This window comes from Platalea leucorodia (assembly GCF_965183815.1).
Source record: "Platalea leucorodia genome assembly, chromosome: 2".
NCBI classification, from domain to species: domain Eukaryota; kingdom Metazoa; phylum Chordata; class Aves; order Pelecaniformes; family Threskiornithidae; genus Platalea; species Platalea leucorodia.
Genome location: NC_138824.1, coordinates 15,594,852 through 15,666,940, shown reverse-complemented (window position 1 = coordinate 15,666,940; position 72,089 = coordinate 15,594,852). Strand labels below are relative to the sequence as shown.

Below are 72,089 nucleotides of genomic sequence, written 5' to 3'. Positions count from 1 at the left end.
TTTAGATTGGACATCAGGAAGACATTTTTTATGATGAGGGTGCTGAGCCACTGCAACAGGTTGCCCAGAGAAGCTGTGGATGCCCCCCTCCCTGGAAGTGTTCAAGGCCAGGTTGGATGAAGCTTTGATCAACCTGGTCTAGTGAAAGTGAGGGTAGAATAGATGATCTTTAAAGGTCCCTTCCAACCCAAACCATTCTATGATTCTATGACAATAAGGAAAAGGCCCAGGAGGTTTCCCCCAAAAGAGCACACAAAGCAGAAGCAGCAGCCAATGGCTCACAAATCAGCAAATTTTATTTTGGGCTCAGTCTCAGCCAGAGAGGGCGGGTGGCGCGGAGCTGCCCTTGTCCACGGCTGTGGGGAGCCTCCAGCTGCCTGTGGGACCATGGCGCGGTGCAGCCTGGGGCTGTGTGTGCTTCCTTGCCCTGCGGTCGATGGCCGTGTCAAACGCTGGAGAAAGCTCTGGCTGAGTGGCTGCGGAGGGAGGGGACGGGAGCGCGCCATGGTCTGGTCCTGTCCCTGCCTGGGCCTGCGGCTGCAAAAGGCAGGATAGTATCAGGAAAGAAAGGGAGCAGCCGGCCTGGCTCCCCATGGGCAAGCCCTGCCCAGGTCCCTGCCAGGGTCTTGATTCCTTAACTTTGTGTCGGCGTCCTTGTAGAAGGTGGCAAATCTCTGTGACTGTGGCCGAGGACAGGAGTGCGCCACGGTCTGGTCCTGTCCCTGCCTGGGCCTGCGGCTGCAAAAGGCAGGATAACAAGCAAAGGAGCAGCCGGCCTGGCTCCCCATGGGCAAGCCCTGCCCAGGGCTCTGCCAGGCTCTCGATTCCTTAACTTTGTGTCAGGGTCCTTGTAGAAGGTGGCAAATCTCTCTGGCTGTGTGGCCGAGGACAGGAGTGCGCCACGGTCTGGTCCTGTCCTTGTGCGAGCCTCCGGCTCTGGAAGACAAAGGAGGAGCAGCCGCCATCTGTCGCGGCAGGGGCAGCCCCTGCCTCCCTGCCCGGGCCCAGCAGCCCTGCCCTCCGCTCCCTGCCCTCCTCCCTGCCCGCTCGCCTCAGCCCTCGCTCACCCGCCTGCTCGCCTCCAGTCTGGGCCGGCTCAGCGCCCAGCCCTTTTTATAGCCGTCCTGGGCGGCCGCGTCAGCAACCCCCTGTGACGCGGCCACCACCAACGTTCTGCCCGCTGTGACACGGCCACCACATCACTGGGAGGAGCCAGGGCTGAGGGGAGGCCCAGCCCTCGGCTGCCCAGGGGAAAAGGGCCATTGCTCTTCAGCCTTGTTAAACGCAGTGGGATGGACAAACCCCGTAACTCAGGCCCATGGGGGAAAGGGCCGACACGGAGAGCCCGCTGTCACTCCTGTCTGCGGCGACAGCCTCTCGCCTGGGGCTGCGCTCACCTCACGGCCCCTCGCCGTCCTGTCCCACCCCACCTCCCCTGGGCCTCCTCCTTGCTGCCAGGGCCGGGGCAGAGCCAGGTGGAGCTCAGCGTGAGGGTGCAGCAAATAAATGTGATGTCTAAACACTGGGGAGCAATTCAGGTGTTTAACACACTGACCTAGTGCCACTTGGGCTGTCTTACAGCCTCGTGTCCTATGGATATACATGAAACGGGCAGATAGGACACAGGACCTGGACAAAATGCACTAAATGCTTATTTTAATCCCGGTTGTAATGCCTAGAAGTCCGCTGGCTCCATGCATGGACAGTGAGCTCACACCTGGCTGCAGAGAGCAGGGTTCGGGTGTCTGGAAACAGGCTCCGCAGTGTCACTTCAGGCGCTGCGAGGAGCCTCACCCGGCCTGTAGCCGCTACACCAGGACAGGGCAGGGCTGGTGTGAACGCGGCACCGCGCTGGTCTGCTCTGCCTGGGGTCTCAGGCACTTGGAGACCTCCCAAACGGCACTGGGTATTTATCGGTTAGGAACAGACACCCTGTACAGATTAATTCACATGCTGGAAGCTGGGTCTCCAGGGCACTTCAGATACCCTAAGGTATCTGTCCTGATCCCAAGAGGCCACTTCAGAGACCTGTAGATCTGGTGTCATACACAACAGCTCTGTGGCTGGGAGGAGTTGGGGGCAGAGGAGGGAAGTTGAGCCTGCAAAAAGGCAGTGAAGGCATTGCTTTAATTTTTGTCTTTGTTTCTCACTACCCAAGTCTATTTTAACTGGAAGTAAGTTTTCCCAAGTTGAGCGTGTTTTGCCCATGACAGTAACTTATAAGGGATCTCCCGGTCTTTCTCTCGACGCAGGAGCTTTTTCATCCTATTTTCTCCCCTGGGCAGTGAGTGAGCAGCTGGTGGGTGCCTGGCACTGGCCAAGGTTAACCTGTCCCAGTAGGTAATGTACTGCAGTAATGCTGTTTGGAGTGTATGTACTGTAGATACAGGGGGTGAATGGTGGTCATTTTAGTTTATGAACTCTTCTGCTATATGGTTCTCAAATGGTTAGTGTTTCTAATCCTGTTATAAATTGAACACATACATAAGCCTGTTTGCTTCTGTAGAATAGTTCATATGTGTAAAGCTGCTCAAGTGGATTTTATAATCAGGCTCTTTTTTTCTCTTTTTCCTCAGTAATCATCCATGTCTACTGTCACCTAAAAATCTAATCCTCACCTTGGCTACTCATGAGATGATTAGCATAAGGTCTCAAAGAACACACTGCTACAACTGTTCATGGTCAAACTGTGGTAAGACCCAGAGATGCATTCTTCAAGGAAGACTCTCGTCAGAAAGAGCAGACCGATGCAGTTGATTAGAACTGGGACTAAACTCCAGAGTTTATTAATCCTGATGATTTTGGCTTTCCTAGGCATAATTCCCTTTCCCTAGCTATAGTGTATAAACACTTTATATTTATATGTATATATATATGTTTATAAAGTGTTTGGATAACATATATATATATAGTATAATAGAACAACAATACAATAATAATGTATTTTTTCCTGACAATTCTAGATTTGGTCCACTAAAGATTTTAGGATGGTCATAGCTTTATGTACTTACAGCCTCACTACACATACATAAAGTGTTTGCAGACTTGAGGCTTAAGAAAAGACAGAACACATTTACAAGAGTTTAGGTGATTGAAATCCTTAGTAGAATGAATAAATATTTCAGTAATAAGTTTGAAGTGCAAAAACAGCTGTAATGAAGCATTCTTAATTATTTTTAAGAAGCACAAATTAGAATTGTATTATTTTAAGGCATATTAGCAAAAATGTTCCAAATGTGAGATTTGTTTGACTGAGAAACAGTGTCCCAAGGGGAGTCGTAGAAGCAACTTTGAAACATTTGTAGATAGACTGAATAAAGTATAATAAAAAAATCACACTAAGAAATCCTAATGACCTGACAATAAAAGGGACCAGAAATGTCATAATGTGTTTTTAAATCTAATTTCTGTGATTATAATTCTTGTTATATTGTATCTTCATAGATAGTTAGCTATTAAGTCATGCAACTGTCATGCCTACTTACTAATTTGTGCTCATACCCCTATAACATTATTTTATGAAAAAAACAAATTTCTAAAAGAATCTATTTTCATATCAGTCGTATTTTCTGTTATTGTCATAACAATATGACAGTAATGTCTGGGAGACTTATTCTTACAAAAAAATAGACAACTAAGTCAGTTAAGTATAAAGACCATGGAAAGTTACAAGTTAGTATACCAGGGGACTCTCAGACTAACAGGGTATTCAGGTAGCAAGAAAGGCATAATGCAGAGCTGGTTCCTACGGAAGTCACTAGCAGTTAGGATAGTCTTTCAGACGTAAGAACTATTAGTACAGACTTTCAAAGCTGTTGTAATTCCATATAGACATCCCAGCCACAAACACCAATCTTTCCTGGAAGTTTCCATTCAGTATGTGACTTAACTTGGTAATTAAGTTGTTGAACATGACTGGTCTTAAAAATATGCTAGTGCTTATCTTGCAGCTTGGTGTCGAATACACAGAAAACCTGAGTACCCAGCTCCCATTGCTGCCTCCACCTTTTTTAAAATCCAGTTAGATGCATGTCTGAATTGTTAGACACCTTTGACAAAGTGGCTCATTATCCTGCATTGGGAAAAAAACAGTAGGAAATATATCTGTGTCCATGAAGTCCTAGAATTCCCAGCAAACCAAAGTTCTTAGCATATACATCACTGCTCAGTTATCCTTATCATTTCTATATCTTGAGGCCTGGGGCATCCAGCCAAGAGCACAAGTTTTGGTCGGAGCTGGACAATCAGCTTATTTTCATGCCGTTGAGAAGAATGAGGATTTTTGGGCATTTTACAAGTGATTGGCGTAGGTGTAGTTGACAGTGACATTAGACAGTCAAAAATTTGAGCTCAAAAGGAAAATAAATATGATATTTTTCCAGAGAAAATTCTACAAAGCTCAGGCTTCCTAAAAACTTCTTGGCACAAAACTCTAATTTGGGCACGGTAGGTAATAATCCTGTGTTGGCAGGGAGGATGATCAGATGACTCATGACAATACTCCTCCCCATCTCTTATTTTTATGATTTCCATTATGATTCTAGCAGAGGGCTACTTCTTTGTTGGCAGAGAAGAGCGCTGATTCAAGTGATATCACATCCAAGTTTCTGTATCTCCAGGTACTGTTTATGAACAGAATGGATTGGCAAAAGCAAAGTGGCAAAACCACTTGCCCTGTCTTGGCAGGCAGCTGGGCTGAGCTCTGATTTGCAGCCAGGGAGTTTCTGTCTAGCCTGGTGTTTACTATTCACAGTCAACCAAGAGCTCTCCTAAATGGCAGCCACTGTGGTTCATGTTTTCTTTTTGCTTTTAGAGCCAGGGGCAATCTGGAGCACAAATCAGAGCAATGAACAGACAAAATTAGCTCTATAGTGTGAAAGGACTACAGTTACATTATTCTGTTACATTTCTGTGTGAAGTAATGGACACTAATCCAGGTTAAGATAGTTCCTGCTTTGTATTGTTCAATTCCGCACAAAGCCATGCAACAACCCCCAGTTTCAATGTCAGTTGGTGCTTGGCAGCTTGTTCCAGGATGTTTATAGCAGTGTTTAATGACTGGTTTGGCTCTCCATCTCTAATTGTAAAAATACTTTTCTTCTGAATTCCAATGAGTAGCAAAGTCACAGCTCTGTTTAGGGATAAACAGAATTCAAGATTTGCTGCTCATTTTACTTCTCATTGCCTTTTTTGTGGGATGCATCATCACTTTTGGTATTATCTTATTAAATATATAAAATAAACTACTTCTATTATCACTTTTACTGCTTTGTATTATACCGTGTCTCCTCATCCTTTGCCTGTTTGTCGTTTTGGGACCTGGAACTGCAAATGATATCAATGTGGGTACACCAAGTACTGTGAAGGACAGGACCAGACTTTGAATTTGTGAAACTCAGAGAGGGATCCCACCCTCTTGCACGACTATATAGCTGTGATGACATTCAAATTGCTCCTAGAAACATGTTCATAATGTTTAGTATTTTTCAAATGTTGGCATAGTGTCAAACGCTACCAACCTTACCCAAAATAAGCTAATTCTGGGAACAGCTGAGACCAAAATATTGTTCTTTGTTTCCATCTAGATGTATTACAGCCAAATAAATGGATCCTGCAAATAGAACACATCAGATCCTTCTGGGCTCCCATTGATGGTTTCCCAAAGCAGAGCAGACTTAATTAATAGCAGAACCACGGGGCAGCTCTGAAGACTGGTAAACATGCATTTTAATATTTTTACACTTATTCTTAGATCAGAATTTAGTGAATATTTGTTTTTTAATACAACGTCTGAACTTGCTTCAAAACTAAGTATGTGATGAGAAAGAACTCCAGGGAAAGAGCAGAACAATGGAAGCTTTCAGCCCAGACAAGCTAAAGCTAAGGTACAAACTGTTTGCAATACCCACTGCTAAGAAATTAAGTGTTCAGTATTACTCTCTCTTATTGAATAATGCTATAGGTTGGTAACTGAGGAGAAAAACATTCCCTCTTGTACTTCTGCCCTTTGTGTTCATTATGTTGTATCACAGTGCATTCAAAAGGATGAATTAAGGATTGACTATGGGACCACATTATATCCTATATGGAATATTATGTATATATATATTCTATATGCATAAGGATAAAAGGCAAAGCTACTGAACAAAACTGTGTGCCTTAGCAGTCCTTCCTCTGAGCAGAACGGCTACCAGCTTCATTATCTATCTCACTTACAACTCTGAATTAGTGTCTATGTATTATGAGGGGCAAATTATCTGAAATCCTCAGAAAAACAAAGATAATTTTTTTTTTATTACTGATATATTTTTGCCCCAAAACCATTGACAAGATCCAATTGTTATTGTTACTAGTTTGATTCATCTAAATAGTTGCATTTTCTGTGCCACCTGGGCAAAGAAATTGATCCTTAAATGAAGTATCACGATTTCTTGCTGGTATATTAACTATAATGTAGGGGCTATATAACTAAAAAAGAAAACAAAGCACCAGCGACTTCCATGGCACACTGAGAGAATGCTGAAATCATCGTTAAATAGACCTGACTTGCAAGTACTACTCAGTGTGCCAGAAAACAGAAGCCAATAGCTGTTTTTACAAATGCAAAGGTCCTGGATCCAAAATGGCTTCATTTCAGTGTGACTGGGAGTTCCTAAGAGCAATCATTTCATGTAGTCATGAGTTTATTCTAGCACAATAAGTAACCGCCTGTTCCTGAGTGAAGTGATCTTAGAGATGGTGTACAGCAATCTGTACTGGCAAAGATGTAAGAAATCCAATAAATCAAAGTCCATCTGTACATTATTTCATAAGACCCCCCTCAAAATGCCTTTTGGAATATTCATAAATTGGAAAATAAGGGAATTTTCACCATCTGTAATATACAGAAGGAGGGGGAGCAGCAGCTGCTCACAAGCTAAACAAAAGTCCTCCTAGCAAGAAGACACACAGCAGGCCTCTCCTTTGCCTGTGACTCTGACTTTGGCTTCCGATCTGTGGTGGGAGCAGTGTCCAGAGCGCACCCTCCTGCCTGTGGTCACCCTTCCAGTGTTTCAGGATTGTCACTAATGTGGGTCACCAACTACAGACCTGCTTTCGGTTCAACAGCTCTACACTATGTATCTAGCTCATTCTGTCTCATCTGAATGCACGTATTTTATGAACCTGACTGGGAGTAGCTGGTGTTTGTAGCATACAGACACTGGTAAAATTAAAGCTTGTTTGATGATTGCTTTTCTCAATAGTTATGTGATGCCATTTATTGGCCAAAGGTCATGTAGTGCCTTACTCATGTTTACATTCCTATTAATTAAAATTGTACCAACCACATTTTAGGTTCTATCACAGAAAAACAGAAAGACAGTGTTTTCCAGGAGTAGCTGCAACAACACTGATGCCATTATAGCCTGCTTGTCTTTTCTTGGTTACTGTATTTTACCAAATGTAGATGCTTAGAGACACAAACGTATATTTACTGTGCATTGGCTTCTGCACCTTTAAGAGCAAAGAAACACATCTAAAAAAAATAAAAAAAGAATTAAAAAACAAATAATAATAATAAAAAATAAAACAAAACAAAAAACAGGGAAAAAAACAAAAAAAACAAACAAAAAAACAAAACAAACAAACAAACAAACACACCCCCCCCCCAAAAAAAAAAAAAAAAAAACCAAAAAAAACCCCACACAGAAAAAGATGGTCAAGTTCCTTGGTAGAGAAAGTCATCCAGGACATGTGTAAGCACGTGTGGTAACACATTCCATCATAGTCCCCATTCCTCCATCCAGCTTTTGGTGAAAATGTTGAATAAAACCAGGCCCAGGAGGTAGGCTTCTATACAAAATTCAGAGTCTCATGGGGAACCTGCTGTGCTCCCACCGGCTGATGTTCATCCACTGATGATCCACTTCCCCACCTGGCTCCTTCAACTGCTGAGCAACAGGGCCAAGTTTCCTTTGTCTGTCTTTAATTTTTAACTTAACTGTATGGTCTACACTTGTTGCTTTATGTGACCCTTAAAAATCAGAAGTGATTTCATGTCTTAATCTTTCTCATTTTGTGCCCACGTGCTAGTTCTGTTACTTTATATTCATACTTAATAGTTTCCACTTTTTACTGAATTCCTTCTTATTCTCAGGTAACTTCAAGTATAATGGTATCTTCTTTTGACCTTTCTCTTGCTTCAGAAGAGTTTGCCTTTACATGGTTTATGTACTTTATTTGCTTCTCTTAGAGGTTATTCTGTCCTACACTCAGATTATTTTCTTAGAGTAAGAATATTTTCTCAAAAGATTGTACCTACCACTTCCCTGATTTTGTTGTGGTCTGCTTTCCTGAAACCAATTATTCCAACTGCTCTCATCCCTTCTTTCTTTCTAAAAGCAAACTTATTATTTATACAGCAAAGAGAAAAGAAAGCTGTGGCCAACAATACAGAGTAGCTGCAGTTGCTAGGTAATGACCTGATGTGTGATAAGATCTCTGAGTAATTTTTTAGCTTTATTTTAATCTGAAGCTTTTGTTTCATGTTCATTTTCAGTTATGTATAAGTGGATGAAACAGTATATTATCATTCATTTCTCTTGACGGTTCTAATCACAGTGTTTTATTTTCACTTCCAAGGATCTCTAAGACATTTAGAGGTATACAGAAGAACCTTGTAAAACTTGGTAGGGATGAAACCATGAGAGTTCTATGAAATTAATACCTCTGAGACTTAGATAAATATTTATTTACTCAAATCTGTATGAAAAACCACAGAGGGATACTTTCTACCTCATTTGAAAAACAACTAGTGATTTATATTAAATAACTGAATTCCTTTTATAGAATGCTAATGCTTCTATAGGATGCTAAATAGCAGATTAGAAGTATGAAAGGGATGAAGTCTATACACGAGGAACTTATTGAAACTTAGCAGTCAGATGAAGTGTCGGAGTGATACACACTAAAAGAAAGGAAGGAAATACTTTGGGCAACAAACCCAAAAGTAACAAGTATTCTCATGAAGGCTTTCACAGGATTTTTAAGGATCAGAGACAACCTCAGTTCTGAAGATCTCAACTACACAAAGAAGAAAAGAAGAAAGAAGCTGAGGGGATGCAACTTATATGTCATGGAAAGCTGAAGGGCTGCAATGTGCTTTGTTGATTAAGGAACATAAAGGTGCTGGATCCCTTGGCTTTAATACAATGGATGAAGAAACAAGTTACAGCTGACTTGAAATCAGTCTCTCCAGGATGGTCAGAGAGTTATTCCAAGCACAGGGCTCAGCATCTGCAGGAGGTCCATTGGCACCCTGCAATTTCTCCTGCTCAGCACCATGGCAGGATTGAGTCCACAACAAAGTATTTGTACAAATCTGCTTTCTCCCCAGCAGCATCGTGTATCTTAAACAGGACAGAAAATGACACAAATTTGAAGAAATATTTAGAAGCGTGTGCTGGTTCCTCCTGCCTTTTAATGCTTTGTGTGTTGGCATGTTTTTCCTCTTTCCCACAAAGTTGTTTTCTTTGTTATTGGTTCAGATTACTGTCAGTAGCTACTGTCAGTTCTGCTGTTTATAATCACTCTGATGCTCAAACTGGGCAAAGTTTATTTGGAGGAAGGAGGTGTATTTTTCAGTTAAACCTTAGCATGTAACAACAAAAGAAGGCCAAGAAATGCTCTGTTCTGTGGCACTCTGCGGTCCTTACTGGCAGCAGCAAAACTGCTGCTAGTGTCATGTTCCTTGTGGTGGACTCTTCCCACGCTAGCTCAGATGGCCAGTCATCTCCCCGCTAAGGTAAACCGGGGCCTCAAGCTTCTTTTCTTCTCTACCCTGACAAGCAAGAGACTTGCTGTCTCTGCCCTCTGAATTTGTGATGTAAACAGCAATTTTTGTGGTTACCATTCTTGGCAAAAGTGGTGCTTCTAGGAACAAAAACCCCTTTGCTTGGAAAACAGGAAAAAGCAGTGAGAACCACTCAGAAGTCTGTATTGCAGCATCCATACTGTATGGAAACCAATGAAGAACTGCTGTTATGCAAAAATCTGCTGATGAGTTACACAATGCGTAAGAATGAGAAAAAGATTTACAGGGCCTAACGTCAGGTCTCTGCTCCATCCCCATCTGCCAGCTTAGCATGCAAACTGAGTTTTTAGCTACCCTGTACAGATTAGGAATTGATCTTGCAGCGAGCTGTAGTGCTAACGGCAGAGTCTGGGACAAGATTTTGAGATGTCAGTTAGCAGTGAGACAGGGAAGAGCACGTGAAGGGATTCTCGCAGTTTATTTCCCGGAGAGGTACGACCCTGCCGCAGGGCTGCCAGGTGAGTTACGACAGGATGCTCAGCTCCGGAGAGAGAGCAGATCATGAAAGATTTCAATTTACTGGCGTCAGGCCAGAGTATGCTGACATTGCATTTCCTCCGTCCCGTGCTCTTGTCTCCAAGCCAGCCTTCTCAAACCTGCAATCATGACTGTTTCCTCTGCCTCTCCCAGTCTTTTCTGATGTACCCCCATAGGTCTGTCCAGAAAACGTGATTCCAGACCATACCTCTGTTACACGTCTGTTGTGCAGCCTTATTTACAAGACTGTTCCCAAAAGGCACAGAAAAATGCAGGAGACCCATACTCCTCCATTAACACAGCCTAGAACGGCATGTCTGCTGCTCTGCGCTGAGCAGCACACAACAGCAGTGCAGCGTCACCGGTCCTATCCCTCATGTGCTCCAGTGTCTTCACTTCACTTCACTTTGCTTCGCTTCGCTTCACTTAACATGACATGAATATGTTTAGGTGTTTGCTAAGCATTATTCCACATTATGCAGGGCCTAACTGTAACTGTGATTTTGAGGCTGTGAGGACCCTCCAAAGCAATTGTTATGACTGATTTATTCAAGTCAGTTGTCTGGTAAAATGCATAATCAGAAATTAGCTCCAGTTGGAAGTCCGGATAATGCTACTGAGAAACAAATTATACGTGGAAACCACAAACTGGAGTAGTGGTCTCAGCAAAAATATGATACCCTCAGAGGATGTTGGACATAGCCTTAGAGGAGGTTGGAGAAAGCAGCCTATGTTCAACAGTAGAAGACAATTAAGAAAAAAACCCTAGAGAGAAAATAAAAAAGACATACAAAGACTACATGGGAAATTACTTCCCTTGTTTACTATACTGTTACTATATGCAGACAATATAGCTGATAACGCTTCATTTCAAGATTTACCTGTAACTAGTGCAATGATTCTACTATGAAAAACGGAACAGTTAGCGACCATTACAGAAATCTGTATTTGCTTATTTCCTTCTAAGACAACATCTTAATAATAAAACAAGGGTGAGCTTCCTTTGTGCTCCCCTTGCCACGTTCCCCCTCGGGAGCACCTCAGGAGCACCCTGCTCAGCGGCCATGATGGAGGTGCCTGTCAGGGCACGGGGTTTTGCTGCAGCCCCTGGCACTGTCCTCCCATCTCCAGGTTTCCCTCTCTCTGTCACAGGCTCTCCAGGAGCAGGGCTGTCTTTTGCTCCTCTGAGTACGAGAAGAAAACCACCAAGGCCTCCCATAAAGAAAGCCTGTCGGATTCTGCTGCAGGGAGCTGCATAATTTAGAAAGGCTTTTACTGTCTAGGGGAAAGTGCTGCAGAGAGAAGGGTATGAATATAAATATCAAAGTGCATTTGGATGAGTGATAGGGGAGGAATATATTCCTCTCACCTTTAATTGCGAGGAAGCTGACTTTTCTACTTACACTGTGTTTGAGATGGAGATCGGCCAGGCTAGAGAGGAACGGGGCTGGGGAGGGGAGCCACTACAGACTGGTCCTCAGACTGGCCAGCACGAGAGAGGAAAGAAAAGGGGAAATCAAGATAAAAATATTAAGAAATGCTTCTTGGAAATGAATCTAGAGCTCAGGTAGGGAGGTATGTTTATGTGCTGGGATGTTGCAAGAAGTGGGTCACAGACTTCCACGCAGGCTGGCTGGGAAGCCATTCAAATAGCTGTGGTTTGGCTCAGGTCTGCAGGCACCCCGCGACATGCCCCAGTGCCTGCAGTGCCTTCGGGAAGCTTCTGCCAGCCCACACTGGGCCCGACAGGGGCTGAGCCACCCTGCCTTCCTCACCGTGGGGCTGAGCCACCCCGGCCCTCCTCACCATAGGGCCCAAGCCATCCCAACCCTCCTCGCTGTGGGTCTGGGTTTACCTACAACTGGCCATAACTTTAGCCTTGTTTTCTGCTAAGATTACGTAGCTACTGAATTATCTCATCTCCCTCCTGGCACAAGATGAATAATTTTTATTTAAGCGGCTGAATTATTTCAAGGCATGTATTTTATTTACAACTGACTTGATAAAACTTCTATAACTTCCTCTTCCTGAGGACGATGCACAGGAAAGGCCAAGATATTCAGTGATGATGGCTTTCTTGATCATTTCAGTTCATCCTGGACACTTTTGCCAATACCAATGTAACAACTCAGTGGAAAAAAATTAAGTCAGAATAAAGGAAGAATTTACCAAAGTGCCTAATGGCATTCCCTTCCTCCCTAGGCCCTGCCCAGAAACAAGATAAAGTTTGCTGATTCCTTACCTCCCAAAATGAAGATTGAATTAATGGGAAAGCCACAAATTGGCTTCTCATTCTCGTCGCACTCCACAGCTGCATGTAGCAAAATCATCAGCAGACAGGAGGAAACCCACAGTGGTGGCATTCTGCAGCAGCTGCTGGAATTACACAGGTAGTTAACGTGCCCTAAAAATCTTACGATCTCTTTGTTCAGGGTGTACGATCACAGTCTTTCCTTTTGTTCTGGAAAAATAAGTCCTCAGTGTGCAATGGGGAAAATATTATCCTGATAGGACTCCGAAGTAGTTACTACAAATACATTTTCGGAATTGAAAACAGATTGATGGAATTATTCTGTTTTATTTCAGCAGACTACAAAAACAAGTTTGTAAATCATCTGTTCTTTTTCTAATATCTTTTTCCAAGATATGGATCTGAAAATGTGGTTCTCAGTCCCACTTCAAATACTATAATTGCAAATGGGAGATTAAAGATAAAAAGACTAATATACCATGTTAGTCAAGAAAGATTATATGTATCTAATAACTCTTTTTTGGTTCCTTACAGTAGTAAGCTGTGATATGACAGAAATACAGGATCATATATGTACAAAATATATTTTTATTGAAGTCCAACAAAGTACTGATCTAAAGAGAAATTATTTAATATTCAATAAAAGCTCTGTTGTGTAGCTGTTGACCCTAATTCTCTGTAGGATTTCATCACTCTGAAAAATCTCCCTCCTATTTCAGACTATCACCTTTTTCCACTTCCAAGTTTTCACATGATATCCATTGAAACCATCCAGGACCTTGCCCTGTAACTCACATGTGTAGAGTCATCAGCGTTAACACCGGGTGTCTTAAAGTCTTTATGGGCTTCTGTTCATGACTGATTTAGAACAACAGACATATCAATAATAGTCTGTGCAGGTATTACCTTTTGCTGAAAAGGAATATCACCTCTGATGTCTAGGACAATTAAATGTCCTCCATAACCATCGTTAATTAAGCCCAGGGACTCAAAATACAACCTGTATTTTTTAAATCATCTGGTGATCAAACAGAAAAAAAAATCTTTGAAATCTCTGTTATTGCTAGTATCATTAGTTTGAAAGCATTGTCAAAGTTATTAGTATTTAATGCAGTTTTTCAACTCCATCACATTTCAGCTTCGGTATTACAGAGCAGATGTTTTAGACATTGTTCCCCTGATTTGGTGAATGGCCATGAGGATCTGTCCTGGAACATTTGTAACCTCTGGCAAGAACTTCTGACTTAGCTAAAACGTCCACTTCTATTAGCCAAAGTGGCTGCGGGATGATTAACCTATATTTGTGGCCCAGCTACCACAGGCTGAGGACAGCATGCCACCCTGACTCAATAGTTTTATATTCCCTTTGGCCGCAGAAGTTCATCCTTGATGTCAGTATTTACGCTCCTCAGATCCCTATATTTATAGGTATTTTTTTTTCAACGGGCATTTAATCTTGCACACTTGGATTTTAACTATGGGCTCTACATACTAAACTTGAATCCACACTTCTGATGTTTTTCAAGCTTCTTCATAAGCTGTAGACCTGGAGAGAGCACTTTGTGCACTTACAACCATTTACAACACGTGCTCCAGTAAGTACATTTCTAGCTTGACAAAGTAGGAACTGCCATGTAGTGTTTAACAGCTGCTGTACTGCTATAAATTTGGCTGTTATACTTCCTTTCTTTGTCATTGATTTGTGATGACTAGTGCTGTATGTGAGATATGGGGTTTTCATATCCAGTGTTTTTAAATATCTTTGTTTTGTAATAGGCAGTAAATATTTCCTCCTTGGAATGCAAAAACTCATTCCTATGGAGGACAAAACAAAGCAAGTTCAAGGTACCTCAGAAAGCAGGGTCTGATGTTTCATTAAATATTTGTACTTATTCTACTTATTTCTAGGTGTTTTGTTTTCTAGTTCAGTACCAGGTATGAATCGTGTTGTGTTTACCAGACTTTTTATTTCATTTTGTGATATAATATAGACCATCAGCTCCAGGACACCTGGGATTAGAGACATTTCACCTTTCCAAACTTTAAGCTGTAGTTTCCTCCCCCCCTCACTTTACTTCCTCTTTAATTTTAATAGTTTCACACTAATAAGATTATTAGTTGTTCTTGGTAGAGGCTTCAGATAAAGAACACAATTACACTGTATCTTGTTATGATTGTTTTACTTATGTCTATTTAGGAGGGGGTTTTTTTACCAAGAATTGGTTAATTATCAAGCTGCCTCCAGATATCTAACCAAGCATAATTTCTTGAGCCATTTCTTTCTGAAAGAAAGTCTCATTTTTAACATGCTCCCCTGCAGTGAATTACAACTAGAATGTACATAATTTCATATAACTAGAGCTAGTCCTTCAAGAGAAATGGAGAGTGGAAAACATGAATATGTGAGGAAAAAGTTTCAACCCATAAATCAGCTTTTCTACTATGTCTCCTTTTCACAGGAAAAATAAATACATCCACTCGCAAGACTGCTGCTTGATTCACTCTGCTTGAGTCTGGGACTGTACTTGGGACAACTTGTAGCATCTTTCATGTGAGGAGGATAAAGAAGTAATTCCATCAAATCTTTCCCCCTTGGTCTCATGACAATCATCCTCCCAAATGAATTAGTCTAATCTGCTTTATGAATGGCATACACTGTTATCCTATCTTTTTTTTCATTGCTTCATCTGAATGCTCTGTGCTCTTAATGCCTAAATCATAGGATATTGCCTAGTTTGCAAACGCAGCCTCTCTTATTGCATCTCCATACATTTTTCAGACCCCAGGCCTGTCTAGAATCCAAGTTTATGTAAAATTGGGTAGTCTTGAAAACTTTTATTCTGCATTAGAGGATTTCATATATTTATAAATATGGTGTGGAAGGCAGATGAATATATATTAGGAAAGTTCCTTGTCCCCCCAACTAACCATTTAATTGGATGTTACAGTCTAAGGACTGTAATCACTGTTTTATTTATAACTTTTGGGTTATTGGCTTTTATTAAGAAGAACGCATGACTGACCTCTCTCTCCAATACTGCTGTTGAAAATTTCACTAACTCAGGTTGAGTAGGAGTAAATAATTTCAGTGTATATTATGCATTTTCCTCTGTGCCATGCCAATTCTAATAATATGTGGGTCTGTTCTAGCATCTCAGGTTTGGCATTTAGCTTAGAGCTGTAGAGGTTCAACATTTTACCACTGGAAGTCTGCCCCTTGTTAATCAAGATAAGGGTCATTAAATTGGAATTTAACCACCTACTCTATAAAGATGACGGACAAGTAAGTTCACCCCTTGTGACGACTTGGTTTGGTTTGGTTTGGTTTGGTTTCAGTCTGAGTCAGACAATACTCAAACTTTTTTAACAAAGAGTCCCTGATACTTAGCAGCTACTCAGAGAAATCAACATCTGTGTAACTTCATTGCTATCAGCAAAGAATATCTGGATTGAAGTATTCTGCAGTTTCTGTGATCAATAATGTCAAGGCTGAATCACCAGATTCTGTTGTAGAAACAGAAAATGCTTACTCTAAACAGAATGTTCCAAGAAAAAAAGATATTTGGGGCAAACTGAGCAGGATTTTCCCCATGACACATTTTCAATGTCTGCATAGCTTGGTCCAATGACATGGAGAGATATCCAAGTTCTTAACGAGATAGTTCTGAATAAATATCTGAATATCTAAATATCTGAATAAATATCATATTAGTATTACTGTCCACATAGGACTGTATTTGAAAACACATCTTTTATTTAATCAGGAAAATCTTCAACTTATCAGAGTCCTGGCACTCGGGAGCAATTCTGAAAAATAGTGAGAAATTTGGTTGCGTTTTACCATATATATCCAGTACAGGTTGTTTGAAAATACTAGTGTGAATAAGTTAACTATATATTTCAGACATTTTTAACACAGTGTTATGATTCTTTTCAAAGAGATTTAGAAGTTGTTCAGAGTGGTGTTTATCTACAGCCATAGACTTGAAAAAGAGGACTCTAACATAAAGTAATATCATATCAAATGGATCACTTGGCTAAAGGGTTTGAGAAAATGACAACACACTGTTGTGCCTGTGCAAAGTTTAGCTCTATATTTCTTCAAACAGAAAGACTTAGTATTTAGAAGAGATTAATCTGAGCCTTCTTTAACATGCAGCTCATTTAAGAATTCAGCCGTTTGTTGTTATGCTTCTAGTTATTATTTAATAGCAGTTGTGGAAAATCCACTAGTGACTCACTGAAAAGACCTCTGCTTTTAAACGTCTGTGAAACACCCTACTCCTCATTCCTTAGGTAAACAAGACAGAGGAGTTCCCTGCCTCAATTGTGTCTCCATTTTTTAATAATCTAAAAATACTGTCTGAGTTTCAGACTCAGACTTGAGTCATAGTTTTATGTGACTCAAATAACCACCAATGAAGTCTTATCAAATCGCAGGAGAACAGTTTCAATTCTCTTAGGTTAAAGCGGGCACAGTAATAATTAATCCTGCATAACTGCATGTTAGCTTTGGCAACCTAACTACTCATTTTATGTTCCCAGGCATTTTATAAATCTCATATACATTGTGCTCACTCACAGATCTAAGTTCCATAATGAAATAATTAAGAACAGCCCATTCTGAACACTTTGTCCTCTTACAAAGACTTTGTAAATAGCATTTTCAAGAAATTTTTAGCCAGTCACTTTGACGTTTTTTTTTCCTTCTCAAATGAATGTGCTAAACATATGAATCAATAGAGCACTTGGCATAGAATTTAAAGGGAGAAACCTACCAAAGATGTGTGTATTCTGGGTTGTCGACTTGATATTTATTTGGAGCTGGAATACCAACACACTGTGATTACATAGAGATTGGATTGGGAAACCATTAGCAGTGGATACTGTTTTGTCAGATTTATTGGTTGAAGAATTAATTTGCAAACTTCATTTGAGCATCATCCAGTAAAATTTGGACTTTCAAATCTGCAACCGTCTTTAATGAGTTTGCTGATATTACTGGTCTGTAAATTAATATTTATTAATGAGTTCACCAGTATTTTTAGGACCTTCCTCTATATACATACCGTTGAATTTTCATTGACCCAGATTTGAGGACTAAATTGAGGTGCTTAACAAACTGCCAGAAATGAATGCACAGAATGAAACTGACAGGTAACTTTTAAATTTGGGACCAATCTTTCTCAATTTTACTATATACCCTGCATGAAACTGCTTAGTTAGGTAATAATAGATATAGATGAGGATTAATCACCTGATGCTTGTGAAACACTTTGAAGCTAGAAGACTAATTTTTAGAATTTTATCATTGGCTCACTACTATGAAATCTGAGAAAACTCAGAGCTAAAAAACATTTTAGACAAATATTTTGTTCACCAAAAAATACAATTTCAGTGTACCTGAAAATACTCACAAATCTGAACTGGACAGAAGAAACATGATTCAGACTAGGCCCACAAAAATCAGCAACCTAAAAGCAATGTGCTGAGTGTTGTGTCTCAGCAGCTCAGATCTTAAGATACTTAGGTTCCTTCTGAAAGACCTTCCAATGACCTACTGGATCAATAACGGCCATCATTCAAAGAATTGCAGAAACATAGGTTGATTTAGGTTGGAAGGGACCTTCAGAGGTCATATGGACAATGCCTTGCTCAAAACAGGTTTAATTAGACTATGTTGCTCAGGGACTTGATTATTCTAATTTTGAACACCTCCAAGGATGAAGATACAAAACCAATCTGGGCAGCCCATTCAAATATTTTACCTCCCTCATGATAAAGAAAGTTTTGCTAATATCTAAGTGGAATTTCCGATGTTCCAGTTTGTTTTCATTGCCTCTTGTCCTTTCTCTGTGCACGTCTAAGAAGAGTCTGTCTCCATCTTCACTGCATTTTCTTGTCAGGTATTTGTAGATAGTGGTAAGGTTTCCCCTTTTTGCCTTCTCTTCTCCAGCATGAACAAACCCAGCTTTCTCAGCCTTTCCTCCTATGTCCTGTGCTCCAGCCCCTGACCATCTTGGTAGCCTCTTTCATGTACTAGGGAGTCCAAACCTGGACACACCACTCCAGATGTGGTCTCACAAGTGCCAGACAGAGCGGGCGATCACTGCCCTGGATCTTATGGCTGTACTTACTAGTACTACCCATAGGTTTTAAACTGGTTTTTCTTAAGCCTTAGCTCTCATTAAAGATACATGAAATGTGGGGTATTTTCCTTCTGACAAGGCAAACACAAAAACTTCAGATCAAATAATTCTTTTTTAAAATTTTTTCTTGTTCTGACTGAACAAAAATATCAGTTATTCACAGAGCTTTAGAAAAAGCCACATTTATCTGGCACACAGCACATCGTATATCCTATAATTTAACTTACAGTTTGTTTAGCCACATGGGTTTTTTTGTCATGTCAGCTTTGAATGGGAAATTGATCCTTTCTTCCTGTTATTTATTCTTTTCCTGTAAATGATAATGAAGCAATGTAACTAAAATTGCACAGTAAGCTAAAACAATCCTTATGTTTTGATAATGTTAGAGACAGTGTGCACTTCTAGAGTTGTTTTTTTGCTACCACTAAGGCAGTAGTAGCAAAAATCTACAATCACGTCAACTTTGATTCCGTTAAGTTAGTTGACATTCTTTCTGCCTTTTGGATTTGGGAGGTAAACAGCCTATTGTATAAGAGCAACAGTGAACTCTACAAGAGCAAATCTTCACTTGGAAATCAATGTCTCAATATGCTGTGGTAGCCAAAAGAAGTCAACAGAGTGCTGGGCATCATCAGGATAAGTGCTGAGAACATGAATGATGGAGAGCATAATTTTGTCACTATATAAAATCTTCCTGTGTCCAATTCTTGAGTATTTTGTGCAGCTTTGTTCTCCAAATCTCAGAAAGGACATAATGACAGTGAAGAAAGTACCCAGGAAAGCAATTTAAATTATTAAGTGAATGGACCAGCTACCAAATTAGGAGTTTGAAGAAGAGGAGATCAAGACCTTGCTATAACTAAGATTTGTAAAATCATGAAGGTGAATCATAAGCTGAATGTAAAGCTGTTATGTACCAAATCCTACAATATTAGAACTAGGGGGCATTGAATCAAGTTTGCAGGAGTCTGATTTAAGACAGAGAAATGAAAATATCTCTTACAGAGTGGTGAGTGAATATCTGGAACTTGCTATTACAGAATACCGTGAAAGCAGCCAGCATCAGTCAAAAACTCATCGGACTCATGTGCTCCCCAGATACTGTCTCTTATTACCATTGCTAAGAGACAGAATACTGAGCTAGATGGATCATTTAGTCATTTGTAAGTTAAATGGAGAAACAGAAGCAATTCACCAAAAATGAATGAAAGTATTTGTATTTAATGGTACAATCAGAGTTTTGTGCTCTGGGAATTAGATACTCTATGAGACAGGATTAAAAACTGGATTGATCCCTTCTCACAGAAAGGCTAGAGGAACTGATTCAGCCCTTCAGTACAGCAACAAGGTCATTCATCTGGGATGTGGGTGAACCTCAAGTTCCTACTTTAGTAGGTGCATGGATGTGAAATTTTGTCTCCTAGTCAAATTCCCAAATAACCAAAAGTAGATCTGTTGCGTTGTAACATCCTCTTCAGCCTGAAGACTTCCAGTTTCTAGAAGTCAACTGGATTAATACTACATAGAAACAACACTTATTCTTTTTGTCCAGGTGTAAGTCTGAACTTGATACCTGTGACGTTTCCTAAACAACAAAAAAAAATGGTAAACAATGTTTAATTCAGAGTTGTTTGAATAGTTTCAAATAATTCTTTATAGAAAAGCAACCTTCAGAGGAAATCTTGATGTTTCATAATATTTTGCTAAGTTTTTCAGACAAAGCTAAAGGATATTGCTTCAATGTTCCTCTTTCCTCATCCAGGACTAAAGGAAAACAAAAATACACAAACCTTATTTCTAACTATTTATCTAAGCTTGAAATTTAAATAGTCTTGTTATTTGATAATAATAGAAGTATTTTTCATAGTCAGTTTTCCATGTCAGTTTTGAACAGGTTTTATAAATTATTTTGCATTGAAAAGAAATAAAACAATAGGAAAACTTAACGCATAAGCGCTGTGAAACTTCCAGTGAACATTTGTCATGGTTTGCTTTCAGTCAGGAATTTCCATTTTATGTGCTAAAGGAACCAAAGGACACATGGCGCCAGATTTTTTATAAACTTGAAAGATTTTGACACAACTATGGGCAGATATTTTCTAATCTGTTTATATAATAAACTACACTTCACATCTGGTTAGCGAAAAGTGGACTAAACAAACTGGAGGACACTGAAACCTTAGGAGTATGTGACTTGAAATCTTCCCAAGACCTTGGTCTGACTGACTCATGGCCATGCTGATATCATGATCACTTTCAGCACAAAAGCTGGCAAAGAGAAGATGCTCTAACCATTTTAAAACAGTCAGGGATAGAATCTATTCTGACTTAAGCCTTATGTCATTTTAATGAGTTTTTTAATGGTTATGAATCTGCAAGTATGAACCATCACAGAATAATTCTCATTTATGAGATACATGAATATTACTTGCATTTTGTGTGTATTCTTTTACACAGGTAACATTTCTTTCTTCTTCTAGATCTTCCAATAAACAGAACCATGCCTGCCCACCTGGAGGAAATACGTGCTGATGACTCCCAGTAGCCTCTAGTCTCCCACTAGTACACCCTCAATTGCTGGGAAAGACAGTAGGAAATTTAGGGTGATTAAACAACTCTGAGCCTTTAATGGGACGTTAATCACTGGTATAAGTCATGGAATGGTAACTACCTTTTAAGATGTATATATAGTTAACACAGTGGGAGTGATTTGAAGCAGCTGTTTAATATGCCTAGTGTTTGTGAAACATCTGAACATAGTTAACTATAGAGATGGGCAAAAAGCAGACATCTGTACTGGATTTTAGACAAAAATTCCGATTGATTTAGCACAATCCTTCAGTAAGAAGTATAACTGCCTTCAGATAACATTCACTAGGACAATGACATAAACGCAATAAGCCGCTGTATGCAGTCTTCGGATGGCTCAAGTCTACATGGAAATCAACAGCAATGGGCCACAGAAAATAACTGAGCATCTATTATATGTAACAAGCAATTTTTTCTTGTGATGTTTTAAATCTAGCTAAACTAGCTAAAGCAGTGACTTCTCCAGTGTATTTTCCTTATGTGTTTTACAGATGTGAACTCCTGTATGATTCTTTACTCAGCTATTGACTAATAACCAGAGAAGTTTTCAACAGGGATGAAAATACCAGTCTGATTTTTTTTCCCTTTGGTGCTCTTTAGCAAGAGAAGGACTTGCTTATTTTATTGTGTCTATGAGGAGTCCACAACATCTAATGGTTAGCCTGTCTCTTGGGAAAGGGCAGATTTCAATATGCATCTAGCTGAAAACTAACTGGATTTATATGTTGGTTTTTGGCATGTATCGACAGTAAAAAAAGAACTATTTTTATTCAGACATTTGGCAGCAGTTCTAAAAAAGCACTGTGATAGAGAGACACAGAGAGAGGGAGTGCAGCAAATAAATCAATTAAAAAATACTTGAATACTGTGAAACAGGAAGCTCCATAGGAAGCTCATAGGATTATTCAGCACTGGTGAGGCCACACCTGCTGTATTGTGTCAAGTTCTGGGCTCTCCAGTACAAAAGGGACATCAACATACTGGAGAGAGCCCAACAAAGTGCCATGAAGATGATGGACTGGAGCATCTCTCCTATGAGGAAAGGCTGAGAGAGCTGGGACCATTCAGCCTGGAGAAGAGGAGGCTCAGGGGGGGATCTTACCAATGTATATAAATACCTGAAGGGAGGGTGGACAGAGCCAGGCTCTTTTCAGTGGTGCCTAGTGACAGGACCAGAGGCAATGGGCACAAACTAAAACATGGGAGGTTCCCTCTGAACCTCAGGAAAGACTTCTTTACTGTGAGGATGACCAACCACTGGCACAGGCTGCCCGGGGAGGTGGTGGAGCCTCCATCCTTGGAGATATTTAAAAGATGTCTGGACATAGTCATAGAATCATAGAATCATAGAATACTTTGGGTTGGAAGGGACCTTTAAAGGTCCCATCTAGTTCAAGCACCCTGCAATGAGCATGGACATCTTCAACTATATCAGGTTGCTCAGAGCCCCATCCAACCTGACCTTGAATGTTTCCAGGGATGGGACATCTACCACCCCTCTGGGCAACCTGTTGCAGTGTTTCACCACCATCATTGTAAAAAATGTCTTCCTTAGATCTAGTCTAAATCTACCCTCTTTTAGTTTAAAACCATTACCCCTTGTCCTATTGCAACAGGCCCTGCTAAAATGTTTGTCCTCATCTTTCTTATAAGCCCCCTTTAAGTACTGAAAAGCCGCAATAAGGTCTCCCTGGAGCCTTCTCTTCTCCAGGCTGAACAACCCCAACTCTCTCAGCCTTTCTTCATAGGAGAGGTGCTCCATCCCTCTGATCATTTTTGGTCTGGGCAACTGGCTCTAGGTGGCCCTGCTTGAGCAGGGGAGTTTGATAAGATGACCTCCAGAGGTCCCTTCCAACCTCTAAGCTATTAAGTTTATTTTTTCAGCATGAATGTGAAGAAGCATTTCTAACAAAGGTCACAGTCTCAGCAAGTCGTCTTCTGTTAACTGATAGTATTTCTAATTGTACTTTTCTATAATCCTTTAACCCCACTAACTGATTTGAATTACTAGCAGACGGTCTTTATCACTGCAGTGAATCAGAGCACACTGCCTGATGAGGAAAGAGGAAGAAGTGAAAGTTAACACTTCTTGGTATTTGCTGGTACAGAAAAGAAACTGTTGAATGCCAAGGCTAGGAAACACATGATTGGAACTTTTCAGCAGATGTAAGAACAGAGATATTGTGACGAGAATTTAATTTCTAAGGACTTGTAAAAAATGCTGCAGAAATTCCTCCCTTTCATTCTCATTTCATCCCACAGCTACCGTGTTCCAAATGCTCAGTGCTTAAAGCCACATGACGGGGAGACTGAGTACATTTTACCAGGGACTCTGTGGGAAAAAACTTCATCATCTTTTCCCCATCCCATGTATTTGCAATTGATTGTTGGTCATTGTGTGCTAGGTCTTGAGAAAAAGAGGAATGGAAGCTGTTATCTTTTTCTGTAAGTGAATACAGAATGGCATCTATAGAGCAGAGGCTGGGGTGAAAAGGGTAGAATGTCTGAGAAAGGCAGAAAGAGAAATGAGGAAATCTGTAGTAATGGCTGAAAATACTCTGTTAACATTATTCGTATAGAGCACTGTTAGTGTGCAAGGTATGTTATGGCATTAGATAGGCTAATAAGATGTTCAAATTATTTAAATTACATATCTAGAGAACTTAAGTCTGAATCACATTAAAGTTAATTTGCATTTGCAAACTGTATTGGCTGGTTAATTTTTCTATACTTGTTTCTGACCAGTATTTCACAGTAACTGAAGATCCACTAATACCATGAAGACACTAATCAATACATTTGAACATGAGAATCCACTAAAGATAGATTTCAAGTGACAGCCAGCATTTGGAACCCTGTTTTTTTTTTTTTTTTCTGCCAAGACTAATTCATACTCAAAAATCTCTAATGTATGGAACTTGAGTATGTCTTAAATGTCACACATAAACATACTCACTAAAATGTTTTCCAAATATCTAATTTTGATATTTGTTTACTGATACTAAGGTATAGAATCACAGCATAACTCAGCCTGGAAGAGACCTCAGGAGGTCTCTCATCCAACCTGCTGCTCACAGCAGGATCAGCTCTGAGGTCAGACCAGGCTGCTCAGGGCTCAGGGCTTCACCCAGTCGGGGCTGAAAACCTCCAAGGACGGAGACTGCACAGCTTCTCTGGGCACCCTGTGCACTGCCCAACTGTCCTCATGGGAAAAAGGTTTCTGCTTATATCCAGGCCGAACATCGCTTTTTTCAGTTAATGCCCACTGTTTCTCACCCTCTTGCCCTCCACCACAGCGACATGCCCGGCTCCAGCTCCTCGAAGACCTCCCCATGGGCTCTGGGAGATGCTGTTAGGTCCCCCTGAGGCCGTATCAGCTCCAGGCTGAACAAGCCCAGCTCCCCCAGCCTCTCCTCACAGGGCAGGGGCTCCAGCCCCCACCATCTCGGTGTCCTCCCCTGAATTTGATCCATATGGGGGAGTGGGTTTTTTAATTAAATGCATGGCCACTTTTATATTGTATTTCTTTGTAATAGAAAAAGATGAGACATTTATTTCTGTGCCACTTATGTTTATAGTTGAAAACATGCACTTTGCTATGTAGCACTAGGAATTTTCTTAAATCCCCCTTTAGTAATCTCTTACCAGTAATTCAAACCTTAATTTTAAGCTTACCACTTGCTTGTAGTACTTCCTATAAAACCGTATGCATCAGATATCTAAGTTTTTTCCCCCTTATTCTCAAGAGCTTTTGCAATAGAGTTGAGAAACTGATTTTTAAAAAGCCCAGCTGTATAAACAACATGAATGTGGTTGGCAAGCAAAAGCCAGGGCTTTAAAAATCATACTTCCTTTTCTAAATGTTTTTAAAATGTATGGTTTTACTCCTAAAACTCCTTACAAATCAAAAATTTACGGTAAGCTTCACTTTAAGAGTGTTTCTTCCATGCGTTTCTGTGGAGGACAAGCACCTGCCCTTAAGGTTTGTGATGCTGTCTCTTTTGGGTAATTTCAATGCAACATTTTTAATTCATGTGATGTTATACTGAACTATTTATGTGCATATATGGGAGGCTTTGATCCTGAAAAGAAATCTGGGGTAGACACCCAGGTGGAAATTCCAGTAGGTATTGACTTGGAAAAAGAAAAGTTATCAGGAATACAGTTCAATTAGGCTGCACTTTTAAAGACTGACGCATCTGGAAAATGCCGGGTAATACCTCATCCAGTATAGATCATTATCTTGTGAACAGTGGCCACAACTCTCGTGTTTTTCACTAGTGCTGAGGAGACGATTTCTCTCCCCTCCTCAAAACCCACATCATTAACCTGCCCTCTTCCTCTACTGCATTTCTTCTTACAATACCTGGGATGACAAAGGCTTTCATGGGGTTAGGTACTAGAGCCAGCACTGGTTTGAAATGTCTGGGTTCAGTAATGATAGTACTTGTTCTGATTTGTTATTATTTAAGAGGTGTAGAAGATATAGTGCTCTTAAGGAGTGATCAATAGGAAGCTGAGTCAGAAATTATGAGGAGTCTTCATTACTAATAGTAAATGTGTTAACATACATCAGAGAAAAGAGCTTGTGGGGGCAGGAGAAGGATGTGTGCATTTCTGTTAGGCTCCTAGCTCCAATTTTCATAAATAAGTAGTCTGAACCAAAATGTTTTTAGAGGACTTTACATTACTTTTTATTTCATATTCCTAAAGGGGCCATTTGTCCTTCCTGAAGGTGTAGAATTCACAACTTCGAAGTTCAAACTCCACTTAGATATTTAACATGCAAAATTTCTGTTTCACCCAAACAATTTATTTAAATCCTTGAGTGTCCAAACTTTTAGAAAGAAATGTTGAATCACTATATGAATAAATAATCAAATAATTTTTTCTTCCTAATGCTGATTTTTATTACATCTACAGTGAACTGTCTTTCTATGAACAATGGCTATCCATTCATAGTGGAGGTCTTAAGATTTGAGAATAAAGTTGCTATAGCATATTATTAAAACAGAAAATTGACAGAGAGGGAATATATTTTGCCATGATGGCAGAGCTAAAATTAAAATGTTTTAAAGACATATTATATGCATTTCTGGGTTTACACGAGAAATAAAATACATCAAAACATACCAAGACCTAATTATGAGTGTCAGAGAGCCACAGTGCTACTGAGGTAGTCTTTAAATTTATTTTTGTAAGTGTTTGCAAGTGTAAATATCAGGATTTAAAAAATAGAAATGTAAGGTGGTGGATGTCTCAAAAAACAAATTTAGAAAATTATGTTTTTACCTTTGAACTGGATTCCTGGGGTTTCATTTTCCATTTTTTGTACTGTTGACCAGCTCCTTCCCATTAGGAGCAAAATTATGTTGGCTAGACACAAACTCTGGTTTTGCCTACAGTTTGCCAGCAATAGAGATAACTGGATATCTTGTACTTGATGTGACCAATCAGTGAACCCTTACAATGGAAGAAGGCTCTGAGGAGATGGGTAAGGGTGATGTGCTCATGAATCTCGGGGAACAATATAAGGAGGGACTGACCATGGGTGTTGCAAAGAAAGCTGGACTTGTCTCAGCACAAAAGGGACTGGACGCTACATCTGCTGAGTGGATCAGCCAGCCGTGTAAATGTTCATCCCTGAGTTAATCAAGAGTGCAAAATATATTCCTGAGTTAGCCAGAGCAGCATGGGGGGGGGGGGGGGGGGGGGCAGTGTATGTGTGGCTCAGCCCCATACTGAGTACAAAAACCAAACAAAGAACGTTTTGAAGAAAGCGAGAGTCTTGAGCTGGGTTCAACCTATGTGTTACTTTCCAGGGGCTGTGAACACCCAGTGTCACTACAGTGAGCATGTAATAGAGACTGGTAATCCCACTTGTATTGTGATTCAGCTGTATGTTGTGATTGCTATACTCTGCTAGATGTAATTTGTACTTATATTGTGATTTAAGTACATTGCTGCATCACTGTGTTAAATCAAAATTCCATATAACTTCAAATAATTTCAAGTATGTAAACTTTGCATTAAGTATTAAACCCTGCATGTGTGGAATATCTGAAAGAGCACAATCAGAGAGTATTGGACTTTGACAACTGTGTACCACAGTTCACAAAATAATAAAGTGACTGTAATGAAAGAATAAAATACTTCTGCAATCTCAGAACATAATGGCTCCAGTCATTCTTAATTATCTTTTTTTTTTTTAGCAGGTTCCATTTGTTTCTTTCAAGAATCAATAAAATTCAATTACAGCGACTGCTATAAATATCTTCCTCAAACGGTTAGTGCAGTCTGGATACAAGACCACTGTCTTGATTGCAGTAAGAAGCACAACAAATGAGACAGGTCTTGAGCAGATTAGTATCTAGTGACATACCACTGTGTATGCAAAAAAATTGCCATTAAAAGGGCGACAACTGCCAGGTTATAACAGATAGTTTAGCATCCTACATTTATCTTGAAGCAGAAAAAGTTGTGAGTCGCTGATAAAATGGTTGGTTAGGCCAAAACGGGAAGCCATTTCAGTCCCGGAGAGCATTCAGAGTGGTAAAAAGGAGCAGAGCATGGTCTGACCTCCATGGGAGTTTGGAGCTGCTGCCTTGCATGGAGCAGCTGACTGGGACACACTCACTTCTCTGGGACAGTTTTCCTGAACCCTACGAGTTTCTACCTGTGCAGGAGTTGTTTGGGCAGAGAAAACTTGGGTTCTTGCACCTCTTTGAGGCATGTTCTCTCTTTCAGTTTGGCTGTCAGCATGAAGTGGGAGCCCCTGTTCCTCCAAGGCCAGAGGCAGCAGTGAGCAGGAGCACTGTCTGGGGAGGGGGTGCACAGCATCCGACTGCCTTCCAGCTGCAGAGCTGCCACCTTGCACAGCAACACAGCAAACCTCTGCAACATCACGGCTCCTGGTTTGTTCAGGCATCAGCAGAAAATGGACCTGAAGTTCAGCTCTGGAATAGGTCACCTAAATTGAAGTCTCTCTGTGTGCACCAGATGGTGGGGCTCCACTACAGTCAGCTCCATTGCAGTCCGCAGAGCCCAGCTGTGCACAGCAGCCTGAAGAAAGGCATCTAGTGCCATTTGAGATGCAGGAGGGAACCCAAGACTTCTGCATGAGACTGTCAGATATGACATAAGACTGATGAGAGCTCTCTGTCCTTCAAACAATATTAGCTGTCTATATGTGGGCAACTGAAATAATCCCAAGGTGTCTACCTCAGTGTCAGCTGAACTGCTGTCTAGGGTTTAGTGAGTGTATTGACTTCATTGTTTATAATGAGAGTTTAGACACACAGCACCCAGGAAGGTGCCCAAATTTAGTTCTTTTAATCTACAGCTGAATCTTATCTTGGAGCTCAGTGAATACAGAAGAAAGGTACTGCTGACCAGCATCTCCCAGTGTGGCAGAAGCCCCCAGGTCCTGCCAAGCTCATGCAAGTACTATGCTTCAAAAGCTGTCTTGTGCTGAAGGCAGACAGAAAGGCAGCCGATCCTTTGCCTCTGTATGAGCTACTGGTCCACAGGGTCTGCAGGGACTCATTCAAGCAAGAACCATTGCCTCCTGGAAACATGTTTATATGTTTCTTGCCTCTGGCACTAGAACCTGCTAAACACCTCTGGGCACCTCAGTTGCATCTTTTTACCAGAAAATGGCACAGGGATGCCACTGTTTAATATAAAAAGGAGTCAGGTTGATGTAACATCCCTTGCCATCCCAGCTGAAGAGCTGCTTGTGGAAACCGTTCTCAGTTGTCTTTGACGCCCTTCTTGTAAGAGGTCGCGCAGATGGAGGCCCACCTGGAGAGGCAGAGCCAGAGTGTGTTTTTAACTACTCGGGGACTCCATTTGCCCAGCTGCACAATGGGCCTCAGAACACTGTCCTTCTTCCCAGAGGAAGCTGATCTAAATGAGATGGCGTCACCCTAGGCACTGGAGACTTTCCACTTGAAATACAACTTGTGGTAAGAAACATTAACAAATGGACCACTTGACTTTTGTTTATTTGCCTTAAGTGAAGTGTCTGCTGCTTCAGGGTCACAGAGCATTCACCACGTTCGCTATATAGTGCTATTTTGGGCACCAAACACAGAGTGTAAATCAAAACATGACACCTTTCAATTATTTGTGGTAGCAAAATGTATGTTGAAACCATACAGTTGGCACGATTCTTGTTTTCAAATAATTAGTACCTAAATGTGGCTTTAAGGCACTTCATTTCTTCTCGCCACATCTCCCATCCCTCTTTATCCATTTTTCCTTGGGGGGAAAACCGGCATGATTGTTCCAGTCTCTGCTGTGCCTGTGAAAATTTCCATCAGTCCAGCTAACTTCACCCACACCCACAACATGCCAGAACTGCAGAAATTTTGCAGTGCTTGTTGAAATCTTACTATTCAGCAGTTTTGTGGGTTTCAATGCTTTTAAAATGTAACTTTCTATGCTTGCTTGTTTGCACTGGGGTCAGCACAAGGTCTATGAACCACTGCTGACTGCTTTTACCTTCATTTACATCCCTCTTCGTAGTTTTTAACTCCTTTTTTTTTTTTTTTCAAACTCAAACAGTGGCATCACTTAAGCCTGAACCATAGATTTTATATCTTATACTGCCCAAAACTGTCAGGCTTTGAAGTTGTCATTAATCATTTCCAACTTTAAAAACTTGCTTGAGGCCTTAAAGAGTCAATGTATTAAGGTAACATACAGCATCTTCAGAGGTCTGTACTTAGTTCCCAGCTCTGTCAAGGCTTTTTGTCTCCCCTTTAAAAAAAAAAATCACACGCTACGTCTGCGACGCTGTTTTGGAAAAAGGGGGAATACTGTTCATTTTCACTGGCCCTTTTATGTGCTTGTTTGCACAGTCCTTCATCACTGTTTCTTCAGTTTGTGTACAGAGGACGTAAAAATCCATGCCTCAATATAGGCTTCTAGCCACTGGTGTAATATAAATAGCAATAAATTGTATAAGAAAACATATTGGATCGTGTATATTTACATGGCCAGAGCTCCCAAAGGAATCAACTGAATGTGCAGAAAACACGATTCAGCCATAGTCCACTCTCAGGTGGCTCATTACACACAGTCTTTCAGAAATGAATTTCTGTTTTAGCATTTTGATTTACTCCCTGTAACAAAATAGTTACAGACTACCTGCCTTTTTTCTTTTTGTATTTTTTTCTACTCATTTGCAGAATCTTTTCAAAACAGTGGACTGTATTTTCACTTGTTTGTTTCATTGTCTTACAATAGCAAAAGACCCAGCTTTATGCATCTCTTCTTATATAAATCTAATAAGATAAGTTGTTTTCAGAAAAGCTGCCTGTCTTAGTTTTTTGCTATAATTACATTGTCCAATTTTTCAAATATTCCTTGGAAATACCTCAGGACAGCTCTGTAAAGGGTACTGAAGGTAAAGTTTGTGAAAGAGTTTTCATTGTGAACTTCAAAGGACTTCAGAGCAGCTGTGTAAAAAAAACCTACAGAGATTAGAAAGTGAAAAATCATTCTTCCCTACCTAATCTATCATTCTCTTCATGCAAGACAATTCTGTTTACTACTGCTTTGACTGCTGCAGCTTAAACGTTTTGAAGAACAGGGCTCCACACCTCCTTGAAGAATCATTCGACAGGCTAACACTGTTCATTAATTTTACTCTTGTGCCTAGCTAAATAATTTTTTTCTGTTCTACATTTATATCATTCAAATATTGTCTCTGATTACTTGGTTTCACCTTTAATTACTAGTTAGCTAAACTATATTTATTAAGGCAACCCTGAAAGCACTTAGGAATAATTTGGGATCATTCTCTCATAAAGTCTGATGGACTGATATGTTTTTGCAGTAACAGTTGGTTAGGAAATTAATTTCTCCTATTTCAGAAGCAAAGATTCCATCAGAGCTGAGAAAGAGTAGAAGTATAAGTGCCTGACAAAGAATAAAAACCTTTTAGTTAAGTCAAGTCTGGCGAAGGGCAGTGATATACAAATGGTGGTATAAAATTGTTCTCCCTTAGGTACACGAAAGCTAATTTCAGGGAATTGGAATTCACAGGAATATTGCCTGTGGAATTTTAAGCTACTCATTTTACTCACAGATTTCTGAGATATGTCTGGTACTGTTCTGCAGAGCAATGACACTCACAGCTTCATGGTCTCAAGAAAGTATTCCTTACAGCCACAAAAACCATGACAAGGCAGCACCACTTCTAAGCTCCAGACAAAGCAAGCAAAATTCACTGTAAATTCTGCTTACCGCGTAGCTGAATACCCCAACATCAATGAAAACAATGCTGCAAATATCGATACAGAAATGTTGGAAGGAAAGAAATAAGACATACACATAGTTTGGCAGTCTGCATTAGCAAGAAGTGCAGCACAGTGAGGACATTGGCAATATGGATTCAGCGCTCGTCCTGAAGCACATCAAGGGAGAGCACTTCTTAAAAAGGTGGGATAATTAACAGTCTTTATGCCACCGTTGCTGAATAAAAAAGTCTCAGTGCTGGTGATGGACAATGTAAAGGAGAATATACAAACTGTCTGAACAGATGTTGTCTATCCCTAATCGTAACCATATTTAGCACTGGCTGAGATGGGCAGTGAGGTAGAAATAGCCTACATAACAAATTCCTCTCAGCTTTATTTGCTTTTGCCGTTTGTCATCATAAGACAGAAGGCTAATATTGTTTGAGTAACACACTGAGCTTTTACATATTCAGCTTCACTGATTTTTGTCCTTTTCCTGTTTTGTCAACAAGGCAACATCCATGGCAGGGTAGTGCATTCCAGAAAGCGTGTACCAGTGTCGGCCAGAAAGCTGCCTGAGGTTTTCCATACAGCAACAGCCTCCATGAAAGAGGAAGGTGAATTCAGCCAAAACAGCACCTCCCCTTGGACCCACGCTTGTGGCCACATGATATGATACAAGTCTTAGCAGCAGCTGAGATTGGAGTGACCCTGGGCAGACAGAAATCATCTTTAAGCTTTGAAGTATAATAAATGCCCATGTCTGTCATAATGCCTGACTTATCCCATTATCCACCTCATAAGTCAAAATCACATATTTCTGTCGTTCTAGACACACAGATTCATTGCCCACCTGTAGCTGGTAGATTGCCTCTCTCAGAGTAGTAGCTGTCTCATTGATCTGTGGCTGTGCTCCCCTCATAAAGTAAATTAAATTCATGTTTTTTGAGGAAGACAGATTGTATGAACTAGTCACTTTACATGACCTGCTTTACTAATAATGAAAAAAACATTTTTAAATATTCAAAACTATTTCCTGATATTTAGCATTTCTGTTTTTAGGTACATCTCAAGCAGTAAATTATTCTGAAAGATAGATAGGAAGTCACTTTAAGGATCTTTAAAGTAGAATTTGTGTTAAGGTTTTAGAGTTATATTTCTTTACAGAAACAAGCAAATGTAATAGCCTATTGTATACTCCATAATGTTATATCTTATCAGCCAAGGCAAAATTTATTAACAATTGAAGTGTGTATGATCTATTCCAACTGTTAAAAATTGCTGTTGAACTAATGTAGCTACTGAAAAGTTGCAGAATTTATTTAAAAAATCATGAAGCTTGTTATATATTTTTATTGTCTATCAAATAGTAGGAAGGCAATTTTTCTAGCAAAGAGGAGTGACTTATGGCAAAGTTATTGCCAGTTATTGCCAGTGTAACTTATTGCAAAATAATCAAAAAGCGTGGTTTTGCTTCTGCCCATTTCTTCCCACAATTTATGTCAATATTCAGGGACTGTGTTTTTATGAGGATACAGTTTCAGAGCCCGCAGTGGGACAACAGATGCCTAAACCACAGTGTTGGGGAGGAGAGAAAAAGTAGCCATCTAAGCATGTTTACTTTCAATGACAAGGAAGTCCTAACTTGTCCCTAAGTGGTGACTCACTGGGTTAGGACTATAAAAGTAAAGGTAACTGCTCTCTAAAGCATTAGGGCTTCAGACTTCAGAAATCCAACATGATGCAATCAAGACTTTCAGCTGTCTTATTTTTCTTCTTGGGTTTGTCATTTTGCCTGACAATCCCTATTCCTGTTGAAGATAGCCATGAATTCACAGAGAAAGACCTTCAGTTTGCAGAGGTACAGTATAAAATAATTCATTTGCATGTTTTATAAATAGTAAGTTGTGTAGTTACAACTGTTTGGAAACTAGGCTTATTACTTCTTTTCCCCTTCTTAGCGCTATCTCAGGACTCACTATGATCTCCGTCCGAATCCTGCAGGCGTAATGAGGAAGAGTGCCAACACAGTGGCATCTAAACTTCGAGAAATGCAAGCATTTTTTGGCTTGGAGGTGACAGGCAAATTAGATGAAGAAACATATGAGCTGATGCAGAAACCAAGATGCGGTGTCCCAGATGTGGGGGAATATAACTTTTTCCCTAGAAAACTCAAATGGTCAAAAACTAATTTGACATACAGGTAAATGCATGGCATTTTGAGTGTTATTACTGTTATTGCCTTCCTTCCAGGTACCTTGTCCAATAGGTTGCTCAGATTATGAGGTTGATGGGAGAAGGATGCATTCGAGTTTGACAAAATTCATGTTGCAGTTTAAAATCCTTACAGCCCCACTTGTGGAAAGGTCCCCCAAGGCCACCTTACAGCCCAAGGAAGTAAATACGATTTTTTTCCATTGCACTGTGTCATGGAGGAAAGCTGATGTGGTGTAAGCTAGTAACTCCTCATCTGGCCTCCATGTAGACAGTCTGGGCACATCCATGGTGCTGAATGAAAGAGGGGTAGGGACTAAGATCACGCATCTCACCACTGATCCTCACAGTGCTTAATCTCTAGGTCAGTCCTTAGCTCTGCTTTGGACCTGGTTTAGTGCCTGCTTCACATAAGTCTTGTCCCGGACAAAGCAGTGTAGATGCAAACCAGTCTGTGCAACATGGCTGTGAGAGCAGGGACTGATCCTTGTCGCTCTTCCATTTCACAGTCCAGATGCAGATATCTATGTTTGGTCAGACAAATCCCCGCACCATGACCGCAGAAAGTTGACCTTGAGAAGCTATGGTGCTAAAAGGTCACGTGGTAGCTCCTTCTCCCTTAATACCTCACGGCCATCAACAGGCAGTTTTGACCAGCTGCAACCTGAGTTTTTTTAGCAGATTCCAAATATGATATCACTGAGTATCTAGTGATAAATATTACTTTAATATGGATGATTCTAGCCTATAAAAAGATCTTTGGATCATGTTTTGCTCCTCCAGGAAGTGAGGATCATGAGATATTTTATATGGCATAAAAAAAGTTTGAAGTTACTGATATGATTTGAATTAATACAGAATATGTCCGTCATTTTCTATATCTTCTGGTGCATATAAAGCCAATTACAGAAAGCTGTTCGATCATTTCAGATGTCTCTGAATGATTTTAATGAAAATAAAAATGTTTATTTCTATTTTTTTAATACTGTATGCAGCTGCCGAGCTCTTATTTTTGAGATAAGAACATAGGGAGGAAAAAAGCAAAAAATTTTAATGAGATGTACAGTCAGATAAAAGTGTATTGCATATTTTCTTCAATTCACACGATTTAACTGGAGATACTAATCTGTTTGATAGAATTATGAATTACACTTCAGATCTGAGACGTGCTGAAGTAGACAGAGCTTTCAAAAAAGCATTCAAAGTTTGGTCTGATGTGACACCGCTTAACTTCACCAGAATACGAAGTGGTGTAGCTGATATCATGATCTCCTTTGGCACTAAAGGTAACACAGAACCAATTATTTATACGTTATAGTTATATTGCTGCCAATAAAGTGGGGTAATTGATTTCATTGTTTTGAATGTTGCTTTATAGAACATGGTGACTTTTACCCCTTCGATGGACCCTCTGGGTTACTGGCTCATGCTTTCCCCCCTGGTCCAGACTACGGAGGAGATGCTCATTTTGATGATGATGAAGCTTGGTCAGATGATTCTAGAGGTAACAGAAGTTCCGGAGATTATTTGAAATGGTGGTAGATGGACAATTTCATCCCGTTTGATATCTGTAAACAGTTTGTTTTGCCTGTTTACTGTTCATTAGTCATTATGTTCGCTGTCTACTCATAGGAAGCTGGGTTTAATCTCCAATCATAAATGGAAGTATAACATACGCCTACCATAGATTTTAAGATATACACCTCCTGTGTGCAGTAATTAAAAAAATGCCACAAACAAGGTATTTTGTCAGTTTGGTGTTTCACTGAGCTTAAGGGCAGCTAGTTCTGATCACAGACTGATGGGAATTACCTTACTGAAGCCTATAGAAAACACATATACTTAATTCAGATGCAAATCAGCTACTTACATGTAATTTGAAAATTCTTCACCTTGCCTATTTAGGACAGAGAACAATATAGAACAAATAGAACAAACCACTATTTTTTTCTCAGCACTGTTATTTCACCCTCCTGGCGTTAAAGTTAATTGCTGCAATACTGAAAACGATGTGGACTCTCTACTGGAAGTGAATTCCTGACAGAAGTGTTCTTGACTTGACTAGGACTAAGACTTCACCCCACAGCTTTCCCGTGTCACTAAGAAATTTCAGGAAATCTAAGTCTGCCTACAGAACAACACTGTCAAATAAGATTTAAGTTGAACACCAGCTATGAGATACTCAATAAATTAGGCCCTTATTAAAACAAAACGCATGGTAGTTTGAAAAAGACAAGCAATTATACATCATTTTTCCATTAATTCAATTGTCTTCTTCATTGTCCCATATGTTAAAGCACAATGTTAAGGGTAGTTAATAAGTCCAAGTCCACTTTGGTGATACAAGGAGCTATACATTCACTTTCACTGTGTTTTTTTATAGGGTATAACTTGTTTCTTGTTGCCGCCCATGAATTTGGCCATTCACTGGGACTTGAACACTCTAGAGACCCTGGAGCTCTGATGTTTCCAATTTACACGTACACTGGAAAAACTGGTTTTGTGCTTCCTGATGATGATGTGCAAGGGATCCAAGAGCTCTATGGTAAGTCTGTACAATATATAATATCTATTTCCTGTGTCATTATAACCTGCTACAGATGCACTGCACAGCTACTAAAGAGCTGCAGAGGTTTGATAGCAACAATCATGGCTGATTAAGACCGATTCACTGGATTCTTGGCAACCAGACTTCAGGAACAGAAGACACTTAGATTTAGTAGTTCAGAGAAAAAAAAAAAAAAAAAAGGAAGTAACAGTGCAGAGTACAGTTGGTCACTGTGCTGTCTCCTTTGGTGGTGGGAGGTGGGGAGCAGAGTCCTTATACTTTTTGACTTGCCTCAAAAGAGAAGGTAAAACACAGTCTAAAGGGAGAAACAGAAATATCCATGTTTTATCATAGAAAGAATAAAACTTTTGGGGTACCTTCAAAACTTGGGATAAAGAAAGCACGTCCATTGAACATTTTTGCAGCACAGCTGAACAGCAAAGTCCGTGAATGTGTTTGGCTAAAGAAGAAAAAGAGAGAACAGACTTTCCCCAGTACAAATGGTTTGCCCATTATGCTTGTACTCATCATGCTGTTTGGGAACTCTTCCATGTCCTATTCAATATCATGATCCACAGAAAGGAAATGAACATCGTCAAACTTAGACCATACTATATGATTCCAGGTGCTGGAGATAAAGATCCCAACCCAAAACATCCCAAAACACCAGAGAAATGTGATCCAGATTTATCACTTGATGCAGTAACAGAACTTCGTGGAGAAATGCTGATCTTCAAGGACAGGTAAAGAGACTGCAATATCATGGATGGTGGGTACTGGATAAAATTTGAGCAAGCGAAAACACCATTTCAGTTTTTTACTAAAGATTTCAGTAAACATAAATTTAAAAAATCACAAATCAATATAGATGCCTCTAAGAAACTACACCATATATCTTTTTAGGCAGGATTTATAATACAATTACAGACTTGACTTCCCAGTAATATGAAGTGAAGATGACATGGCTGAAGACTGACACTGTGCACATTTTTCATTCCACAGGGCTTTCTTCAACTGCACAAGTCTACTAACATTTATTTGAATGAAGTTGTACTACATTCAGAAGCCTTACATGGGACAGCAGTGTTTTTCTTATTCTAAATGAAAAAAAAGATTTGTTTGTTGTTATTTGAGATGATCACTGTGTGAGTGACAGAAATGGTCTGCAGCTAGGTGACTGTGAGGAAAGGAAAGGTCTACCAGGAGCTCTGTGTATTGAAAATTCTATGCTCTGAAAAAAAAATTAATTCTCCATTAGCTAATTTTTAGTATAGCACATCAAAGATACTGCTATTCTGTAGCATGACAAGAAACATAAAATATATTTTCTATTCCTGAATTAGGTTTTTCTGGCGACTGCACCCTCAGATGGTTGAGGCAGAACTGGTGTTACTTAAATCCTTTTGGCCAGAGCTTCCAAATAAAATAGATGCAGCTTATGAAGACCCCATCAAAGATCTTGTGTTCATGTTTAAGGGTGAGTTTTCAATTTTGTTGTTGTCAGAAAAATATACATATTTAGTCAAGCTAAGTGAGTGATGTAAAGGTAATCAATAGAACAAAACATCCTACCTTCCTTGCTCAAAAACCAAACTCTGTTGTTTTCACCCCATGCAAATCTATACAATTTTCAGTGAATTAGGAGATGTACAATTAAGTTCAAACATCTAGGATCATAGCTAGCATAAACAGGTTAATACCTGCTGAGTATGTGACCTAAGAATCTATTAGTTGTATGAAAACAAGGATCACTGCATCCTTGTTTTATTCTGCTCTCAAAGCTTAGCCTTTACAAAAGACTCATGCATACTTTGTTCTTATTTTCAGGAAAGAAAGTCTGGGCTTTGAATGGCTATGACATAGTTGAAGACTTTCCTAAAAAGATATATGAAATGGGGTTCCCGAAAGAAATGAAAAGAATAGATGCAGCTGTCCATATTAAAGACACTGGCAAAACTCTCTTTTTTACTGGAAATAAGTACTGGAGGTAAGCTGGATTGGTGCTTCTTTTCAGTGTCCATAGTCATAGCCTGTCCAGAAGTATCAAAAGATCAGCAGGTTGTTTCAAACCAGGCACTTGATTGTGACCCACATGTTTCCAGTCCGTGGTTTTCATTGGTGCTATAGCTGTGTAGAATATGTCATAAAGGTGTATGCAAGACTTTTGTAAACATATGAGCACAGCCTCAAAAAGCTGAAAGAGTGAAAGAAAGGAAAGGAGAATAAAGTGCCCTGATCCAGGAGTTGCTTGTGCGACACAAAGTGGTATCAGTGCTGTGAGAGTAAGAAATCTATCCCACCCTAGGATGGCTGATTTTTGCTGTCCATGAGTGGGGCTTACAGTCAGGTCTGATGCATAATTAAGACATTGCCATCCCTTCCCAGTATCTCTGTGCCAAGAAGCCTCAGAGTGTGTATGAGGCCTCAGCTTCATATAATAAGTACTTTATAGATCAGTTCTGAAAATGTAGCTTTATTAGTTTTGTGTTTTTTGAGCTTGTACTTCTGGTACCTAAAGGCTACTGGCTACTTCTGACACAGGTAACTACAAAGCATATAAAGGGCACAGACCAAACTCCCAGGCTGTTTAAATCCTCTGAATTTTTATTTTCTTTTGTGTTTAATAAAGTTATGATGAAGAGGCGGAAGTTATGGAAGCAGGCTACCCCAGGCTGATAGAGGAAGACTTCGCAGGAATTGGTGATAGAGTGGATGCAGTCTATCAAAGAAATGGTACATAATCTGATAATGAAACTTTATTACAATTAGTTGTCATTGAAACTTGAGATTAATGTCCTGTAGGAAATTCTATCATTTGTAATTTTGATTTTTTTCACATCAACACTTCTGTTCTTGACTGAATCAGGTTTCTGATCTAAATTACCCTCTGGCCAAGGTGTTCTTATGAACTGTGTACATATATATTCGAGGAGCCAAAAAAGACCTGCCTCCTTTCTTAGGGAGCCTAAAGAGATATGCTTAATATAGAAGTATTATAATGTGTCTGTTCTTTCAAGTGGAGCCCATTCCCATCCAACTCTTCAAGGAGTGTTTCCAAGTCAGAGTCTTAAACATTAACAGGCAAACGCTGTGTTTTCCTAAGCAAATGCTGTATAGTAATAATAGCTTGACACTAAATTAAAATATCAGTTATTTTAAAACACCGATCCAGGTCTGGCAAATGGAATGAGGACCTTTGAAAATTTAGCTCAGCATTCTAAACACTAAAATATTGCATTTAAAGGAGTTATTAAATAATGAAAACAAACAGGATCATTTTTATTTGAAGGATAATTTTAACATGACAACACAGTTTTCTCAGAGTTAATTCATTTTAACTTTCCTTTTCCTTAGGTTATCTCTACTTCTTCAACGGACCGCTGCAGTTTGAATACAGCATTTGGAGCAAAAGAATTGTCCGTGTCCTGCATACTAACTCCATATTTTGGTGCTAATTACAGTTTAGTGCCATGTGATAGGCTGCAGAGCAGCTTGTAGTACATGGAAATAATAATATGGGCATATAGATTTATTAGAGGACAGCAAGGTTCTGTGAACAAGCACTGGCTGCCTGCCAACAAATGTATATTGTATATATGGAACTATATAGCTGTATGTCAGTCTGGGACTGAATTAACTTAATAGGAAAGAAGAAAAGAAATTATTAACATTTCAAGGGGCATTACAGCATTTAAAGTTTGTCTAGTATTAAAGTGAGATGCTGGATACATCCTACATGATCATGAGCGCTATTAATTCCCAGTAATCTGAGTATGTCTAGCATGTTTCAAGAATCTCCTAGCATGTCCCAAGAGATAGACCTGATAAACCCAGGAGTGTTATATTTTTAAACTAATCCTTCAGCTCTTTGTGAAATTCCCGTTAACGTACTGGGAATTCAGATGTGTAATGAATGAGGCAGGACTGCACGGTGACTCCCTGGGCTGGATAACACCAGAGTGAGTGCAACACTGAAGTTAGAGAATTCAAAGGTATTTGAATGTATCCCCATTTGAATGGGAAAGTCCCCCTGGAAACAGATGCCCCTGTCATCTTTGGAACGAGCAGAAGGTATAGAACCAATGAGGTGTCATTCCAAAGCAGACAGAAAAGCAAGAAAAGGGAAGAGTGTTCTCTGCAGAAATCATCAGTCTGTATGACACTGGGGAAACCAGAAAGAAGTAGCAACAACAAGAGAATCACGCAGGCTGAAACCTTGCATGAAGCTACATATGGTAACACAGCCCATGTTTTCAGCTGGGGTAAACTGAAGTAGCTCAAGTGACATTTATAGAGGTTATACGTAGCTGTGCCAGCAGTGAGTGTGCACATTCAAATCAAAACATTCAAAAGAATACCTTTTTCATGTCGGTCACTCTTTTAATATCTGTAACAATTGTTTCAGTACAATGTAAGTTTTTGTTTTGTTTTTTTTTTAATCAATGCAAATTATGTGGGACTGTGATTATTTTTCAGTTTAAAAAAGTAATATTAAATAAACTGGAGGAATAAAATGATATTGTGAAATGACTCAGTGCTTGTCAGGCCACACCTGGAATAGTGTTCAGTTTTGGTCCCCACTATGCAAAAAAGATGTGGAGAGGCTGAAGAGGGTCCAGAGAAGGGCCCCAAAGATGATCAAAGGACTGGGAAGCCTGCCACATGAGGAAAGGCTGAGAGAGCTGGGTTTGTTCAGCCTTGAGAAAAGAAGGCTTAGAGGTGATCTCATCACCATGTACCAGTACTTAAAGGGGAGCTACAAAGAAGATGGAGACTCCCTTTTTACAAGGAGTCACATGGTGAGGACAAGGAGTAACGGATACAAGTTACTCCCAGAGAGATTCCGATTGGACACAAGAGGAAAATTTTTCACAATGAGAACAGTCAATCATTGGAATAATCTCCCTGGGGAAGTGGTGGATTCCCCAACATTGGACACTTTTAAGATTCGGCTGGACAGGGTCCTGGGCCATCTTGTCTAGACCGTGCTTTTGCCATGGAAGGCTGGCCCAGATGATCCTTGAGGTCCCTTCCAACCTGGTATTCTATGATTCTACGGTTCTATGATTTTATGACTTAAATTAAAATGTCCTGTGCTGCATGTCATAAAAGCAAGACAGAGCTAATGGATAAAAGAAATCAGGAACCCTACCCTGTGCATTTTGTTCATTAAAATTCTCACCTCTATTTAAAAGTCTATTTTGCTTTCTTCTGAGAAAATGAATTTTATAGAAAAGAGAGGAGGAGAGAAAGACAGAAGAGAGGAAAAAGGAAAGAATCCTCAAATCTGCAGAATAAGAACTAAGTTGGAATTAGTCCTTATCAGTTCAGAAAGTATGATAAATTAAGAAGTCCTGTGAAATTCAGTTCCACATTCATTTGAATGCTAAACTTTAATAACCAATCGAAACTACACTGTCCTCTTCTGCCTCCTCAAAACCAACCCCTAAGTCAATCAATCAGCCAGGCCTGCCAAGCAAAGCCCATCAACACTAAATACCTGGTATAAATTGCCAGGCTGACCTACCAATGGGCTAGGTGATTTTAATTCTCTAACTTATGCGACATAGATGGTCAGACAAGGTAACCTAACAGATTTAGTGGTCTCTTCTGACTATAAAACTGTGAATTAATGAATTCCAGACCTTAACACGTTTAAAGGAAATGCAAGGAAATAGAGCTGATAAAAAACTTTACAAATGGAAAAACTTAATTGGACTAAAGTCAAAGTTCTGTTATATGACATAATATTGATAAAACTGTCTGGAAAAAAAGTCAGTACAATTGTCTATGCATAATAAACAGAAATTGGTTCATTTATATATCAAAATAATTTTTGACAGACATGGTGTGGCTGAAAAAATAATGCTTGATATTGGGCTGCAGTTTAGCTCAATTACTCTGCAGTGAAATAAGGTTCTGGACATGTAACCATAGTCCTCATTATTCTCAGTATAAAGCCTTGGTGGAAAATTGTGTCAAAATAATAAAGATTCTTTCTTAAGGGCTGGTTGTTGAGTCTGAGTGCTCTGAATTTCAAAGGTCTGACCTGAGCCTCACTGGAGCAGGGAATGCAAAGGTGCACAGGGAAGCAAGGAGACGTCAATGAATGTCTTTCATATCTACATGAATTTCTATTAAAACGGAACATTTGGCAGGGGAAAAAGGTACTGCATAGGAAGCTGAATCTTCCAGAGGCTTCGGCATGATCATATCCAGCTGCTCCCCAGCCCAAACAGTCAGATTCCTGTTTGCCGCTCGGCTGACTGGAAGCAGCCTTCGGCACAAGTCCAAGCACGGCTCCAGCTCATCCGTCTGCATCCCCAGCAAGAGATGTGCGCTGCTCTGTGGTTAGCTCTACCTCAGCTGAGAAAAGTACCAGGCTGTCAGTTCCTGGCATTTCATTAAGAAAAAATGGAAAACAAAAATGCTTGTGCTGCGGAAGTGGACGGCTGAGGTCAGGGCCAGAGCGGCCCTGACGCTGCTGTTGGCCAGAAAGGAAAGCTCTCCGCAGGACCCGGTGCCCTGGGACCCACTGCCACCTCATGAGAATAACATTTCACAAGTGCCTGGGGGGGCCTATATGTGATATTGCCCAAGGCCATCAAGTATTTAAAAGAAATGAGTCCTTTTCTTGGGACAGAGACTGAACTGACTGCTTTCCCTGAGATGTCGTGAGTGAAGAAAGGACCACAAGAGGCTGAGACAGCTGTGTCCCAGGATGTAATATAAGCAGAACTAATAACTTCCCACCAGGTTGCTAGTTTTTATGCAGAACTACACAAATCCACCTAATAGTACATGAACTGTTGTTGATTAATATGCCTTTTATATTCATTTTGATCTCTGCTAAGAATGATCATTTGGAGAAGGAGAAAGGATAAGGCAGGGAAAGGAATCTGTCAGATGCTCCTCAGGACTAGTTTCTGTGCTGGTTACGTGATCCTGAACAAGTAGGACTTAGTGGATGCAAATATATATTCCAGGAGAGAAAGAAGTGAGCAAACATCATTTAAACTTTCCAAAGTGAGAAACTAGACAGTTGTCCTTTAAATAGGCAACAAACACTGTAAGAGGTACTGTGAGCTACATGAGATTTACTACTAACTGAGAAACTGGAGAAAGAATTCAATCTTACCATGAAAATGCTTTTTTTCTCGGCATAATCTCCAGAAACCTGCTGTGAGGACACTAGGTGGCAGTGACAGCTTTGCTCCTTAGCGGATCTGCACAGAACCAAAAACGATATGATGGGTGAGGAAGCTGCAGCGGTTTATAGGAAATTCTTACATTTGGTGAAGATATAAAAAACCCAACACTAGTAAGTAGAGTTTAATGATTATATTCCTTTGAAACGTGATCTCTGAGTAACAAGTGAGGATATTAAAATGCTTAGGAAACTACTTCTAGATAGATTCACTGTTAGGGCCACTAATTTTTCAGTCTATTGATAGTCCTTTTCTCAACATCGATGCACTTAAAACAGTATATTCCGTGGATAGTCCGAGGAATAATGCAATCCCTTAGTTAACTTCATTCATTGGAAAATTACACACACACACTTACGTAGACATATTCCAACTCCTTGGCAACATGAGAGCCTTTCAGGATACAACTTGATTTCTGAAGAATATGGAAGTAAGGCAAAAGTGGAGAAAAACATTGGTTGCAAAGAACCCAAGTAAAACAGTACAAATATAATCAAAAGTGTCTGAAATATCAAGTATGTGACCACATCTGCTTGGAAGAACTAAGGACAATTTCTAAGCCTTTCACAGTTCATTATGAGCTAGTGTTTCCAGGCCTGTGAATATTTTACAGATGAAGAATATGGTCTTGATCTTTGAATCCTTAATACTGCCCAGATCAGTAAGACTACTGAGCATTTTGAGCTAGGCAGAAATTGACCTTCCTATCCTGAAAATACTTTTGAGACTTTCAAATGTCTTTATTGTTTGCAATAGAAAGAAACAAGAAATTTTGGAAATTTTTAATGGAAAAATATTTGTCCTCTGGGATAGTCTGTAGCCATATTGTCAATCAGCATACTTACTGGGTTTGGGGGGAAAAATATACTCTTTCAGTTTTTTGCTCAGATTGATTTAAACAAGGGTCTAGATCTCAATATTCAGTCTTCTAGGTGAAAGAATTGCACATTCACTTATGTTGTGGTGAGTTTCTTTCCACCTGTCCTGCTGGAGAAGTTTCCTCTTTACATAAATACAATTAAACAGTAATCTTTGGAAAGACTGACTACCCCTTAATCAGAAAGCTCATTTGGGATGTAGGATCAAGCCCTTCCGTCAATTATGTTTGTGGGGTTTTTGTACAAACTGGGGTGTCTACACACACTGTGAGTCCACACCAATTTTTGGTTTTGACGGTTCTGCTGTTTCTGACGAAAAACAACGTTCCCAGAGACCTCATCAGTTCTCCCTGTGTTGTCTGAATATATTTTTCACTGGAACATAAAATGACGTAGCCCTCTTTGGAGCCTACCATCCTTAGAGGCACCTGGGGGAGCCTGTGGGGGACCAGCCGTGCCTAAAGGGTCTGGAGTTCACAGTGTCCTTCCCACTATCTGTTTGTCTAACAAATGTCCTTTTCAGACTCAGCTTGGGCTGTCTCCTAAGTCATGTCCCCAGTTGTGCCCCATCCTGAGAGGGGTAAGTAGTTCAAGCACTGTAAATGCCTGCTACACAGGAACAGCCCTACACTAACCTAGCGACCATTAGGGAGGGAGCACATACGAGTAAGTGTAGTTGGGAGGAGGGGTCCACCTTAGGGGGTGCTTTTGCCTGTGTTGTTTGCTGGTGTCCCATGAGTAGTCCATGCAGACAGTCCACAGTCTCAGGCAGGAAGGACATGGACAAATGTAGAATCATAGAATCATAGAATACCAGGTTGGAAGGGACCTCAAGGATCATCTGGTCCAACCTTCAAATGTAGCTTTGGCTGGTGGAGTCAGTGCTGTTGGTAGAGGGACCAAGATAATTTAGGTGGACTTGGTAGACAACCATGACTTCAGAGCCCCAGCAGTCAAGGCATACCATGCATATACATTAAATTAATGGTTCCAGACTGTTTCCAGGTGAATCAGGAGATCAAGTCCTTCCTGACCATGGTCCCTGCTGCTGTCGAAGACATGTAGGTGCAGAAACTGCCCCTCCTTAGAGCCGACTGAGGGTTATTAATGTTAAAATAGTATTTTAAATTGTTAATGTTAAAAACAATTACACTGGTGCAGTTTTATTATTGTCAGGGCTGAAATGAATACCATTGGATGCGTGCTTCTTGCATTATGACTGCTGACTCAGGGAAGGACTTAGCTCCAAAAGACTTCCATTCTTCTCCATTCGCACTATCCAGAGAATTATCTCTCCCCACACATTTACCACTGGCTATGGCTCTGGGTACTCTTGAGGTCAGTTGATTCTGGCCTGGGCCTGTAGGGTCTGATCTGATCTGATCTGAATTCTCTCAGTGCCAGGAGGCACACAAGGCATGAACATCGTTCTTCCACTTCGATCGGTCTGTGGCTGTGTGCCGTGCCACTTCCCAAGAGTTCCAGCCTGCACCATTCCTCTCCAGGTCGTTTTTGGGTGACCCCGCTTTCTTCTTCCCTCTGGAGTCCACCCAAGGGCCACAGTGCAGTCTTCTGTCAGTTTTTTCCTCAGGACATGACCGATCCAGTTCCTTCCCGAAGGCTTTGACCCATCGTCGTCATGTTGCCATTACTGGCGATCCCCGCTTCACCCTGTTTTTTTTGAAAGTTGATGCTCGTCGTTTCTGCAATTTTATTTTTTTTTTTTTTTTTTTCCCCGGGAGGAGGTAGTTGGCCTCCTGCCCAACCCCCATGACTTGGAGGGCCAGTGGTTTTTCTGTCAGGGTGGCCTCCCCTTAGGCTGCGTTGGTTCGTGGCACCTTCTTCAATTTTATCCGGTGCACCCTCCAGAGAGGGATCCCCTATCCACCACCCAGGGGACGCGCCTTCTAGCCGTGCAGCCCCAGCCGAAGGGGCCTGTAGGGTACCTCAATAAAAGAAAGTATTCAGGGCTATCAGCAGGTATCACAGAAGTCTTGGGACATGCTGTGAAGCCTTGGCCACAGAACACTGGGGAGGAGATGCCACCACTCACATGGGCCAAGCCTGAGAGGTCTGAATCCAGACATCTAACCCTCCACAGGCCTCCATGTTCCGGCACAGATGTGTCTTGCCCATAGAAAGTTGATAACTCATAAATCTTACCCCTCATTCAAATTATGTGTTCTTTTGCTATAGCACATGGGTGGATAATGGCAAGGAAATCATGCAGAGCTGCATGATAGGGTCAAAAGACATCAGTGGTGCAGAGAAGTCAGGGTAAGACAAATGCCAGAAAAATTTGGACACAGGAAGCTGCAAGGACCCATGGGATAACACGTCATGTCTGAGGTCTCCCAAGGCAAACTGCAGTGCGGGTAGTGCAGGACAATTGGAAGATGCCTGCAGTGCCAGGTAGTGCAGCTTCACCAAGGGACAGCCCAAAGAAGTGACTCACCAGGGCAGTGGGGATGTGGCCAGGCAAATGGAATAATGGAGCCTTGTGAAATCTATGCTCTCCTTGGTAAAATGCATGCTCTCTTTCTAGCTACACGTTTTGATCTATTAGTCTCAGTCTATTAGATTAGACACGGCAGGCAAAAGCCATAAAGGAAAACAATTTTTATGATTCTGACAGAGCCTAGACATAAGGTTGGTTTATGCCCCAAAGTAGCCTGTATCAGAGACTTAGCTGATGGTTGGACTATCCAGCTGTAGTTTCCAGGAATCATCCAAGGAACCCTTCTCATGGAAAATTTGGGTGTGTCACCCTAATAATTTAGCAGAGTATTTTATTGACAAAATGCTTGGGAACATTTTTGTAGTTCCAATGTGGAAGTTCTGCTCCAAAACAAAGGGAAAGAAGCTCCAATACGATCATTCGTCCAAAAATTAGCTTGCAGATGAGAATAGATTTCCAACTGAGGTCAATTCCAAATTAAGAGAAGCAAAAATTAAATGAGGCTGTCATAAGTACCTCAGAAGTGTCTTGTCTACAACTCTATTGGAAATTATGGTATAAATAAACTTCATCCATAAGGAAATGATGGGATCTCAGCATTCCTTGGAAATAAAATGCACCCAACTCTATCTACAATGACACAAAACAGTGAAATGACAGTGTAGTAATATAACAGGGAGATATAGAGCTATAACAGGAGAATCGGGATGTAGCGGGAAATATAAAGCAAATAATAACATCAGTTTGTTTCCAATTGCTTAACTTGTATAACTATTATGAACATCTAAAGTGTGAGAACTAAGAAAGAAATAATCAATAAGAAGCCCTGCTAGGGTCTGAACCAAAAGTCAGACAAAATAGAAATCTCAACACTGACTTCACTTGGCTTTGGTTCAGGAAGTAATTGCCCAGATAACAGTTGCTTTGCAGACTCTACTTGGGAAACTTATTGCTGCCATACAAGCCGCCTCAAGTTTAACGATAACTTCGGAGAAGATGCTAGCAACATATGTGCATTGTTTTGGAAGAGCACCTGGATCTGGTACGATTCAAGTGTTTCCACCAAAAGACAGCAGATGCCTTTCAGCAGTTTTCTGCTGGGTGCCAAGCAGGAAACACCCAGCTCATAGCTTTGCATTCGGGAATTTTCTGCGTTATGTTCATTAAACTTAGAGTATGAGTTACATGCTCTGAAACTGAGTCACTTGATGCACAAAGTGACTATTAGATGTGCGCTCACTATCCCTGTGTGAGGCTGCACAAGCATGAACTCCAGAGGGAAAATTCTTCTTGAAAGTTCAGGCTCAAACAAACCGGTACTGTGCACGCAGCCCTAAATAAACACCAGAATTTTGCTCCATTCACAGCTCTCTGTATTGTATTTTTCATGGCACTCCAAGAAATGAACTGCATCGTATTGACACGTGTTTAAAGTGTAGTTTCTCCTTGGATCTAATGATTACAGTTGCAGAACATCAGAATTGCCCAGCTGTCCAAATCAGAGGCCATCTCAAACTGTCCTATTCCTCTCTATCCTTAATGGAAGTGAAGAGTAAACAAAATCCTGTCCTGGAATATATCAGGAGCTGCTGAATTTTGCGTTGTTTTTCTTTGGTTCTTTCTTGCATAGATACAGGCTTTCTTAATATCCACATTCTCACTTGAATCTCAGATTTAAAATAATACAGTAAACTCCACAGATTTTTTGTGCTCTTTATGAAAGAGTACTTCCCTATGATTTATTTTTAAACTATTGTCCTAGTTCACTGAATGTGTCATTGTTCTTATATTGAGAAACAGTAAATAAGAGCACCTACTTTCCGTAAGTTGCTTGTTTATGTATCTTTAGTAGATCTCTTATTTGTTTTAACTCTAAAACTGGTGTTACAGTTTTTTGCCCTTTGATGTGGGCAATATTTTTTAATTCTCCTGACAGTTTTGGCAGCCTTTTATTCTTCCTATCTGCTTTGTAAGACTGTGTGACCAGAACTAGACACAATATTCAGGTCAGACTGAATCAAGTCATTATGTTTCTAAAACTATCATCAATCTTTTTCTCTATACTTTATAACTTTGTTGTTTATAGACAGCTGTATTATAAGAAGTTTACTTTAACCTCTGTTATTAGAAATACCATCTAACAAATGAAGACAAGCCAAACGAACATAAATTTAAGAATTCCTCCAAAATTACAGACAAATAAGCAGGAGCCAAGGACATCATCAGTATTACTTCAGTGATTAGTTATCTGCAATTTACCATTTTCTCTGTTTATTAAAGGTCAGAGATTTACAAGCTCAATGCGTCAACACTAACTGCCAATACTGAATCACAAAAAAGCCCAGCCATCCTGTTATAATGGAACCACTTGGGACTAAAGTAATAGATATTAGCATTAGACAAAGACAGAAGGCTATGTGAAACTATGACTTGTTTTACTTCCTCTGATGTATCTTACTACAGGTTACTTACCATTCAGATTACTGTGCCAATTTTATGATGCCAGGTTTGAGAGAATGAGTTTAAAAAACAGCCAGAAGGAAAGAAATCCAGCCTGAAAATACACTTCTCAGAAGTAAAGGATTTGGGAAAACAAGCTACTTTATGACAGGATAGAAGTTTAACGAATGTATGGAATGCAAATTTTGGGGGGCAGGACAGGAACAAACTGTGGCAAGAGGAAAAGGGGGAAGGTTGTCATTACCAGTAAACTCCACCAGTGCTGTTATCCTTAAAAGGGATGATACATAAAAACAAAACTCCCATGAGCAAGAAATGTCAAGCCAACTTCAACAAATATCTGAGACCCACAGACTTGATCCTATGAGGAAATACACAGGCAGATTAAATCACCCATCTTTGCAGATCAGGCTATAAGGCTACGGAGCTGTAATTCCATGATGTCCACACACACACCTTAAAACAACCACAGCTGTGTAGGCGGCACAGATGTGTTTAGGCTTGGAATGGCTAGGCTAAATTTTGGTGAGATGATATAATCAAAATGATTCTCAGTATTATTTCCAACAATGCAATTTGTTACTGAAAATAATGCACATGTAAAAAATCTATTTTTAAAAATGTAACAATGACATAATTAGCCTCACTTCCTCTGTGTTTTAATGACTAAACAACAACATACTATATGTCTATGTCGTCAAGGTAGAAGCTGCAAGCCTACATGATATGACAATTGCTGTATCATTAATGACTCACATTGAGAATGACCAAAAGGGACTGTTGCTTCTTCTGAAATATTGGGGCAAAAACAGAGGCAGGCTTTAGGAGCCATGCAACTCAAGGTAAAATGCTTTCTGATTTGGTACAGACATGCTGTTTCTTGTGGACCAGGTAAAAGCAGTCTTCATAACTCCAATTTGGGATGAGTCAATTCCTCCTCCAAAGAGTTTATACTCCAGGTAGATCTAATACACAGTGAGCTGGCAGGTATAACCGCAGTAGCCTGTGAGCAGAGCTCCAGCCTGCAGGACCCCGTCCGTGGTTTGTTTTCCCCATTTTTGGATGTCATGCCATTGGATGGAGAAGCCACTAGACAGTGTAGCAAAGACAGAGAGAAAGACCACCATGAAGAGGGCCTGGCAGGGAGCAGGGAAGGGGAAGAAGTGAGAGATGGGCAGGGGAGGCGAGAAGGAGAGGTGATTACCTCAGACTGGCCCTGGACTGAGGGGCAGGTCAATGCTGTAATGCAGCCTGCTCATATGGTGAGCTGCAACGGGGAAGTGCTGGAGCAGGTCCATTGCTGCCCGGTTTCTTTTCTCAGGGGGGAGATAGTTTGTGCTTAACTTGATTCCCAGAGGGAACTGAAACGTAGCCAGGGACCTGTGAGTTGGGAATTGCTCCCAAACCCCTTTGCTTAGATGTAGGGAAGATGCTTAAGTGCCCTAGCTTTCTAATAGATCACATTAAATGGCATAATTCAACATTGTATCTTCAGACTTTCATATTAATGGTGCTTGGTAACTGAGCTTTTTTTTTTTTTTAGAGCATGGTCTATACTGGATCTTGTGCTAAGAAAATAGCAGGCTCATATTCAGAGCCAGATAGAGAAAAGGTTTCCAAGCCTTCCTGTTTATTCTCTCAGGACTGTTTCAGAGTCAGGCTGAACTCTTCCTGTTTGAAATTTCAGAGGAAGAAGGATGAGTTGTTTTTGTGTAAACAGTAAACATTTTCCATGAGCTGGTTTACAAGATCCTGCATTTGTCTCAATGAAAGGAGAGATTTACTGGGACTTGATGTTAAGTTTGAAATGACGTATCTTTCTGCAAAGAATTTGCTACTTGTCCCAATCCAAAGTTGGGAGACGTTTCGATACAATCCCAAGGACGAGATTAAGATGCAAACGAGGTCAAATGCCCTACAACCTTTTGACTATTTTGGCGAACGAAGGGGTGAGGACCGGGCAGGGAGACGGGGTGGGGGGGGGAAGAAAGAGAAAGAGAAAAAGAGAGAAAAAGAGAAAGAGCGTGCTCAGGTGGATGAGAAAAGAGCCACATAGGGGAACTAGCTACCGCCACTCCAAGTCTGGCGTTTTCCCATCGATCAAAGGTCCAGTCGGTCCAGTCTCTGTGTCCGCAGGAGCAGCTTCCAAGGAGGTGCACGGTGTAGGACGAGAAGAGAAAGAGAGCGAAGAGCAAAGAGAGGGCCTCAAAAGGCGCACGCAGTCCTTTTATAGGGCCATGCACATGCACAGAACGGGTCTGCGTACATGCAGTTTGCGCTTCTGCTTTTCGCGCCCTGGTGTCTGCGCAGGCGTGCGTGCAGTTCATGGCCCTGCCTTTCAGGTCCTGGCCTCCGCTTTTCGCGCCCTGGTGTCTGCGCAGGCGTGCGTGCAGTCCATGGCCCTGCCTTTCACGTCCCGGCCTCCGCCTTTCACACCCTGGTCTCTGCACAGGCATGTGTGCAGTTCATGGTCCCGCCTTTCGTGTTGTGGTCTCTGCATGGGCATCCTGTGGTGGTTTCGTCGGGGGCTGGATGTCAAAACCAGAAGATGGCGATAGAATGGCAATGTCGAGACAATTCTGGTTCCATAACAGTCCTCGACACTACTCAACACAAATAATGCCAAGGAAAGGCTTGTAACCCCATGTGCGAGATTAACTAATAAGCAGCTTTGGGTTGTCATGATATCTTCATTCCTTCCCGTTACAATGATAAGAGAGCAAAGAGCAAACACGCAAGTTGGTGGTAGAGTGATAATGCCAGAGATATGCCTTCATGGGCAGAGTCACTGAGGTCACTCCCACAGCTTTTAACACAAAAATGTCAAAATTTGTTATGTTTCTTAAGCATCTGGCACTACGTTTAAGTGTCACTTATACAGCTAAGTGTCTCTTTCAGTGGTCTAGTTGAAAACCCCCAGCCATAAGGCACCTGATATATCTGATGCTGAGCATGACAAGAATGGCATAAGAGGTTAGACATACAACCAGCTTGCAGCACATTATGAAGCACAGCAGCTAAACTATACATTCTTCAACCTAATTGTCTCAGTCAGCTTACGTAGTAGTTGTGGCCTAAGCAAGTCAGTCCCCACAGAAAACCCTTGAAGGCTGATGAGGGGGCAGAGCCACTTGTCTCACTTGGGTTTTCTTAGATGACTTATGCAGAATACAAGACATGCAGGTTCAAAACCCTTTTACTAGGAGATCTGAATACGTGCCACCTAATTCCTAGAGAGAGCTGTAATCACCAGATTACTGAGCTTCTTACAGGCATTTTCTTGGGCCCTTCCACTGAAGCTGTTCTTGTATAAACAACCATATTAAGCCAGCAAGAAGACAGCAATACTGGAGGCCAGGTGTAGAGAGACCACCTGGCAGCAGGGGACAGTGGTCCCCACTGAACTCATTCAAATTCAAACAATTTTTCTGTGGAGGTCTGAGAAAGTGACTCTGCTCCATACTGCTCGGCACTATTTTCGGTTATTTCTGATATTGGAGATCATCATAAGCAACTGTTGGGTTTTTTTCTTGGGAACATCCCAGATTTAATGTGTGGGTGTAGTACTTGTCTAGCATGATCCAGTTGACTAGTCTGCTTCCTCACTTTGAATCATTAGATATTTCCATCAAGCAGCTTGCACGGATTTAATTTTCTTTCAGCTCTCAGGTGCCACAAATCTTTTCTCATTTGCTGTGTCAGGCATTCTTGCTTCAGGTGGTGTGGAGTAAATAGCAAAGACCTGGAGGGCCTTTCTGCACCCAGCAAAAGAACAAACACGCCAGGCTATGGTGTATCATGTAACAGGAAATAATACTCGCTAGGACTTGCATGAAGATTAATATAGTTTGGATTAGTGTTGAAATAGCAGCTTTAGTCCCTAGTCTGTTACTGTGCTTGTATGTGATTTCTGTAGCAATGACTGCATTTGGATATCATTGAAGCAAGCAGGACCCCCATCCTGATTGGATCCCCTGGGCACTGCTGTCACATAAATGACATGAATTAGGCATCTCATTAGGCATCTCATTCCTCACCCCCTGATGCCTTAAAATCTTTCATATTGTTCTGTTTCAAAGGGTACAGAATTCAGGTACCATCCAGCAGAAAACACTCTGCAGGTAAGGAGATGTAATACAAATGTCTTGAGACTTTATCAAACACTCCTCAGTTACAGTCTTATCCTCAAACCACCTGGCAGTGAACAGGTTATAACACATGATGGCAGATGATGGAACATAAGGGACTCATTTCGTAGAACGAACGATTGCAAAACAGAGTTATTCAGTGAAGGAAGGTACAGGAGAACCTTCAGGGCTGCAAGAGAACGCATAAACCCAGAAAACAACATGCATTTGCATGAAGATTTTTTTCAGCAGACCAGATGAAATGCTTCCACGGTGTTACAGAAAAATGAAGAAAATGATCTAGGTATATAACAGAAATAAGCAAATCATTTTGTGCCACAGAACTACAGGATAAATTGTACAACTCCTTTTTTCATACTTAGCTGTGAGACAGAAATGGCACAGGCCACACACTGGAGTAATTACTTCTTTATTAATAGTGAATACTTCTGTCCATGTAATCAGTTCTGAGTTAATGTAATTTCTTTTCTTTACATTCATTGAACCAGGGTTCACTTAAAGTCAAATAACTGAGACATCATACACCCAATTTTGATGTGAGCTTAAGGAAGAGGTGATGTATCTTGCAAGTAGAACTGATTGACTGTAAGAGAAAAATAAATTCCTCTTTTGGAAAGAGAGAAATTATTTTGGTTAAAGAATGAGTTGGTTTATAGTAATTATTTATTGATCTGGGGGAAAAATCCAGTGGCTTCACAATTAGTTTCAGACACAGAGGCTAGCTGCATTGTTAGGAAGGGAGGTTCACCTTCCACCCACCCCAGACATATCATTTTGACTTCTACCTAGTTTCCTTATGAGAACATTTTGACTAGAACTGCTGAATCAACTGATATTTCTGTTCAATGGATAACATGGAAAAATAGCAATAAAATATATTTGATTCACAGATTATGGTTCTGTGATGTTTTATACTAAATCTGTGATATGCCAGGTTGACCAAAGCTACAATGATGTCCAGATTAGAAATGGACACACAATTACATTTCTAGTGAATAAGACAGAACCAGTGATAAAGAATCTATTGTGGGTATTAGCTGGTTTATACGATTGCCCAGAGAATAGACAATACCAATGCAGTATGAACTCTGCCCATACACTGTTAACCCATCAGAGCTTTTCAATTAGTGGGAACTGGTAATGACAGCTTCTATCATTTTAGGATCATAGAATCATAGAATATCTCGAGTTGGAAGGGACATAAGCATCATCAAGTCCAACTCCCTGCTCCTTGCAGGACTATCTAAATCTAAACCATACGACTAAGGGTGTTGTCCAGATGCTCCTTGAACTCTGACAGGTTTGGTGCTGTGACCGCTTCCCTGGGGAGCCTGTTCCAGTGACTGACCACTCTCAGTGAAGAACCTTTTCCTAATGTCCAGTCTGAACTTCCCCTGATGCAGCTTCATTCCATTTCCTCACGTCCTATTGCTGGTCATACTGGCACCATGAGTTAAGTAAATAAAAGAATTTTCACCTTTAGCACGGAAACAAAAAAAAAAAAAAAAGAAAAAAGATTCATTTTATGGCCAAATGCATAAAGCAAGTGGAAAGCTTTAGTTGTTACTGAAGGTAGATTAATGTTCTAAATAAGGACAACAGACTGAGGTACTTGCGTTATGCAAAATGCAAAACTGCTCCATTTCATAAGCTAAACCTGACTTACATTACCTAAGGGACTCTGGTTATTTTTCAGTCTTGTTCTCTTTCTGCCTCATCTGGGGGCATCACTGCAGTTGTACAATTTGCCTAATCATCTGCACTGATCAACGTATTTCTTCATCTTGACTCATGTTTTCATGTATCTCCTTTTGAGCAGATTGAGGATCGAACCATAGCAGAGGTAAAACACTGAAGCCATCATGACCTATTGAATGTGGTATTAAGAGGGATCTTCCTCACATCTTCTTTAGAATATCTTAGTGCAGTATTAGTGGCTTACAACCACCACTTTCAGAACTAAACAATTTTCCCATCTGTATTTGAGAAAGTATTGTTCAGTCTAGTCCTGATGACTTCAGTGCAATTTTTAACCTTGAAACTGAGAGTGTCAATATCACCTTCCTCCATGAACAGTAGACCGATAAAACATCTTCCTTTGCCGCTAAATGCATTATCCCATTTGTTCTTAAAATAAACTGCAAGATGAAACAGTGCAGAGCTGACACACAACTGAGTAGTTAGCATGGTGCAAACGGGGGTGGCTGGCCAGCAGCAGTAGCTGGGGCGAGCAGTGATGATGAATGCGTTTGCCATGGTAACAGACTCTACACTAGTAAATCTTAATATAGATAAATTTTGATGGTTGCACTCAAAATCTTACTATGGGTAAAACTGGAACACACCACCTAAACAGGTCTAATATATTTTTTTGTTAGGAGAGGGACCAAATCCAGAAGCCTGATAGAGGTGAGTGTGCCACAGCTCCATGCCCCCAGGTCCAACCAGTAGCGAGGCTGGGCATGCATTCCCAGCAAGCACAGGCCAGCCTTTGGGAGGCTGGTCACGTTCCTGCGATACCATGGGAGCAGCTGGGTTGGGGGGTTATTGGAGACCTCTCCACTGATCTTGGGGCTCCTCTGTGTGTGGAGACCAGCTTCTCACCACATAACCTAACATACTTAACATTTTGCCAGTGTGACAGACAAAATTACTAGACTACTTGCAGTGATATTCACTCATAGTCCAATTTAACACAAAAAATCTTGAATTGTGCTATTGAGACTGTTACACTGAAAAACAGCTTTCTGAGCATCTACCCTTTTTCTTCTGTGTTACAGTCTGGGACCTCTGTCTGCACTTTTCCACACCACAGTTCAGTCCACGCAGAATAACTACTTACTGTTGCTACAAATGAAAGCTAAACTAAAACCAATTTAGGCAATAATGGTTGTCTAAACAATTGCTATCACAGCTGAAACAAGCTAGAATCTGTTCAGGCTGAAACAAGTCCAGAGAAATCTTGGCAGGTCAGTACAAAGGCAATGGACTTTTACTAATGGCAAAAACTTGATTTACTGGGCTACACAGTGCTAGGAATTTTGACAGAGTAAAAGAATTTAAAATCTACTACTTTGAAAGCATTGATTATCATGGTATACATGCACTTTGTATAATCATGACTCTCTGTTACAGTGTTTCTTCAGGAAGCTTGTTCAGAAGAGCTACATGGGAGTCATAAAATACCAAAGTGCAAGTCACACTGTATAAAATAATAGGAAATTATTTTCATTTTAGTGATGCTTGTGGAGCTGTTTTCTGGAACTGGATTTAGTCAAGACTTCCTCTTGCTCTCTTGCCTGTGTAGAACACCATAAGAAGATGTCTGTTTATGAGCTTTGTCGAGACTGATAACTCAGATTCTTTATTGAGGATGATTTTGTAGCATTAAAAAAATAGTGCTTCTTTTCTGCCTATTTTGAAATTGTAAAAGTGACTTAGCTGAAAAATTGTTGTTAGAGGAAAGCATGGATTAAAGACATAGGTGTTTGGTTTTTATTTCCTTACTGAGATCACTGACTGTAAGCTTCTATTCCACCTGGAACAAGGGGACTCCTCACATCTTCATGTTCATACCTGATAAAGGGCTTTCAGAGCCCTCGCATAGGATTTCAGCCCAGACTGCCGTGGGTCATGGCTCAGGGCCCTTCTCAGCAGCCCGTCCTGGTGTCACTCTTCAGCTCTGCCCCCACTCTGCATCGTGGGTCCCATCCTACTGAAATTCCCACCCAGCTCTGCCCCATTCCCCATCCTCTCCCACTTGTGGTCTGCTGTAAGGCCTGCGCAAATTTGTCCTCCTACCAAAACACCAGCAGACATTTGTATCACTGCAAATTTCTCATAATAAACTTCTCAAAGAAAGTTTCATTAGGAGTTATAAACCAAGTCCTTTGCACAGCTGCATAGTGCAGTCCAGGCTGATTTAGATCCATTGATTGCCTAATATTCTGCCTTAGTATCTTCTCTCACAAACATAACCTTATCTGTTAAAAGCAAGTCAGTCTGGCAATATCAACAGGTTGTTTCCCACACAGCTCTTCAAATATATCTAGATCACATGTATGATCACATATGTATGTTGTGCTCTGTTAAGATTTGACACCCAGGCAAGCAGTCCAGACTGCATACAAGCAAATTCATATTTAAAGCCTCTTTCTTGCAGCACTGCCAAAATTGTCATGTCACTAACTTTTATGGAGAGGTTAATTTACTCTGCAGATGAGGAGTAATAACAGCAGAAGCTTTAATGAATATGGATTGGCAGTTGTATTGAAGTCTACTCTTACTCCTACTCTATGGCTTGTTCCCACCAGAAAGCAAATGACAGGTATATCAATGTTTCAAGTGAAAGTCACTATTTAATAAGACATTTCTATTAAAAACAACATATTATCTACCATTTTAACAGTCATATCAACTTTCTTGATAACAGGGTATAGTAAAATATAGACAATGCTAATGCATGTGATGATTGAATTAAAGGTATCCTAGAGGACCTTTTTGAATTTTGTGTTTTACTTGTGATTTTGATCCTACAATTAATTCTTGCTTTCTTTTGTTTCTTTTTTTCATTTTGTAAAAAGCTGAAATAATGAGGAAAAGGGATAAAAAGGGAGGGAAAGGCTACATTCAATTGGTTTAAATTTTTTTAGAAGCATATGCATAAATGAGTTGAGAATCTTGACTGACTGGAGAGAAGAAACTGAAGTTAGACCAAAGACAGCTGTTTGAAATAGCCCCTGAAATAACACACATTTTAGATTATTAGTTTTTGGACCTTTAGGCTAGGACTAATTTTTACTTGACTTTAGTCATCTGAAGGTCAAATTGTCTAGACCTTCTCTATAGTCAAGGAAGATAAATTTATGCATCCAGAGCCCGTCCTAACATAGGTAAAAAGGCAATAAAATTAGCTGAACATAATAAGCAAAGTGAAAAATTATGGAGATATTAATTTTCTCATGCGTATTTCTGACATTTTCTAATACATAGCAAAACTCACTGTTCATTTTTTAACATGCTTGCCTAGGAGATAAGGGATGTTGTGGGAATGAGATCCACATGAGGAGCTATATAATATTTTAGCGATCACTTCTAGTGAGCACCATCTGACAGGATGCCCGTCAGGATACTGAATTCTCTGTTTGGTTTGCTTAAGGGAACAGATAACGAACGAAGGATTCAGAAGAGACTGTGAGCAATAGACTCAAAATATTGGCTAGAAAGGAGTGGTATGGTTTACTACTGTATCTTTCATAAGTTTGTTTGTTCGTTTCTCTTTTCTTATCTTTAACATTAAACATCGGGCTCTCTGGACACCAAATGTGTTGTCTAAGCAGAGTCGACCTGTACTGCACAAGCTCTGTTCTCACAAGAACGAAAAGGCAGCCATACTGTACAGGTGTCTTGCACCTAGTGTAACATGTGGAAGATTTCTAGAGCTCCAATATGTATTTTGTGTTGTGCTACATCTGATGCATTTTGAAATCTCAGTATTGACAGGTAATGAAAACACCTTTTTGGCAAGGTGTCTGAGGGGTATTAGAAGGATTATGACTAAGGAATCACACCAGTCTCCTGATAGTCTTCAATTTTGAATTTTGTAGTTTCACTCTATTTCTTTTATACAAGTTCTCAGAGTCATCCTGCATCACCTTCTTGTGTATTGACAGTGCCTCCGAGTTGGTTTCTTGTGCCCAAGTCTTTAGTTAAATAACTAAAGAAGAAAGATCCCATGACCCAGCCAGTCCCTGAAGCTCTTCCGTTCTTCTCTTAGCATACCCTGCAGTGATCTTCTTTACAGTTAACTCCTTGTTCTCCCTGCAGTTCTACTTCTAATCATGATGTTCTCTGTTTTAACTAATTTTCTTTGGTATTCCTTCAAACGCTTCACTGAAGCCCAAGAAAATGTGATCTAACACATTTACATTGTCTATTAAAACATTTGCATTAGTCAAAGGAAGATATGAAGTTCATTTATCACATTCTTTTGTTAAGTTCATGCCATACTTATCTCATATTCTGTTAGCTTCCATGTTTAGCTATCCTTACCTTCAAATTCATTTAATGCTTTGCATACCACTATGGCTGGATTAACAGGCTTTCTTTTGTCTGGATCGCTGTTCCACCATATCCAATATGGGTGTTATATTTACTAAATTCTAGTAATTCTATGTCACTCCTTTTCAACAAACTTCTTCCGCTGTTTGCTTACTGACTTTTTTCAGAGTTTTCAGTTCATACATTTTGCTCTGAATTGTGCTTCAACTTAAAAATGCTGCTTTCTACTCCATGTCCACATCCTCTTACTCATCTGGTGTTTGGTCTTGTGTTCAGTGGCAGTATTCCTACTGAAAAGTGGAATGACAAATTTTACTTTCAAGCCATACCTAGAATATCTTAAATTTCTACCCCACTTTACACATATCATCTTTGTTTCTTCTTGCCCTCTTTTTTTAATCTCTCTACATGATTGACATCTTTCTTGCTACTTAATTTTTGTTTCAAGGCTGAGTTTGGTTTGACAGCTTTCACTTTATCCCTACATTTCCTAACCTCTAAATCAGAGCCTTCTTTGAATGCCTGCACTCTTCCACTTAACTTCAGACCTCTAAATGAAAAGCTAAGCCAGATTTAAAATTATTCTTTGCTTCCCATATAGTCAATAGAGAGAGAGAGACAGAAAGTGATTCAACCCACTAATATATTAGCTTCTGTCTGAAGACATCTGTTTTTATTCATTGACTGTAATAAGGAAACGGGATGACTATGTTCCTAACCTAGACAAATCTACGAAGCATCTACATTTATGGGAGATTTATCTTAGATTTAGCCAGTTTTCTGTCCCTCAAATTTATCACCTCTGCTTTTTTTTTTTTTTTTTCAATCAAATTATTAGTATTCTGGTATGCTGAAGTACTTTTCTAAGATTGTATTTTTTTGGAGATCCAGTTTCTTTTCACCTTTGACCCACAGAAAATTCAGATCTCCTCTCAAGATTCCTTGATTTTTCCTAATGAAAGTCAAGATGCTATTACTAGTCAGTCAATTTGGAGCCAGCTCTTCCTTAGTATCCTATCCTCAATACTTAGCAAGTCCAAGCCAAGATAGAAATACTTCATAATGGGGGCACTGATTACTGGTAAACACTATGTTGACTATAATACCAAGGTTCATCTGGATCCCGCAGCTGTTAATATTATTTATTAGGAAGCTAGGGTGAGACCTTTCTGGTGAAACACAAATGTTTAAACACATGCTAATCACCTTTAGTCTCATGTTACAGTTAAAGCAAAGAAATAGACTCTTCTTATAAAGCTCTATATATGTATTTTAAGTGTGTACTTTAGAGTGAGATGAATCACATTTTCAGTATGCATATCTTTCAAAGGGAGAGATCCAACATTAAGGGAAATTAATTCCACTCCTGAAGATGACTTTCACAGTTTCTATTTCTCTAAAAACAGTCCAAACAGTATGTTCAGAATCTACCCAGGGATCTCAGTCAGATACTCAACTGCACATAATTTTGATTCAGATAAATTGCTTTTCTTTTGAAGTGACTTGCTCCCTTTTATTCTGTCACATCATAATGCTTAAGGCTAAATGATCTTCCCTTTCTTCCTTCTCACCTCTGCCCACCATGTGCACACATCAGTAATTAAGTTCCACTCACACTTGTTGCTCTGTCGTGTTATTGCTAACCAGCCTTGGATTCTTGTTCTGAGATACTACCTAATATATTTGGAAGCCTTCAGCGTTTAAATGTTTGGTGTCTCTGTTTACAGTCAAAAATTAAAGATGAGTTGAGTTAAAAAATTCAGAGTTAAAATTCAGGAATATTCTGCAAAAGAAAAAAAAAATAATAAGGAATGGTGAGAAAGTATAAAATAAATAACATAACAGAAAGGAAGAAAAGCGATATATTTGCCTGTAAGCAATTGTTTTGAATAAGTGAATCTCCATTGTACATATGTTTTCAAACTGTGCCTGAGGACATAAAAAACTGATGATGCAGAAAGATTCAGGAAGCCTCTGTGGTCAATAATGCTCTTGGACAAATAACGTAGAAGTGTGGGAAAAGACAGAAAGAAGCCAAATCCTTGCTGTTGTTGATAACAGCGAAGGGAAGGAGGAAAGACAGATCTCTGGAGAGGGATTACTGTATTCCACCGCTTTCAGTTTTCTGTCTTTTCTCACATAACTTTTACTATTACAAAGCAATGAAACAGCCAAGACTGATCAATATTGTACAAGTAATAAGTTCACATTTACAGATAGGTAAATGGCAGCTTTTACCTGTGTTTGTTACATCAGTTGGCTTTAGGATTGGTATTTCTTTTGCAGAGGTGTCTTGTAAATAAAAATGTGCCCAAACCTACCAGTTAAATATTCTAAAGTGAGACATCAGCAAGCTCCAACTTAGCTTCTAGGTCTACCTCCTATGTTCTGGCAGGGCCTGGGGAGAAAAGGTGGGTGGTGGCGTCTCTGCCAAGTACAATGAGACCACATATGGGGTGGCAGCCACTCGGCAGGCAGGGTCTCCTCCTGGGATGCGGACCGACTTGCACAGCCTCCAGCATAGCACTGGGAAAAGGAGGAAAAGAGCCTTTTTCTGACTTCATTCGGTCCCCAGCTCTGGCAGCTACTATGGCTTGTGGGGGAAATACTACCTGTGACAGTCAGTAGAGACTAAACCTACATTCCTAAGCTTATAGGGACAGGGCTCCAGCAGTGGTGGGTGACTGACTGTGCTATTCAGTTTTCAGCCCATTCCCAGTGCTGGTTAGCACCCTGCAGGCAATGCCTCTGCACGCATCCAGGCACCCTAGTTGACAACATCAACAAAAGATGCCTGTTTTGGAGCAGGGAGGGCAAGAAAGCTTGGCCGCATGAGGCTCACCATGCTTTCCAGGACTAGTACATGATCCTCTTTATTTACCTGGGTAGGTGTCACCAGGAGGCCATCATCACCCTCTTCTTGTGGATTCATAGAGTTTACCTACATGGCACACAGTGTAGATTTCTGTAGTCGGGCCTGTGCTACCTCACCTGCATTGGTACCAATGTCATTATTTAAAGATTAGACGTGCCTCAGACTCGAGGCAATACATTCAACTCTGTTATTGAACGTATTCTCCCAAGGAAATTCTCGAAACAACTATTGGTCTTAGCTACTGCTTGGAAAAGATCAGTGCATAGGCCTTCATTAAAGCACACATGATTGTCAGAATATTTCTCTGTCCTAGTTGTGTTTCCTCATTCCCATAGACCTGTGTCTTCTGGGCATTTGTTCAGTCCCCATCAGAATAGTTCTACCAGGCGTGGAAGTGGGTACGTGACTATTGCAGTGAAATGCAAATACTTTCCAGTAGTCTTTGCTCAAGAACAGAGCCTCAAGCAGATACTAATGATTGAATCACTCTGCTAAATAACTTGTAAGCACCTGAGTCATGCATCATTTTAATGCTCTTAAGAAAGAATTGGCTTCAAGAAAACTGATATGGATTACTGAGTCAAAATAATTCTCCAGCAATACAACTCAGGTTAAATGTTCCTTTCCTGAAATGCCCGCTGGGAAGAATTGAGATATATTGGCACATTCTGCTTAATTACACAACTGGAATATGGTAGCAATGATTGAACTGGAGATTTTTTTCTGGAAAACTCTCCAGAGAAATTAACTAAATATGTTTCTTTTATTGCCGTGGGGACAAGATGCTATAGGATGATGAAAATCCTGTTTCACTTTCCACATTGTTATTTGTTTAACAGTAAACATGATGGCTTTGCCTTTTCTTTTTATTATCCTTCTTGTACCAATAACAAACACTGTTATCTTTTATTGACCAGATCAAGTATCTTTTAAGTTGCTTGTGAGCAGAACACATTCTTGTCCATGAACACATTCTTGTCCATGTTTCCCATTCTCTGTGCTAGTGATTCAGTAGTTAACATGGCAGCCAGCTGGTTTTGGCACTATCTTTTATACTAAAAGGAAAAATACAGAATTATTTGTACAGCTGCACCAAAATGTGGAATGTCTTTTGTGGAAGGACTTATCTCACTGTTATAAAAGTCTTTTTATGGTCAATGGAGAAACAGAGGAAACTCTCGAAGAGTTGGTTCAGTCCATCCTAAAGGAGTTATTTCAGGCAGTTTGGGTGAATTATGTTCCCCAGACGCCTCTTGCACAACCTTGAGAGTAATGGGATCTACACTACTAACAAACTGGATCCCTGACTTTACACAGACAAAAGTAGTTTAAGTGAACTCCATCCTTAATATGCTGGGGTTTTAGTATAACGAAGGGCATGGCTGCAGTGATTTTCTTCCAGTCCTCTAAAGCAGTTTGTCTGTGTGTACAAAGACCTCCCTTCACATCCTTCCTCCTTCGGGCTCTGCTAGTGCGATGGAGGAATTTCCTCCCTCTAATCCCTTTACCTGTAAATTATCTCCTCTCCAAGGTCAACTGTGCATCCAACAATCTTATTAATATTTTTTAAGAAAGGTTTAGGGGAGACAGGACAAGCCACGGTACATAAGCAGCTACTGTAGTTGTCCAGCTCTCCTTGCTCTCCGCCTGCCTTTAGGCATACAGATTGCGTTTAAGTTTTCCTCATTAGCTGTGACAGATGAAATACAAAGTATTGCTTTGAGTGTTGGTCTCCACCTGCTCTGATGGATGTGATTATTTCAGTCCGGAAGTTACAAGGCAGTTTTTTCCAAAGATGGCTGCTTTCATTTTCTTTTAGTTAGAACTATGTTTCAATCTTTTCGTGTGTGTGAGTGATTATTCATCTGTGTTATGATCCTTTGGTAGTAAGATGATGTACCGGTAAGGGAATGTATCACATAGTTCTCCAGAGACCTCTGAGTGAGCCTGAAGTTCAAACGAATAGTCCAAAGGGAAGCATATTTAACCTCCTCACAGAGTAGAGACCTGGAGATAAGAGACGTAGTGTGAAAAGGCAAGAACTTCAAGAGTTAATGAATAAAGAGGAAGGAAGGAAGCTTCTTGGTAGGAAAATACAAGGTGCCACCCTTAATGAGAGCAAGACCTGTCTCTCCTCATGCTCCATCTCCAGACTGTGTCCCGTAGACTCTGATCGAAAGCAGTACAAAAGCAGGGCACCTGCAATGTGCATCTTCTGTGACTGTCCTCTCCCACCACCTGACAACTTCTGACTAATCATAGAATCATAGAATACTTTGGGATGGAAGGGACTTTTAAAGATCATCTAGTCCAACGCCTCTGAAAGAAAGGCTTCTTATAAGCCCCCTTTAAGTACTGAAAGGCTGCAATGAGGCCTCTCTGGAGCCTTCTCTTCTCCAGGCTGAACAACCCCAACTCTCTCAGCCTTTCTTCATAGGAGAGGTGTTACATCCCTCCGATCATTTTAGTGGCCCTCCTCTCGACCCACTCCAACAGGTCCATGTCTTTCCTGTACTGGGGACCCCAGAGCTGGATGCAGTGCTCTAGGTGGGGTCTCACCAAAGCAGAGTAGAGGGGCAGAATCACCTCCCTCGACCTGCTGGCCACTCTTCTTTTGATGCAGCCCAGGATACGGTTGGCCTTCTGGGCTGTGAGCGTGCATTGATAGCTCATGTCCAGCTTTTCATCCACCAGTACCGCCAAGTCCTTCTTCGCAGGGCTGCTCTCAATCCTTCATCCCCCAGCCTGTATTGATACTGGGGGTTGCCCTGACCCAGGTGCAGGAAAGACAGCCTATGAGAGAGAAACATCTGAGCTTCGTATTTTGTTCTTTCATCATAATTACCCACCTATATACCTCTGTTTACATTCACTGCATTGCTTTGTATATCAGGTAGGTTCATAGGTAAACAGCACGGATGGATGCATGTACCATCTGTGGCACCACTGTAAGTTTAATGACTAGGTCTCTCCATTTCTGTGCACTTAGTTGAACATTAGGAACTCTTTTATATACTGTGTTTTAAGACAAAAAATATTAAAATTATTTTTTCCTGTTAAATGTAAAATGTGTTTTACAAACAATATATACTTGATGATAGGACTTCATGCCTTAATTCTAATAGTGTTAAAAAAAAAAAAAAAAAAAGGAAAAAATATGTGTAAAACCAGAAATCAAAACTTGCCAAGTTCAGGAGAAAAATTAACCTCAGATGTTTTCAGTGCTCTTGGCACTCAACATCCTCTGACTTTAATGTGGCTTAAAAATTTGTTGCAAATAAGCTCTTTCTCTTTATTTGTCAGTTTTGGGCAGGAAACTGTTTTCTAAATATATGAAGTAATAGGTGGTGTAGAAGTTTGGAAGAGCTAAAACATAATCTGGGAAATTTTGAGCATATTTGACTAGTATATTTTCTAAAGGAAGGAGAAACTTTCTTCGTGGAGGAAAGAAAAACAAGGAGTTGCCAAGCATATTACAAGAAATAATGAAAAATTCTCTATTAACAATTCAACAGTCTTGTATGATTACTTTTAACACATATTGAGTGACTAATTCATATTACATGGAATTTCTCAAGTGGGTAGCAATTTATTTCATTATCTGCCCAACTATGATTTTTATTAAAATTGAACCATGTTTGAGCCATCATTGCAACAATAAAACTCAGGGGAATTTTTTCACTCTTGCGCTCGTGAAATTCCTATTAACACCAAAGGGAATTCAGACCAGACTTTCACTCACTTTACATAAAATGATCAGTCTTTCATGTCAATTAATTTTTTCTTAATTTTACCTCACAATAACATGTGAATATGTTCTGAAATATTCATCAAAGGAGAAAAGAAGTCCTTTATTTGCAGGACTCAGGAACAAACAATACACAATAGCCGTTTTCAGAAGAAATAAACCTTGGAAATAATGGCCAGATATTTTATTAGAAGTTGGTTTCAGATACACTGGGATGAACTGTTCTTTGAATGAATAATTTTTTTCTTCATCTTTACATTTTTCCAGAATATAAAGGAAGACACACCTGTTTCTTGCAGGATCTTGTCATGTCAAAAGAATGAGGGTTTTCACATAAAAAATAGAAAGAAATCAAGCTTTTAAATAATCCTGCACTCCTTTCACTGCATGTCTTCAACTAACAATAACACCTGGACAACAAAAAAATTATTCACTTTATTCTTCTTCCATATAGTGTGAATAGAATGATAATACCTCTCTCTATTCTGTTGCATTTTTAATTGCTTCACAAATATTATTTGTGTTCTCAGGTAGAATGAATAGAGAATATATAGCATAGATATTAGAGGAATGAACTAACAATCCATTTTACACAGCATCCTGGCTCTAAAGGAACAAAATTTGGATGCTGCAAAGACAAATTCCCCAAAGTGTAGCTCCTTTGAGAATACCAGAGCAGCTCCTTTGAGGATACCAGGGTCTGAAAGGATATTCCTGTGTCACCTGAGGCAATTCTAACCCTGTATTTTACAGTGCAAGTGCAAAGATCAGTGACCACTTCAAGAACCACTAAAATATGAAAAAAATATGCAAAATATATTAAAAAATCACAGCCTATTCCCTGTGGCCTTTAGATATTTTTAATACTATTTAAACTGAATCTAATTACTATTTTCTATGTTGTAGGTATCCATTTGCTAAATAGCATAGATAAAAGAAGCTCTATTATTAGAGAGAGAAATTTTCATGCTAACAAACTTTTCTTTGGGTATGAAAGAGAAGCAGATGGCTTCAGAATCAAATACAATATGAGATTATTTATTTAGAGTTTAATTACAGATGTATCAAGTAATCATCTCTATAGGAAAAGATAGTTGACATATGTGGGGCTGAGAAGCTATTACTAAGAGAGAGGTAAGGCTAACCAAAATTTCCCTGGGGAAATAAAAAATTCCATAGTTATCTCTGGAAGAAAGAAAAAGACAAATTTTGACCTGTGGACAGTAGACAGATTAGTGACTGCGAGGGAGATCATGATGTACCATAATTGTGTGTGCGACAACCCACAGCACTTCCTTCTGTTCACATTCATGTGAACTACTTCTCATAGCTCTGGGAACAGTTTACTGGGCCTTTAGCATGTGAAGCAAGGGATTTTGGAGTGAAAAGACTATGATCAAGTCTTACGAAACCATAGTGAAGCAACATCCTGATGAGCCTGCCTTGTGCTTTTTTAATTAGCTGGAGGCCACTGGATAATCATTTCCAACCAAGTCATGTGAGTCCAATTCCTTGAGAACATCGTGAGCATGAAAAAATAATTTAATTTAATTTAATATCTGAATCCTAATCCCTGTCCTTGCTCATGACTAGAGATACAAGCTTGGCTCTTGCACCATCTTCAGCAGTGCCTGCTGGAGAAACTGCTGCTCACGAGTCCCTCCCTCTGCTCTAGAGCAGAGCTGATGCCTCCCTGACATGCTTCGCTTAAATCACTTGAATTTGATTAAACAATTAAAGTTACAAAGGTTTAATAGTCCAACTATTTGGGTGAGGTAATGTGAATTCATTTGAATATCTCAGCAAGATGTTCTGAGAGGACAGTAACCGCTGTGCAGGCAGCTGGTGGTGAGCTGGAGGAAGCCACTGCTGGAAAGTGACGTATTAATAAGGTCTTTTCATCTCTTTGCTTTGGCCTGAGTCTGCATTCTTGAGATCACAGGTGATTCTGTGTTAACTACTAGAATCATATGCTCAAAGCAATTTTTATATAAATTAAATAGATCGTGATTTTAATATTTGCAGTTTTTATTAAAATTCATCTTTTTGTTTAGTCAAGAAACATTCTTGGAATTGTGTTCCAAGGCAGTTTAATGTGTCAGCTGCGGTGTTTGATTATTTGAACTGGTATTCAAAATAAGCGTTTTCTTTGGTATTGAGGTTTAAAAGAGATGTGAAAAACTGATTGTTTCCTTTTAGCTTAGCATTGCCACAAACGCACAATGACAGTACCTTCATGTAGTGAGCATCTTTAAAGAAATGGCTTGAAAAGTTCGCCAGCCTTTTTTTTTTGCAAGAGTTTAAACTAAATCAGTATTTTCCTTCTTCTAGACATACAACAAATATCCAATTCTTTTGGCTACTGTGCTTATGTCTGGCAATTGCCCTATGGTCTGTGGCTTCATGTCTAAGAAGTACATCTGTAAAACCATTTAATTGCCAATGTCATTACAAAGCTGATAAATTATACCCTTGGCTGCCTGTGGTAGTATCTAAAGATTTCCTTCTTCATCACTTTATTCAAAGACATCCTTCAGCTAAGTGAAACCTTTGTGGATGCAGGACTGCTCAGAGCAGACAGGGCTCTAAGATGGCTATCAGCACTTCTGAGCAGGTGAGCAGCTCCACAGGAGATACTACCTCCTTGTGATTTTTGTACCATTTGAAAGGAAAGAAGCCATTTGATTCAGAAGTATGGGCCATTTGAAAAATATATATTTTTGTCAGTGGTGGAGGCACCAGAAATTTTGAACCAAATCATGGTGTCTTCCATTGTCTTGTGTGCTTCCCTACCACTTCCAGTTCTCTTTGGCGAAGGGCTGTCTCAGAAGGCAGGGCCAATGTATGAGGCATGTACAGTGAGGACAAGATAAAGAACTCAATGGCTGTTACATGCGTATCAATACTTCCCAAATGTCTCCAATGTATCTGGTGGCCACACATATATGTTTTTACAGGGGGAGAATTAGAATACTATACGCTCTCTAACAGGAATTCTTCAAAGTAAAGAAATGATTGATTGCACAAATTATGTTGCTCTCCAGCTAAAGATGATAGGTAATGAAGGTAAAATTCATGTTTAGTACTCATGGTCTACTGGCAGCTATTTAAGTATCACTGTAGACCACTACACAAAGTGGTGATCATACCCAGATCAAAAAAAAAGGTCAAGGAACTATGAAGATGTCAAAGAATTCCAAGTTTATTAACATACAAGTCTTCAAAAAATGGACCCCTGCCACACAGAGCTTAAGACCGCACTGTTCAATTTCATTACTCAATATTTAAAATGGTTGTTCTAGTGTCTGCACCTGAATAAATAAATATGTTGCATCTATCACAAGTCATCTGTATCCAGAAGACTTTCTGCTTGAGAAGCACACATGAAAGATAGCAGATATTCTGAGATTCCAATATTAAAATATACAGCATGAGCTGAAGACCAAGATTGCCAGTAGCTGACTGCCTAAATTTTCAAATTACAACCATTACATATAACAGCAGGATGACAGACAGTTTCCTAGAGCGCTTCCCTGCTCATGTCCAAAAGAATCAGAGAACTCAAGCTTCTTAAGAAGGTGTCTTGAGTTTCATGTAGTTATAGCAACTTGGCTGAATATCTTAGGGCTTCTATGTCAAATTATCAAAGCTCTAAGCTTTTTCCAGTCCACACCAAAAGGAATTCTTTAAATGGCAAAGCTCACTATCTCTTCCTAATACTCAGTCCAAAGCATTGCAATCAGGTTCATATTAACATATAAAATATTAGCAATATGGCTTGTGGAAATATCTAAGTCAAATGCTTAAGCAGTTGTTAAGAGATGGGATGACCAACTGCACATGGGAAAGCATTTTCTGTGGACTTATTTTCTGTCCTACGAAACCAAGAAATGACAGTAAATCTTCTCGAGGCTAAATGACCATCACCTTAACTACCAGCCCAGAGATCTGGAAGCTTGTTGATACCCTTTATAACAGAGTAAGGATCACACAGGTCCTTGACCATTAAAGTCTGAGCATGGGAGGAGAGAAGGGGGCAGTATTTAACTGACCATTCCCCTTTACAAGGAAAGGTGGGATCGTGCCCACATTTCAGTTTCTTTGATGGTTTGGTGTGTTGTGACAGTGACATAGCCTGAGTCTAGTAGGGGTCAGGATGGTAAAGAGGAAACAGTGAATTAATTGTGTCTCACAACCACAGTGCTTCCTGCCTCACCCGTTGCTCAGGGCCATGTCTAAATTCAGAGTACGGCCCGATATATTGCCATTATGAAATAAGGGGTCATCTGTAGAGTGCCAAAATTTCAAAATTTTGTGTTACAATTTAATTCCTGCAAAACTCAAAAGTCTTGGGCGTTTGATTCTGGCCTACCTCTTGTTCACTCATGGATGATATAACACCAATGGACTGCAATTGCTTTGTGACCATGCCTTCGTAAGAAGCTACTAAGTCAGGCGTTGGTGAGAGGAAATGACATACAACTTATGAAACTTGTTTATACACTAAATACAAGTGTGGAAGTGATTTCAGCTTTGTTATTGTTGATAATACTCAAGGAGAGGATATAGACATCAAAAAAAAAATCTGAATTCCCATTTAATTAGAATCAGCCACTGAGGCTATCTCTACATGCCATCTCTCAGTTTGCAACAAAACCTGGTCAAGATGCTCCAATGAAGTAGAAAAATGACTAACATAATTATTAGCAGCAGCTCTATATTATAAAACTAGGATGAAGACATCCCACTGATGAATGGAAGTGTATGGATATACAGGCAAAATTGTGGAATTCAAGTCAATACCTATTTCAGTCTCAGTTTCAATACTCTCAAAATACTGTCTTGCAGAGATAGATGGAAAGGGTTTCATTTTCAGTAAATATTCTCTGGTTTCCCTGAGTCTTTCAATAGCAGACCTACTTTTTTTTCCATGTGGCAAATTTTCTGATTGCCTACCTCCTCCAACCACTTCTTTGCTATTATCTAGCTGTTATCTAGCATCATATAATGATGTAAGGGGCTCATGTCTTTTTCTGTTCAGTTATTGTTCCTCAAGTCCCAGAACCTACTTGTATGATTTTATCTCCCAATCCCATTCACGTGGAAAAAAACAGCAGCTTCTTCCATGTCTGGGTATGTCCAAGACCTTCATACCCCATCCTGCTTCTTTGGCACAGGCAGGTCAGAGAGGGAGAGTTTAGAAACAGTAAGAATGAAGAGGAAGTAGGAAAGGAGATGTCTACAGATCCTTCTATAAATTTAAGAGGTGAAATCATAGTGTGTATATGTTTAGTTAGTTCAAGCTTCTGTCTAATTTGCAGTTGTTTATACAGTTAATGACAATTATTTATATAACTATGTTAAGTATCCTTCCACTTTTTCTTTCCATAAGTCAAAACTGCCAAACAGAACTGGCATGATGTTTCCGGATGGAATTTCAACCATATGAAAATAAGAAATGGAAAAATTCCCAGCTAGAATTTTGACAAATCTGCTAAAAAGTCTGGCACTTGGGCTAGACCCAACAGTATAATAGGAATTACACTGTCAGAGGACGAACAGTTCTGTGGTGGAGGAGTATTAGCCTGGATGTTGGCAGGCTTTCAGTGAAATGCTCTGTTCTGCTGCGAGGGTCTTCCTGGGAAAGCACCCACTCTTGTCCCTGAGTGTGATGATTAAGGCACTTGCTGGTGATATGGGACATATGAGTCTGAGTGCCGATGAGCTGAGGGAAGAAATGAGCAGTATTCCTGAATCCATCCTGGCCGCTTTGCTGCTGTATAAGCTGGCAAGAGTCACTGCTGCAGTCCGTGCAGTTTCCAACCCAGCTGGAAGGCATCAGCAACTTCAGGGCACAGAGGGGAGCAGCCTCCCAGGGCAGATGGGAAGATCAGCATCTCGTTGGGGTTACCTATGGGGCCAAGGC

The 72,089-nt window shown here is 40.1% G+C and overlaps 1 protein-coding gene across 1 annotated transcript; it reads left to right on the top strand.

Moving 5' to 3' along the window:
• Positions 1-33,304: 33,304 nt before the first annotated feature.
• LOC309601195 (collagenase 3-like) lies at positions 33,305-39,783 on the top strand (the record flags this gene model as incomplete). Its single annotated transcript, XM_082334109.1, has 10 exons — positions 33,305-33,427; positions 33,528-33,769; positions 34,918-35,066; positions 35,159-35,284; positions 36,164-36,325; positions 36,954-37,071; positions 37,672-37,805; positions 38,156-38,315; positions 38,958-39,061; positions 39,683-39,783. The coding sequence occupies 10 exons, from the start codon at positions 33,305-33,307 to the stop codon at positions 39,781-39,783; spliced, it is 1,419 nt and encodes a 472-aa protein (XP_082190235.1).
• Positions 39,784-72,089: the final 32,306 nt, after the last annotated feature.